The 72,089-nt window shown below is 41.3% G+C and overlaps 2 protein-coding genes across 2 annotated transcripts; both read left to right on the plus strand.

Annotated features, from left to right (window-relative positions):
* Positions 1–12,981: 12,981 nt before the first annotated feature.
* On the plus strand, positions 12,982–40,473 carry hmga2 (high mobility group AT-hook 2). The gene is made up of 5 exons (XM_034217651.1): positions 12,982–13,468; positions 14,399–14,485; positions 18,493–18,543; positions 31,178–31,210; positions 35,348–40,473. The coding sequence occupies exons 1-5, from the start codon at positions 13,361–13,363 to the stop codon at positions 35,405–35,407; spliced, it is 339 nt and encodes a 112-aa protein (XP_034073542.1). The 5' UTR covers positions 12,982–13,360; the 3' UTR covers positions 35,408–40,473.
* Positions 40,474–62,692: 22,219 nt separating this feature from the next.
* dera (deoxyribose-phosphate aldolase (putative)) lies at positions 62,693–70,173 on the plus strand. The gene is made up of 9 exons (XM_034217624.1): positions 62,693–62,812; positions 64,042–64,139; positions 64,331–64,478; positions 65,369–65,464; positions 65,562–65,696; positions 66,274–66,402; positions 68,593–68,705; positions 69,415–69,564; positions 69,715–70,173. Exons 1-9 carry the CDS (start codon positions 62,782–62,784, stop codon positions 69,769–69,771), a joined length of 957 nt encoding a protein of 318 aa, XP_034073515.1. The 5' UTR covers positions 62,693–62,781; the 3' UTR covers positions 69,772–70,173.
* Positions 70,174–72,089: the final 1,916 nt, after the last annotated feature.

Here is a 72,089-nt window from a genome sequence, read left to right on the forward strand (position 1 = left end):
GTTCCTCCGAACTGCGGGTTCGACTCTGATGGCCGGGAGGGTGTGCTGCGTTGGGGTGGGGGACTTCCCCCACTCTGCGTGTCTCTTCCTTCCCGGGCCGGCCGATATGAAGCGTGACCAAGACGCACCGTCCAGGGGTCTCACGGGTCCCACGGGTCCCGCAGCGGGGTGGAGGTTCCCAGCTGGAACCTCCCTACCTCCGCCGCGGTGCACCCGGCAAACACGGTTGTTTCTGGAACCTTCCACTGTTGTCTAGCGGGTGTAACTAAAATACAAGATGTCGTATTTATATATATAAATAAATATATGTCTATATATTTATAAATAATATATATATATATATATATATATATATATATATATATATATATATATATATATATATATATAGACTGTCCTGAGAGTGGAGGTCTGCAGGCAGACCCCTCTCCATTTCCTTCTCCTGGACCTCCAGCTGAAGATGGGCAAGACGAACCTTCAGTTTGGCATTACTACTTGCACCAAAGCTATCCGGAGAGAAAGCCTCAAACCTAGGAAGCGTTACAGGAGTAGCCTCAGGATTAACCTTGTCAATTCTAGGTGTAGCTAATACAGCCCAACTCTTCTGTTCTATATATGGCTGCCTAGCTGGTGCGGAGGTGAAAACACGCTGCAAACAATTGAGTTATTTTGTAGGAATCCGGGAACTGAGAGTGTAACAAAAGGGCGGGTTGACTGCGCAAATACTTTTTTCTTACAGAAGGTAAAGAAAAAGGAAAGGGAAATGTCAACACGTTTCAGCCAGAAAGAAAAACAGAAACAGGCCGGCACAATGAATCCACCTGAGGCAAAAATACCTGAGGAGGGAGGGGAAGGCCTCTCTGAAATATTAAAAGAAATCAGAGAATTCCGCATGCAAACTGCTGGGAATTTTTGGAGTATTGAAGGAGGAAATAAACGACTTGAGAGAAGGCTTCGGAGAGCTGCAAATAAGAGCGGATGCAGCAGAATTAAGAATCGCAGAAAATGAAGACCGTGAAATCGGTATGACAAAAGTACTACTTCACAGTTTACGCATGCAAAAGCAACTGGAAAATAAATGTGAGGAACTTGAAGGCCGGGAACGACGGAACAACCTGAGGATTTATTCAGTGCCCGAAAAATGTGAGGGAAATAGCATGATGGACTTTGTGGAAAACTTAATACGCGAGAAACTGGATGTGAGCGGCGAAATTCCCATTGAGAGAGCGCACCGGGCAACGGGGCATCTCACTGGGCATAGCGACCGTCCCAGATCAATAATAGTCCGCTTCCAAAACTACAACGTGAGGCAAAGGGTGCTACAAGCCGCCTGGGCAAAGAAGGACATTAGGGTGAAAGATTGCAGGATTTTCTTTGATGAGGACTTCACCACCCAAGTGTTCAAGGAGCGCGCAAAATACAGACAAGTAAGGAAGCAGCTCCAGGAAAGAAACATCAAATCCCGCATTCTGTTCCCTGCTAAACTGAAATTATTCGAGAAAAACGGAAAAGTCAGGGTGTTTAACAACCCACAAGATGCGGCACAGGGTCTACTGGAGTATGGTGTCAACATGGAGAGTCCAGCAGGAGAACCGGACTTGGAGTCTACTCTTCAGGCTTCAGGATGGCAGACACACCGCTCCAGGAACTGGAGAACCCCAGGATGTGAGCTGATGTCGGACGTAAAGACATTCATTGACTCGCTTGATCGGCATGAAAGAGCAAAGGAATGAACAGGTATGTGTGGAGGGAGTTAACTCCTTGCAGACATACATGGAAAACAATAACACATAAATGACTGAGCCACTCTGAATCTTTTCCAGATTTGACAACACGGAGTATAACATGTACAATTTCGATTATGATGTCGATTCAGAGAATCATGTGTTTAATCATATAAGTGACTCGTGTAAATATTATACCGATGATCAATTTAATGACAATGTTGGACTTGAAAATACATTTTCTTTAATACATTTCAACTGCAGGAGTCTGTATGCAAACTTTAATAAGATCACTGAATACCTACATACATTTAAAAGTAAATTCAAAGTAATTGCCATATCGGAGACTTGGCTAAATAAAGACGAAGTCACTGATTTACAAATTGAGGGTTACGTGCTACACCATATCAACAGAACCAATAAGAGAGGAGGGGGTGTGGCTCTTTATGTGGACAGCGTCCTAAAATGCACACTGGTTGAAAAAATGTCAATTGTGACTGATGATTTAATGGAATGCATAACTATAGAAATTGAAATGGAAAGGAAGAGAAATGTTGTTGTGACTTGTGCATATAGAGCACCAGGATCAAATGTAGAGCTTTTTAAAGATAGTTTAGGAGTATTAATGGATGGCCTAAATGAAAATAAAACATGTATTATTTGTGGGGATTTTAACATCGATCTTCTAAATGTATCTAAACACAAAACAACTTCTGATTTCCTGGATGCTTTGTACAGCAGGGGGCTTTATCCCCTAATCACTAAGCCCAGTAGAATAACATCAACTTGTGCAACATTGATCGACAATATCTTTACAAATGTCATGGAAAACAGTGCAAAGAGTGGGCTAATAATAAATGACATAAGCGACCATTTACCTGTATTTGTAGCATATGATTGGCAATTAAAGAAAAAGAAGGAAGAGACTCGCAGTAGATATGTCAGGGTAAGGACTGCTGAAGCAAAAGACAAATTTAGGAGTGACCTCTTAAAGGAAGAGTGGAGAGGAGTTTATGTAGAAGATGTAAATGCTGCATATGAGTCCTTCCTAAAAATCTACATATCACTGTATGACAAACATTGTCCCACTGTACATATAAAGGTACTTATCATCAAAAGCCTTGGATAACCAAGGGCTTACAAAATGCTTGCAAGAAGAAAAATAACCTTTATAAAGACTTCATAAAATGTAGGACAAAGGCAATTGAAAAGCAATACAAGGCATATAAAAATAAGTTGACAGTTATAATGAGACAAGCAAAAAGAGAATATTATAATAATATGTTAAAAGAAAAGAAAAATGACATCAAGGGCACATGGAAAATTTTAAATAATGCTATTGGAAATACATCTGTATCCACTGGCCTGCCCAGTCACTTCATTGATGACAAAAATAAGGTTGTAAAAAACATGAATGAAGTGGTTCATGAATTCAACTTTTTTTTTGTAAATGTCGGACCTAATCTTGTAAAGACTATTCCAAAACAACACGATGGGCAAAAAGAGGATGGCGGAATTGGGGGAAGTAAAGTGTTGCAGTCAATGTTTCTGGGAGAGATAAATGAAATTGATATTAGATCCATTGTAGACAAATGCAAAAATAAGACTTCGACAGATAGTGATGGGATCGACATGACAATTGTGAAAACGACTATTGACTGCATAATTAAACCGCTAAGCTACATTTTTAATCTTTCATTTCAGACAGGTATTTTCCCAGATAGCATGAAAATAGCTAAAGTTATCCCACTTTTTAAAACAGGGGACAAAAGCCAATTTACCAACTACAGACCAGTGTCATTGCTTTCACAATTTTCAAAGGTCTTTGAGAAATTGTTTGTCCAAAAATTTGATAATTTTATTGAAAAAAATGAGTTATTGAGTGAGTCAGTATGGATTTAGGAAAAATCGATCTACAGCTTTAGCTTTAATGAAAATAACAGAATAAATTACAACAGCTATAGAAAGAAAGAAATACACAATAGGTGTATTTATTGACTTAAAAAAGGCATTTGACACCATAGACCATTACCTATTAATTTCGAAATTACATAGATACGGAGTGAGAGGAGTAGTTCTAGATTGGTTAAAAAGTTATTTAGATAACAGACAACAATATGTAGAATTTGCTGGTAGTACATCGGAGTGTATGAACATAGAATGTGGTGTCCCGCAGGGCTCGGTTTTAGGGCCTAAACTTTTTATTTTGTACATCAATGACATATGTGAAACGTCAACATTATTGCAATTTGTGTTGTTTGCAGACGACACATTTATTTTGTTCAGGAGATGACTTAAACATTTTAGCAAAGTGTATTGGACATGAAATGGTCAAACTTAAAAGATGGTTTGATGAAAATAAGTTAACCCTAAATTTGAATAAAACGAAGTTTATGGTTTTTGCTAATAGAAAAAAAGATGAAAAAATGTCACTGTCCATTGATGGAGTTTTTATTGAAAGGGTTTCTGAATTTCGATTCTTAGGTGTGACGCTGGATGAAAACCTGACATGGAAATCACACATAGCACATGTTAAAACGAAAGTGTCTAGGATTATTTCTGTTCTAAACAAGGCAAAGTATTTGCTAGATTACAAGGCATTGAGGATGTTGTACTGTTCACTAATTTTGCCATTTATTGTATAGAAGTGTGGGGCAACACGTATATGAGCAACATAAAGCCATTGTCAATATTACAGAAAAGGGCAGTAAGAATAATTTATAAAGCTGACTCAAGAGAACACACCAACAGACTGTTTTTTAAGTCAGGACTCTTGAAACTCAAAGACATAGCTGAGCTGCAGACATTATCAGTAATGCAAAAAGCAGAATGTCACCAGCATATTTACAACAGTTGTTTGTTTTTGGATCAGACAAGGAAGACCACAGAAGGAAATTAAATTTTAAGCATTCATATGCAAGGACTACTGTTAAACAAATGTGTATTTTGGTAGTTGGTGTACAATTGTGGAATTCTCAACACAAGGATCTAAAGAATTGTATATGTATTTTTCAGTTAAAGATGTTGTATAAATTAAGAAAGATGGGACTATATGAAGCAGAATGTGAATAAGTCTATGTACTCTGGTCCTTCATGTTTTTGATGTCTTGATGTATTTGCGGGTCCCATTGCTATTGTTGTTATTGTTATTATTATTATCATTATGCGTCACTTTCCACCTTCTTCTCCAGTAGGACTCGGATGAGGGTGTTGCACTTTTCTTTTCCTTATACATGTGATGTTTTGGTGTTGTTTTGTTTCTTTCCGTTAACCGTCAAGTTGGAAATAAGTATTTTTTTTGTGTGTTTCTCTTAGTATCCTAAGATACTGTTATGTTTGGCTGTGAAAATTATTATTATGAAGGGCAGACCATCTATTTGTATTTATTTGTTTTTTTTAGAAAGGGGCAGGTCACATAAGATTTTATTCTTCTCCCTGCTCCTTTTCGCTCAATGGTAGTCATGTTTTGTGAAAATTATTGTACATTTGGTTTTGCGTACCATGAGCGGGACAAATAAAAATTAAATTAAATTAAATGAAATATAGGAAGCACCAACAACACGTTCCCTATCATCATCAATAGACCCTAGGCAGCCCTAGGCTGAGTTGACATGCCTGGGATTACAAGAATCTTTAACTCCTCTAGTTTTTGCAGGATTTAATCTCTTAGCTCTTTTTTTACTTTATACGTGTCTACTGAAATTTTATAGTGAGCTGCTATACATAACATGTCATCTTTGTGACAGGAATACAACTTAACACTTGGACTTTCAATAAAATCCTGTAAGTCAAAACCCATTTTTTCAGCCAATGTACAACACCTACAATGACTTTTCAATTATTGGTTGTTTTTAGCTCAGGAAAATAGATATCCCAGACAGAGGTCACGTTAACGGAATATTTTCCGTCTATGACGGATTTTTTTAAACAATGATGGAAAACTCTGAAAGCAGTCCGTAATTTTGACGGATTAGAACAAACTCGGAACAGCGCCAAAGTTTCCCCGCAGCGAGTCTCCGGTGATATGCATACCTGCCAAAAAGGAAATGATACCGTTTCCAAACCCAACTTTGCCTTACAAATCATTGAAATGTCTGTGAGTTTTGGCTTTACGCTGTGCGCACTCCCGCGAGGTGCAGTGGGCATGCATAACACGGCGCTAACAGTTCACGAGCGTGCGCCCCGCCCCCCGTTGACAGTTCACGACTGTGCTCTCCCTCCCCCCCCCCCCGTTGACAGTTCACGACCGTGCTCTTCCCCCCCCCCCCCCCGGTTGACAGTTCTCTCTCTCCTCCCCCCCCCCCCCCCCCCCAGAGTGTAAAGGCCGACGGGTAATACTGAATTTTGACGGACATTTTACGATCCTGTCCGTCAAAATGACGGGCAGTGAAAAAGTCTAGCGCAACCTCTGATCCCAGACGAGTCCCCATTGTTACGTCCCCACTAAGGTCTAGGGCAGTGGTTCCCAAACTTTTGTGCCCAAGGCACACCAAAGGACAAGTAAAAATCTCAAGGCACACCTATTGTGCAAAATAGCCCTTATAACACGTGTTATCACTCATATCATGTAAAATATCTGTAAATGTGCATAATTATTTACTAATGCCAAATAAAATGTGACAAAGACAACTATATTACTCATGAAATATTTATTATCGAAATATTTCAGAAATTAATTTGAAACTTTATCAAATTAGGCTTCATCAAAGCAGCAACACACTCATTTAAACCAGACAGGTCACAAAATAAAAAATGAGGCAAAGGAAACTCAGCAGAAATTCAGCACTGAGAACTGTCAATGCAAGGAAGCTGCATTGTCCATGGTCCTGAACTACAAATTATAAATGTAACATTTCAGCAATCAGCATGGAAACATGTGCTATTGTAAATATTTTTGCCGACTTACAAATTAGTGAGATACATGTGCCTGTCGGGGCGCGCAGAATTTTTTTATCCTTGGTGGCACTGAGGAGAGGGCCACTCGCAAGTCCTGTTCAACAGAGAGCCGTGACCTCCTGTTGTTCTTCATGTAAATCAGAGTAGAGAACGCCAACTTCAGAGATGGGGTCGTTACTAAAAAAATGTAATATATTACATAAAAAAAAAGTAGTAATATATTACACTACTTCGTTACTATCTACATAAAGTAACTCATTACTTTACTCGCCGAACACGTACGAACTGCGCATGCGTGAGTGGCAATAACTTTCCTTACCAGCAGGCGGCGGTAGTGTGTATTTGTCATTCAAAACAGGCAACAACCGGAAGACAGAGAAGAAGAACAGACTACGTGATATAAACAAAAAAACATGTGTTCTTTGCAGGTGTTTGTTGAGGTTTGACGTGGTGTTTACAGCAGTGGATAACAGCTTCTGGCCTGGACACAGTTTGCACCTCACCGTCACATTCCTGTCTATTCTTCGGACGAACTCAAAATAATGGGCATACCTCCACCCCTCGAAAGTTATCGCTGACTCAGCCATGTTTATGCAGCACTGCATGTGGAGATGTGGACGCACAAGTCACGCAGATTACGTACATATAAACCTACAAAGTACTGATATAGTAAATTAAAAAATAATTATTTTTGTGTAGTTGTATATTGCAATAATAATGTATGGTTGTCACAAAATCCCACGGCACACCCGGACTTACCTCACGGCACACCAGTGTGCCGCGGCACATCGTTTGGGAACCACTGGTCTAGGGGATCTGAAGACAATAACACACAACAACCAATAAAAATGAGGGAGTCAGCGTAAAGGTTGACAAAAGGTTTGTTCCTTGTAAACCTAACTGAACAGAAATTAAACAGAAATACTCTTTGTGTGAGGAGGAGGAGGAGGAGGAGGAGGAGGAGGAGGAGGAGGAGGAGGAGGAGGAGGAGGAGGAGGAGGAGGAGGAGGAGGAGGAGGAGGAGGAGGAAAAGGAGATTGTGCCAAACAAAATAAATAAGCATAACAAAACCAGGCCTATCTCTACATCTATCCTTTGAAACCAAAACTCAAACAAAAACCCTCACTAACTAAACTATTCAGAACTGGACAAAACAGAATACAGGGGTGGCAACAATCCGCTAACCTAGTGTGTCTTAACATTAGTTATCTACGTGATAAGAAATGTACAGGGTACCTCAGACTTACCTAACTCCCCCACCTCTCAACATACACACATTTACAAAGGTCAGAACAAAGTAGAATGAGCTTTTAAACAAGGCAGTCAATTCAGGCTCCTCAATCAGTAACAGGCCCAGGGTGAGAGAGAGCGAGAAGACTTCCTGGGTGCCTCCTTTATGGTCGGCCCTGGCTGCTGATAGGCCAGCTGAGGGTGAGAGGATCTAATCAGACTCAGGTGCACAGGCAGATACCGATCAGCTGCTGATTAGCTGTGCAGAAGACAGGGAGAAGAGAGAAACACAGGAGGGAAGGAAAACCACACAAGTACAGCCTGGCACGTAACAAGCATGACTACCAGATTGACATTTTTGGCCACCAAGGATCGCCATAACGTTTGGAACAGACATTCATGTGCAGCTTCAGAGCCCATAAATTCATGGAACGACAAGATATTTTGTTTTTAATGACCCAGATTTCCTGACAATACCTGGAAAATAAAGTCTGTTTATTGCCTCGAGAAATTATTATTTATACTGCTAATCTCAGTCTGAGTCGCTCCCGACCTCTTGTAGCTGTATTGCAAATGTCCTTAAGAGTAAACAGAGTGTTCTTACATTAACATGCACACAATGCCCAGTAACATGTATAGAGGAATATAAAAATTAAAAATAGAAATTATGAAGTTACATTTATTAACTCGTAGATATTGTATCATACTGCAGAGTTTTTAGGTCTGCAGAGATGTGGAATGAACAGGCTCATGGTGTGGAGGAACTTTGAGAGGCTCTGGGGGCCTTGAGGCCAGCAGATGGAGCCTTCTCCCTGGCAGCAGACTGCATCAGTCTGCCTAATGAGAGATGGCTGGGTATTACTGTAAACAAAAGACAAGGTTCTGCTCAGTGCCTTTTGGAAATACTCTGATTAAAACTGATCATAAAATAACACGCGATGAGCATTCTTGCACATATCAGTATCACAGCATCATACCGTTACTTAAGTTAAATAAGTTTGAGAAAATCTTTCGTTGTAATCAATCAATGCACCTTTTCGCAGTATTCTCTTTAGGGAGCTGAGAAAGAGCCCTTGTTGCTATGTGGCATTTGACCTCTTTGGGTGTGGTGGCTGGATTCCACTGCAAATCCATTGGAGTCAACTGCTCTGCCTTAAAGGTCACTGTTTTTTTTTTTCTTCGCTATCGCCTTCCTCTTTATCTCCCGATGGAAGTAAACACACCACTTTGTGACAGAAAACACTCCTTGGGTGAATAATCACTACTGTGAGGTTCAGAACATCATCTTGTTGGTGTACAGTTCCAACAAAGACACTTTAGTCAACCTGAACTTCCTGTCTCAGCTCCATTTAAAGCACTGACTTCATACACCACCCGAAAGGTCAGAACGTGCACGTTTCCGGTCAAAGGGCGCAGTGCAATAAGTCAGCTGCCTGGTTGTATAGGAGGCCAAATTAGAATAACATGGAAGCAATGAAGGGACTTGAGTGCAAGTAATGGATTTTTTTTTGCTTTTTTTAATATCTCGGATCAGGTCTATAGTCAAGACCTCTCAAAGGTATAATATGTAACATTTAATTGTTAACTCGTCTAAAAACAACAACAACTTTTCAGAGTTCGGTAATTTGACTAAAGGTAACAGTGGATGTATCACCTTTGACTTATTCAGAGTTGCCTGCCAGAATGTGTAAAAAATGGACTTTGATTCAAATGTTGGGTTATATTTGTAACATATACTTTTTAAATCTTCGTTGTTTTTTCACTATAAATGTATAAATCTGACTTCTTGATCTTAGTTTCTTAGAAAACCAAGCAGAGCAAACGTTAATTGGGGAACACAGTTTTTTTATAACTTTTTCTTTCGATTTATCACCTGGTGAATTTCTTTAGTAGAGGATTAGACCTTCGGAAAATCGAGCTCCTGGTAAAAACCTGTTTTAAGTTATCTGATGAACAAGCTGAGCAAACATACATCCTAAGTTCGGCAAACAGCATTAAAGAAACAATGATTTTTAACATAAACATTTTTTATTTAGCAATTTCACCGGATCTATTTAACGTATTTTTGTTTCGGAAAGGAAGAGACTTCTGCGAGTTATGCTGCTCTCGGTAAAACCTCCTGAACATTTGGATCTTATGCTATCGGATAAAACAGACGTCCTGTATCCGCCAAACAGCATTGGATAAACACCAATTTTAAACATAAAAACGGCTTCATTTAGAGTCAAATTGAATCATACAGAAAGATTCAGAGACAGTGCCCACTCAGTATTCTTCCCACTGTTGTGTTACTGTTAGTAATAGTGATATATGATATAACTTAAATCCACACACAGTGATTTGTGGACTGACTGGCAGATTGATGACCGTCTTTGTTGCTGATATCAGATCTGGTGTACCACACAGTGTGATGTCGGCCGTGTTCTGCTCGGTGTTTGTGGACAAACAGGGGTCTGCATGGAGCTGGTCAGCGGGGGAGCAGGTCAGCGGGATCCTGGGAACGAGTCCTGCCTTCACTTGCTTCATGCTCGTCGACTGCATCAGAGTGTATACCTTCTTGGTGGTATGACAAGCAGCAGAAGGTGGAGGAGGGGGTCTCGACCTGCCTCTTATCTTTTCCCCATTGCCAACATTAAACAATGGCTATCAGATGCACCTAGGTCATGAGTGTGGAAGATCTCATGTAACATGCCATGGATCCTGAAAGACCCTCTAATGTCTGGATCTGAGGTGAAGTAAAGTTCATTTAAAGAGGTGAAGAGTAACGACGTCTGGCGCAATATAAAAGTCACTGCAATATAAAATCTCAAAGACTATTTATAGATCTGAGAAGAAGCTAAGTGACTTCCAGGAATGGTTGAGCATTGAGGAGGAGGGAGAAACTGTATATTTTATTGGTTTAAGGACAATCTTGTGGCGCGATATCCCGAAAATCTGTCGGAAAATAGTGTAATCTGAGAGTAGATAGAAATAAAATTCCTTAAAGAGTCTGAATTTTGGCAGACGGCGTCTCTGCATACTCCACCATAAATGCATCACATATGTGCTCCTGCTCTGACGGAGCCTGGGAGGAACATGTCTGGAGGGGAAACAGTTAAAACTGACTCTGGGTGGCAAAGAGGCTGTAGTCAAAGTCAAAAACTAAAATGGAAAAAGGGACTAAAATGTGTTTTAACTGCGATTACTGCTAGCTCTCAAAAAGGAATGTGAATGTATATCATACAAGTATACGATGTACAAAGTCAAGACATTATCCAAACAGTTGCTGCATAAGAAGATACTATTCTAACCCTAAGGATAAGGATAAGACTATATTATTCTATATTTTACTTAGAATAAAAAAATAACATGCAAAGACAAACACCAACAATGTGTTAGTAATGTGTGTATCTCCCAGCCAATGCTCAACCATTCACAAATACATTGTTTTATTCATACAAAATGCTTAGTAAATTCCATAAACGGTCGGTTTTTTGGAAGGGACTATTTCTAGTTTTTCCTGACAAAAATAAAGGTGATGAAATCCCCGCTTGTTGAGTTGGGACTTGGTCAGATCTCCCACAGTTATTAGAATAATTTTGCCATAAACTGTTACTAATGATCAAACTAATACTCTATTTATCTGTTGGGCACTTAAAACAAAGAAGGTGAAAGGTCACTGCCGAACAGTCCTCTGTGTGTCCCTGCTGCTCAAATCAGTATCCACTCTGTCGCGGACGCACACAAAGCTTTCCATTTAATTGCAATAACACATTTATTTCCTTGTTTCATTGTGCTCAAGCAGAGCTGTGTGCCAGGCACAGACGTGTGCATGAAACCACCCCCTGGTAATGGATCTGTGCAGCCATTGATTGTATTGGTTTGATGCTGACGCCGCTCTGTCTGAAGGGGAGGGGTCTGCACAGAAACCCCTTCTTTGGGGGTCCAGGAGCTGTTTTTTTTTATGAATGAAGTGAATACCAGAGAAGAATCAACCACACATTATCTCAATAAATCCACTGTCTCTTGGGGAGGAAGTTATGAAAATAAATGTTTTGTACACATTTCAATGATATTCCTCAGAATGTAAGTGAGCATTAAGTTACTTTTGCTTGCAGAGGTGAGTGTTGTGCAGTGAGAGCAGGCTGCAGGACCGTGGGAAAGGTCCTCCACGTAAGGCACTTTATTCTTTGTATCTGTTGTTCTTGTGTAATTGATCTCACTCCACGTCCACGGCGGAGAGCTTCAAAGCCACAACACACTTTTTATGGCTGCACCATTCTACCAATTTAAAGTATTCTACACGTGTATCCCAAGACTACTTTCTGGGCATGGTTTCTTACACATTTCCCCAAAATCCAGCCTGATTTATATAGCCTAGGCCTATCCAATAGATTTTAAAATCCAGGTTTAAATTCAATTATTAAAATGTGCATGTATCTACGTGTGTTCTGTGGGATAAGGTTTGGGTACAATGTTTTAAACAAACAGGCACAAAATAAGATTATTGAAAAGGCGGAACGTTTTATAAAAAAACATTCACCTGAAAAGGCACTCTTCACATGGAGTTTGGACATTTTACATTTTAATTTTCAAAACATATATTTTCCTACAAAGCCGCCAAAATGCCAAATATATCTTTGAAAATACACTCGGATCTTTTTGAGAAAAACTTCATTAGCAAAGTAATTTTTTAACCACACTATTTATGAGGGGTAGCTACAGTTTTTAGATGTTTAAGTTATTAGTTATCACTCCTAAAACTAGGCTGGCCTAAATGTATTATTTACTTTCATAATGGCTACTAAATGTTGGAAAGTCCTTGTTGATGAGTAGGCTATAGCCTAACAGCGGCTACAAGCCATAACTGCTTCTTATTTCAGTGTTGAGGCGATATATCTCCCCAACATTAAGAAAACACTTCATATTTCACAGAGGTGAACTCTGAATGGCTGTCCAGTATCCGACAGCAGCGGATTCCATTAGAACGTGTGAAAATTTGAATTTAATTCATAAATGCGGCCTGCCATGTCTGGCCTGCTGCCAGGACTCCGTCTCCTCGTTGTTTTCTCTGGCTCTCTTCCAGACCCCCCTCCCCCGCCCGTGTTATCCACCCACTGGAGAGGTGATTTCTTTCTTTTTTTCCTCCTTCTTCTTTAAAAAAAAAAAAACCCATCCTCATTGAGTGGGTCCTGGTTTGGGAGTGGGCTGTGGATGCGGTTATTATGCCCACACTTCTCAGACGAGCCGTGCCGAGTTGTCACGCCTCGCTGCTGCATGGTCCTGCCCGGTGCCGCCGCGGTGTGTTGTAGCCGACTTTGAGTCGCAGCCGCTCGGCGTCTCAGGCTCCGCCGTCCCCGGTGCTCTTTCTCCTGCTCACTGAGCCAAACCTCTTTATTTTTAACGGCTTCAAAGCTGCTAGTCCTGCTGCTGCCCGTGGGAGACTTATTAAGCAGACAACAGACCTTTTAAAGTTTTTTCGTGACGTTTCTAATCACCGGGAGAACGGAGGAGCTGCAGCACCGGGAACCATGAGCGGACACGGGGACGAGGCCGAGGAGAGCTCCGGCTCCCAGGAGCCCACGGGGGCCGCGGAGCCCCAGAAGAGGAGGCCGGGGAGACCGAGGAAGCCACAAAAAGTAAGTTGTGTCCCGCTGCTGTTTACTGAAGCCGCTTTGCAGATACAGACGTCCAGTCACTGCAAGAAAAAAACAATCAAATCCAGATTGTAGAATATCTGCACACCGAGATGTGACTTTTTTTAAAGTTATCAAACTGCACAAATGGCATATTCTTTTTTTTTAAAGTGAGCTGACTTTGTAATTGATTGGTACAGGGTGTGCTTCTTGCTTATAGCTTGATTTCAGTAGCCTATACTTTTCTATTTGTAAAGGAAGGTGAGACATTGTTTTTCCAAACATGCTGATATATGGGACATGCTAGCCAACTTTATGTATGCTAAATTAACTTCCATACACTTAATCTTTCCAGCTTTGGCCTTGATCTTTAATTGACAACATGAGTAAAAAGACAAATATGTGAATTAATGTGATTTTGCAGATCTTCTTGAGTTGAATCAGAGAAGTCATGGCAAGTGAGGGATTTGAACATGTTTCTGTGAATGTGTTTATAGACTGGTGAGTCACATTCCAACCAAAATGTCAAACCAAAATCACCTCCATTGACACTGCAGGCTACAGTTACTGTAGGAGAGAGAAAGCCCTCTCAGAAACACAGCAGCCAGTATGTATGTGGAGTGAGAATTGACTATAATATTTAGACATGTTGAAACACCATGAAGTGCACAAGGTGATAAGGTTATAGAAATGCTGATTGCAAATTGTGCAGTTTGAGTGTGAAATTGAAAAGTGGAAAATTTGAATGAATACCAAATCCCTCTCATTCATTCCCTCTATGGCCACACATAAGCAGACACAATGTGCCACACACACTCACACACACGCTTTGTTCCTCTCTTGGTCTTGACCCATAAAGCAATGACCAAATAGGGGGGGGTTCAAAGCTTTGTTTCCTGTCCACCACCTATGTCATGTCCCCCTCCCTTTCAGGAGCCCAGTGGAGAGCCTGTCCCCAAGCGACCGAGGGGCCGCCCCAAAGGAAGTAAGAACAAGGGCCCCTCCAAGGCAGCGCAGAAGGTAAGGAGCCTCAGCACCTGGAGGATGCATACGTTTGCCAATGTACATTATTGATAACCAAAACATGGCTTCAGGAGTGGACATGATCAATAACTAAATATAGTTTTAGTGAAGTAACCACCTGTAGTTATTATTAATATGTTTTTAAACAGGGTTGATTTTCCTTGTTGATTTGAAAAAATAAGCAAAAACTGTCCAAAATGATGAGCAAAAATGTCTTGGTGCAGCCATCATTATTTTAAAACACTTGTGTACATAGAGAGGAGACTGTGTGATTGAATATGGAAAATAATTAGGGTCTTTTTTTATTTTTAGATCGGGATTAAAGTCAGAATTTTGAGGAAAAAAATCTGAATTCCAAAATTAACGTAATAAAAAGAGAACATTTTTCTCAGAATTCTAACTTTAATAAATAAATAAATGACCAGCTCTAAAAAAAAATGTGGCCCTAATCCTCTTCAGTACATGAGAGATTGAGTTGATGAATGAGAAAAGATTACGTTTGCAAAGAAAAGAAGATCCTGGAGAAATGCTTTGGAATTTCACAGCCATTTCCCACCTTTCTTACTTGTGGTTTATGATACTGGCTGTGTCTTCATTCATTAGTTATATGAAGCTGTGTTAGGCTCATGATGACAGCAGCCTTAGTGCTCCCTTGCCACCATGAACCACTGTAAACATTCCCAGCACTTTGAAAAGTGAACCACTCTGCTCTCGCCATAATCCAGTCTCATCTCATCTGGTATTGTTATGATAAACACAGAAGATATCAATCTTCCCAGATCAAAGAGTCCCGGGTCAGCCCACACCTTTAATTTATACTCTTTTAAAAGTTCACTTCCCCTGCCCACATCAATCACCTCTGCAATCTCTGACTGGTATCAAGTAGAAACAATTGTACTCCACACCTGCACGCCACAAAATGAAGACTCCATTGACATAATCCTGGAAAGAATAAGGCTGAGTTTTTGGGTAGGAAGATCTGGAGTCAGCAGAGCATCAGCCGGATTGGTCGTTTGTTGAAACACTTTAAAATACCCCCCCTTGACAAGGCTCTGTGAATAATGACAACTGTGCCATTACTTCCATTAGGATGTCAAGGTGGATGGGTTGAAGAACAAAGAGTGTGAAAGCTTCAAGGTCCTAGGAAATGGCGTCTGACCTCTTCTGTATGGCCACAGTCAAAAGCAGACCAAAAATACTGCGTTGTTATAGCAGTCATGACCTAATACATTGTACAAATGCTAACATGCTTAACAACAACATATACAGGGCATGGTTGTTCTGGGTGGATTGATCAGTCAGTTAGTGTTTGCTTCCCATTTCCTACCAACAATCAACATTTGATGTGTTTAACCATAAACTTTCCCTTGGCTAAGTGGTTCTCTTCTTCAGTAGTGGCTGCACAGAAAATTATACTATAACACTTTTAGTAAAATGTGATTGTACTGGCGTGAGATCCCTGGTTATTCAGTGCTGCCGCATCTCTCAGCTCAGACATGTAAAACACACTGATGATTAATTGAACAGGGAGTTGCGTTTCAGACAATTAAAGCTCTGCATTAAAAATGTAGCGTCGCAAACAGAGAACTGGGATTACAGCACACAGATTGGCGAGCCAGCAGTGTGATGTGTCATGATAGAGACCCGCATTAGCACAGCATTAGAACATCACAACACAAGATATCACTATTGTGTCGTCGCTTAATACACTTCTGTTTCTCTTAAATAGGTGGGGGGTTTAACCAGTCGTAATTTAACATGAAAAAACTTTTTTTTTATCCTTACTGTGAAATACAAGTACTTCAAACTCGAATCAAGCACTATTGAAGTACCTCGATGTAAAATAGTTGACTTTCATCCTTTCCACATCTGGTATTGTGTGAAAACTCCCAAAACTTCCATAAAAGCCACTTATTTCTTACAACTAACTGAAAAAGTAACAGGATTTATCAGATTCTACCATGCCTGCGAGTTGTTAAAAAATGTATAGTTGTAAGATTTTAGGTCATTTCTAAAGCCCAGTTTACCTGTGAACAACAAAGTGTGAGCCAGTGTTTCAAAAACAGATACAAAATGTATTTTACTATGGGTTATGGATAAATTGTTTCGAAAATATATCATATATTGCCGTTATTTTGTATGATACTACAATTGCAATATGATGCGGTATTGGAGGTAATCATTTCGCCACATCATTTTCTGTAATTTTCTTATTTTCTTATTATTTTTAATGATGGTGTGGTTTTGAGAACCAAACACCATCTCAGCTGCTCCCAAATTATTTTTGATGTTGACACCAATATGGAAATATTGGACCTAATATTGTTCAGCACATTTTCTGGGGTGACGATGTGCTGAAACACTCCTCCTGCTGCGTGGTATTTACTCAACACCTCCACTGATACCTGCTGGTCATTCTCTGCAAAATGAATCGCAGCTCAGCAATTTGACTAAGATTTCACCTGACCAATAACTTGGGCCCGAGACCTGGATACATCTCACAGCTTACAAAAATAGAATTATATTGAAATTATACAACCAGCCTTCCACTGTAGTTTCTATCAAATATGACTAAAACAGGAGAAAATATTGTGTCTGTGGGAACTATTTTTAGCGGTGGATTAATCCAAATTTGGCATTTTAGTGTGTCTTATACTAACACTTAACGTAATTTTTATACCTAAAGGTTAATTGCGCTTTATGAAAATGTTTTTTAGTTTGGGACATCATTCCTATCAGCCATGCTAACATTGTTTACAACAAGTGAATACCTGATATCTTAGAATACAGTGATAATGAAACCAAAACAAGTCCAGAAACATGAGCAACCACACGATCAAGGTCGAAAACAAACCCTGGATTGGTAAAAAAAAAAAAGGTGCTCATTTTTTTGTAGTAAATGTATCAGTTGAAAGAAGCTCTGATTCAACTTTGACCTTCTGTAGTGGTGTTGACCCTAATACCCTAATACTTTAAGATGTCTGCTAGAGCAGTGGTTCTCAACTGGTCAGGCCTCGGGACACACTTTTTCCTTAGTCAATAAATCGCGACCCGAAATTTTGAACCACTCAAATCTATTCAACAAAAAATCGTGCAGTAATATATATATATACGCTTTTCAGCATACAATATTAATTAAAGTGAAGTACAGTGCATATATCCCTTCACAGAACAAAATAATGCTTTTAAATAAGGTTTAATGAGATGATGGAATCAAAACTGAACTGTATAACATAAAAAGGCACACATGCTGAAACCCCAACAGCAGGGGGTCTGGGTGGATTCTCCCCCAGGAGATTTTTTAGAAATACTAACATACTACGCATTCTGGTACACTCTGAGAAGAAAATAAATAAATCTATTGCTACCCGACATATTAATAATAATTGATGCCATTGTTTGTTTTTCACTTTGTTATGACTGCTTGCTGCTCCTCACAGAGAGAAGAGTAAAGAGGAGATAGTCTGAATTACTTTAAATTGTGGGTAAGGGTAGATAGCTCCCATTGTTCTGTGACCTGTCAATCATCAAACCGGGGGTCATATTTCATTATGTGTTCATTTGTATCTGAAGTTGTACCCATGGATGTATAAAGAATAGTTCTACCGCAAAGTTATTCTCCGTGGGGACTTCCGGCAACAATCTGGATTCTGATTGACCAGAAGACTCGAAAAAACATCAGCAAAGATGTTTTATTGAGAAGATGATCACTACGTGACAGAAGTTTTCAAAACCGTTTATCTCCGGTACTTCCAGTCCAACGCCTACTGCATGCACAGCATTAGAAAATTGGGCCTTCAAAATAAAAGTTGGACTTTTTTTAAAAATTTGTTTTTGATTAATTTCTTCACTCACACATCTGCGACCCACTCGAAACGGGTCCGCGACCCACTTTTGGGTCGCGACCCACCAGTTGAGAACCACTGTGCTAGAGTAAATGTCTGATCAGGTGTTTCCAATGTCACGATAGAATGATTTATTGATCCTAATCTATGTATTAACAGAAAGCCGAGGCAACCGGGGAGAAAAGACCCAGAGGGCGACCGAGGAAATGGGTGAGTCAATGGTTTTCGTAAGCTTGTGTCTACTGCTGGCATACTGGACACTGTATTATATAAATAAGGGGTTATGTTATGTATGTAGGAAAACATTTCCTTCCTACAATTACTTTTAACTATGATTCAAACGCATTTTGTTCCCAGTTTAATGCATATAATATGCCGTTAATAACTGTGTAATATATACCTGGCTGCTAAATCCTAAGAACTGTTACAGGATGTGTATTTTGAAAATTATGTAACTTTTTATTTTTGATTATATCATAACTTAGTACTTTTTTTAATGCATATATGTAACATATGTAACATTCTGATTCTGATATTTAGATGGGCTGTTTCTCAATGTTGTTGTCATCTTTGTTTTCTTCATGTAGCTTTAATACATTCAGAGGTTCCTCTCTGGTTGATGCCGGTGTCCGTGTGTTCGTGGATATCTCCAAAGTGTTTGTGTTATCAGTCAAAGAAAATGTTTACTCTCAGCGCCGGCACGCAGGAATACTTAAATAATTCCACTGACAGCTTGAAGGCCTCAGTGTTTATCAGCTCCAAAGTAACAGGCCTGATTGATAGTGCAGGAACAAGCAGCCGGCAGTTAGAAGTGCCACCAGGAAGGGCGAGGAGAGAGGCGGGGAACTTTCTCCTGCGTACAGCATGTCTGCATTATTACGGTCATCAAAAGAGGAAAATATAAATGGAAGGAATAGTGTCTTCCAAGATTAAGCAAAAAGCATTTTTAGTTATTCTTCACTAACCAACTTCTGCTGGTTTACTGGCACATGCTCTGGCTGAGACTTATCAGCTCCGAGCGGTGGCTTCAAAAGCAGTACGCTGCGTTCAAATGCATCGTAATCCTTAGCCTCTATCCTCAACAAGACATCTCTATAACAAATTATAACCTTACATGTAATGTGTTTTAATCTGCCTATATCCGTGTATATATAAAAATAATGACATTTATAAAGCAATGTATAAGGTCAAGTTTCAAGCAACGCAATATTTAAAAGTAACACAATGTCTTTTTAAAAAAAACATCATAGCGTATTTTAGTTCTCATAGTTTTATTACGTTTTATTATTTTATAATGTATTATACCCACTGTTATAATTCATAATGTTGTGAATATAAGTCAATCTAAGGGATTATTGTTAGCCTTTTAAAAATATAATTAAATAACCACATTGAAAACATTGTAAAATTGACTGAGTTTTCTGTTTTCATTCATAATATAATTTTACAGCTATTGTAAATACGACTATCTGACTTGCATTCATGACAAAATCCAAATGGTGAACACAAGTGCAACAGAGATTTTACTAATAACTATGATGTATTTGAGTTGGCAATAAAAAACTTTTCCTCACCTCACCTCAAAGTTCCTGTCCTCTGCCAAAGTTGTAAACATGGGATGTTTTCTCTTATCTAAAGTACAACAATACTACTCATCTCCTTGGTTTTAAAATGTGCAATGAAAATCTTGCCTGTCCTCAATAGGTGGAAAAAAACGCACTGCATTGAATGTATTACATTGTTTAAGTCAGTATAAAAGGTCATTAAGCAAGTCATGGCAAGTATTTAAGTTCAAGTGGATTGAGAGCATCGTAAAGTGTTGGGAAATCATTTTTAGTAGATATGTAAAAAAAAGGAGGTGTACAGCCTTGTGAATATCAGTACATTTGAAAGTACTTCTATCAGGCCCGTATTATGTTATGTCAGAGAACACAACACCAACACTTCAGTTTCTCAACCAGCTGCTGAACCCTTGGACTGAACTGATAAAACAGTGGAGGTTTACTGCAGCTTTCTCTTTGTGGTGCTGCCTGCCGGTGCCTGCATGTCCCGGGTACACACACACCAGTACACACACACCAACATCCACCCACACAGCGGCCTCCATTGCTTGACGTCAACTGCAGAGAGGCCGCAGTGCAAACTAGTCAGTTGTGTACTGTAGATAGCGTACCTTTGTGACTGCCGCGGGGCATGTGCTGACACCCCTTTGACAATCAAAGCCTCTGCCTCACAGCAGCCTTCTGCTATATATGGGCAAGGAAATGTTTAACTAGAACAGCAACCTTGCAGCAGGATCATTAGGGTCTCTTGCTGTTTTGTTATTGCTTAGTTAAAGGGGCCTCTGCTGTCACATGTTTACATGTTTTAATGTTCTGCAGCACCTCTTTTCGTCTGCTCTGATTGGTTAGCCGGCTGGATTTGTTATGATTTCTAGCTCAGGAACAGTAAAAATAAATGCATTAATACGCATCAAAGCACAGACTGCATATATATAATATCATACAGGCAAACAGGGACAAGAACACATTGACTGAGAGAGATGATTGACCCTGGACAGGTTCCCCAGTAAAACTACTTATATCTTATATTCCTACAGCTAGCAGGAACTACTAGGACTGGTCAGACCCAACTTATGCGGACTGGTCCCTCATCGGTATGTCTCGTTGCTCGTCCACTGTAGGGATGCAGGTCCTGTCCTCTGTGCAGGTGCTGAGATGGATAGGCAGCCCTCTGCCAAGCTGACCAGCTTCCTCTGCTCGTAAAAGCTCGAAGGGGGAGTCTCCGCTCTCCAGTAGTTTGCATTCATCACTTGTACATAGCAGTTCCCCCTTTTCTGCTGCCAAATGGCGACTGTCATTGGATGTGTTGGTTCCACTACAGGCAAGATAAACTCTTTGTCCCTGTGTTAAGCCGTGTTACAGTACAGCTTTGGAATTCTTAACAACATAGGCTGCCTATAGGTAAAGCTTTCTTAGAAGGGAATATCACAGTAAAAGCTTGAACTTGAAGACTTCTGTGTTTAAACTGAATATCATTGGTTCTTCAAGGTTTTAACAGCCTGCTTTGGTTAAAGGTGCAATGTTTAGTTTTGTTCGGCATGTTCATAGTAAACCTCTTAATTTTCTGTTGGCGAAACTTTCGTGCCCTATCATTGCTGGAAATAGGACGCATACATGTCATGGAGTCGCATGAACGATAAGATACAAGAGTGTACTCCATTCAAAAACATCCAGTTTGAGTTTTGGTAATTTGTATACCCCTAGCACTTTTGATCTTGAATCTGAGAAATCTAAAAAAAAAAATAGTTTGTCTTTTTATGTTTTTTGATTATACACCTCAATGCAATAAGGCTGAATGGTATTCCATTGATGCTCCTCAAAGTATCAAACGCCAGATGTAGTTGAGATTTTAATTCAGGTCACAAAAGTGGTGATTGTCATACAGAGGTCGCGTTAACCGAATATTTTCCGTCTATGACGGATTTTTTTAAACAATGACGGACAAATCTGAAAGCAGTCCGTCATTTTGACAGATTAGAACAAACTCGGAACAGCGCAAAAGTTTCCCCGCAGCGAGGCTCCGGTGTTATGCCGTGTTATGCATGCCCTCCAAAAAGGAAATTATACCGTTTCCAAACCTAACTGTGCCGTACAAATCATTGAAATGTCTGTGAGCTTTGGCTTTACGCTGTGCACGCTCCCGCGAGGTGCAGCAGCCATGCATAACACGGCGCATGTGAACTGTCCCTCCCCCCCCCCCCCCCCCCCCCCCCCCCCGTTGACAGTTCACGAGCATGCTCCCCCCCGTCAGAGTTGTGTAAAGGCCGACGGGTAATTCTGGATTTTGACGGAAGTTTTACGATCCTGTCTGTCAAAATGACGGGCAGCGAAAAAGTCTAGCGCAACCTCTGTTGTCATACGTAGACCAAGAGAGGGTCATTCTGCTGCCATATAAATGAGACTTAGAAACATTATATAATATTTGTAACTAAATATCCCTGCTATACTTCATTGGTACTTGCAACATTTGGGCAATGCTAAACAGGAATGGTGCAATTTGTAAAGCAAAGCCATGAAATAAGAGAAAATATAATTCTGCTTCTCTATTTCTGCTTCCTTTATCATTGGTCAGCCAGTGAATGTTTTGAAGCCAAACCATTTCCCTGCCCTTGAGCTGTCTTGCTGCCTCCCATACAGCTGCCTCTTTGTGTTTGATTCTCCGCAGTCACATCCGAAGTTACTCACCGCCAGGACACACTCATACCCATCTCCCCTTTCTGTGCCCATGCAAACCCTTATTGGTGTTAAATGGAGTCTACTGTGAGACTAATAGCCTCCGCGTCAAATGTGCGGAAATGACTAAGTGAATGGGCAAGGGAGCACAAGTGCAATGGCATGAGTGTGTGTGTGTAAGGGGAGTTGATATAGTGTGAATGGGAGAGGTCTACTCCCACCTCACACAAGGCTCTGCTGCTCTTGGCTTCGGGTCAAACACCGAGGGCAGGTGCCAGGCAATGGAATCGGAGCTCGGAGGAGAAGAAAAGTAAGGAAGTCTGGCAGAGGTGATGAGCAGCATGATTAGGAGTTTGTCCAGCAGCTTTGAGAAAGTGGCGAGGCCTGGAAGGTCCTCAGAAACAAGCAGCCTGTGAAAACGTCTCTCCTTTGAATGCATGCATGTGTGAGGCAGGGGTAATTGTCCAATTGTGTCCGACATTAAAACGCTTTTTATAGCATTGGCAAGCCTCACATAAAAAACGTATGGAACTTGGCCTCCAGGGTCTCTGGGCAACAGATTCACCCGGAAAGTTGGTGTCCAGAGTGAATCAGGGGCCGAATCAGGGCTGTGGTGTTGAGCAAGTCTAACAAGTATTTACATTTATACAAAATTCATGAAAAAGCTAATTCTTGACCTTTTTAAACATTTGTCCAAATAATCTTAACTCAAGGTCATCAAACTTAATTTTGTGTGCCCCCCAAACTAGTATTGTATTATTAATCACATTATTTATTATTGATAGAATAACTGGCTTTAAAGAGTTGTGCAGTGATGAGTCCTAAAACACAGAAAACACCATTTTACCACTTCCAGTTCCCTCGTATTGAAATCAACAATCTTTAGAACGTGTATTTGGTTACAAGCCTGAAATAAGATCTGGTTAACACAAGAACGTTTTGTTCTACAAAATAAAATACGTCATGTCCGAAGCCTCTATGTGTAAAAAAAAATACGGCAAATGCAACTACTAAACGTCATCATGCTGGCTTTGATGCGTTGCAATGCGACTGTGGTGTACATTGTTTATAGCCTAACAATAGTTTTTTATTACTATTTACTCATCTTATATCACTAAGTGGTGTCCATATGTTGAGATGATCCTGCTGAACAAAATGTGTATCATGAATATGTGTGGGCTACAAAAATCTTTTTCTGCAATATACCAAGGAAGTCCTTGCGATGCTCATTTCAGGGTCGGCCTACAACAATACGTCATCACTGCACCACTCTATACCTCAAGCTCTATATCTGATCTTTTATCGTCTTATGTTCCCGTGAGATCCTCAGATTCTTCTCTTCTTGTTGTTCCAAGATCTAGAGCTTTTAGTTCCTCTAGACTTACCTGAAGAGCCGGACAGAAAACACTATCTCCTGTAAAACGTTTCTCCTTTTAAATTGGCTTTTCTTAAATGTGCTAATTACAGTGCAGTTAGCAAAGTGGACAGGACGTTCTTCCATGTTTTACAAATGACTCCATTTTTGTGTGTTTGACTGGATGAGGTGCATTTAGTTATTTTTAGATCGGTTCTGCCATATCGTTCTCCTTCCCCAGGCTATTTGTAAGAGAGAAAAAAGAAAGACCACAGAGAGACACAGAAAGGAGTTGGGGGTGGGCAGCAGCTTTCCCTCATTCCCTACATTCTCAACCCCCCACCTTCCTCCAGCCTGGGCTGCTGCCTGGCTGAAGGGATGGATTCCAGCCACTAGAGGCCTTTGTTCAGACAGGGACTCTACAAACATCAGGAGTTCTCCGGGACCTTAGCGGATTTCCACAGGTCACCTATGCCTCCCTCTCATAACTCCCACCCTTTTTGTTCCTGCTGCAGACTCTGGAAGAGTGTAATCATTTCACTTTTTGCTACAACATCATGGCCGCGAGCTGCAACACAGATTAGGAAGCAGTGGAGTTAAAGAACGCTACATGTAGATCAACATCGGGGTACTCGGTGGTCCTAATATACCAGTTAGTACTCAACATTGTTGTACAGTTCACTTTTTTATTGGTTATTTGCCTTAACAAAATAATGATCAGAGCTTTCTTGACAAAAATCCACATTGATGCATCATTTTAACTTTAGGAATAAACAGAGGAAACCTTGGGGAGATAGCATGTGCATGGACAACCAACATTTTTCTCCAAATGCATCTTGCTACCTTTAAAACATATAGCAAATTATGTTGGGAAAAACATTCAGAAGTAATTACATTGACCTTTTTACCTGTTCCTGGGCTCCTTCAGGATTACCCTTAGTAGAATGTTAGGCCATCTCTATGATCAATTTCACACTTATATGGTAGACACACAAAAATGTTCATCCAAAACGAAAGAATACTACTAAAAGCAGCAAATCTTTTTTAACACTAAGCTTCTGCAGGTACATAGTAATGAAACCTGTTTAGAAAACCTTAAGATCCATGTTGTGGCAGTCAGAGAAGGAGAGTTACTCAGAGTACCCCACGTTCACTGTTTGTTTTCCACAGGAAGTTACATGGCTGTCCTGTGGTGTCCTGGCTGTTTGTGTAGCGATAACTTGGATTTTCCCCTCTTCCTTTTAACAATGCCCTTCTTTCAAATTCCTTAAATAGATACGGACATTTATGTCATTAGAGTATTTCTGCTACCACTATTAAGAGGCAGGAAGTGAGCTGTTGCAGGCCCGACAGGTTAATTCATAACATCTGCAACGCTCTGTTAAAACAAGGCAGAGCTGAGTGCCATGCATAGAGTCCTTCCTGTTTCAAAGCAGCCACGCATGCAGGCTGGGAAACAGCTACATGCATTTGCATCAAATGGTTCCAAGACAATTCTGCTCCAAAACATAGTATACGCTAGGGCTGAACGATATATCGTGTCATGGCGATAACCGCGATATGCGCATGCGCGATATTCACATCGCAGAGATGTGCGATTTTATCAATGTTTTATAATATATATATTTTTTTTCTATTTTTTTTTTTAGGACGTGCAATATTAATTAGGTACATTAACTCAAACACGTCATGTTACAATTATTTTGCTACTTGCTACAAAAGGAAAACTTGCGCGGCTCTCATGTCAGGGGTACTTGAGTGAGTGACATGCAAGCTCTGCATGCACAGCAAACCACCAATCACAATCATTCTTGATCAGATCACAGCAGGCCCCGCCCCGCTGGTTTGCAGACCATCAAAACACCGGTAAAAAATTGGCGAGGCACAGGAGGACAATACCAGCGAGAATGAAGATTTACTTCCAAAAAGAAAAGCAACATCTGCCATCTGGAACTATTTTAGATGCAAAAAGGTTCTTCTCTTCTTCATTCACAGATGAACCTCCTTATTTGAGGGGAAGCAACATGCATTATCATGACATATTAGATCATGACTTAAGGTATGATGAGTCAACCAGTTAAGATCCAGACGTCCGTGACTAAAATCCTTCATCCGGTTAAATATAGTTAAAAAAAACGCAATATATATCACAGGGGAAAAAAATATATCGCAATGTCAGTTTTTTTTAATATCGTGCAGCCCTAGTATACGGTAAACCAAAAACAAATCTTTCATTCTGTAAATGCAAACAAAAGCAATGAAATACTTGTCTAAGTCTAAGCAGACGTATTGCATTTCTACTTGTCTTCCTTTTTGTGTTGAGATACTCTGGGAACAGATTTCACTTCAAACAGCAGAGGCTCCTAAATGGAGCCGGTCCAATTTGTCTGCGCTTTTCTTTCCTTCCAGAGCACCCCCCAAAACCCTACCAACAAAAGCCTGCTTGTCTGCTAGGAATTTTCCACATTCCTTGCAACGACAGACATTTTTCTCTTGTACAAAGGGCCCTTCGGCAAATTCCCCCTAATCGCTGGGTTTAGTTGGACCCTGATAGGTGCAATTCATAACTGGTGAGGCATCGGCTAGGACAGGAGGCAATCCTACTTCGCTTTATTTACATCACTTCATAAGGCATCAAAGGGAAACGCTATGTAGTTAGGTGTAATTTTTGTAATTTTAAGGTTGGTCTTGAACCTTTCTGTGCCTTCTGGGGTTAAGCTGTAAGTGAGACTCCACGTAACCTTTTAAATACAGCACTATTATTATTATTAGAGGAAGACCTACATGTTGAGACGAGTTGGAGTGCCTGATCGAGAGACACTGGGACAATTACAAGCTGTAGTAGACTCTCGCACCGAAGAGACAAATGCAAGAGACTGTCAACATTTCATATTCTTTTATTTTTTCTAGAACTGAGAGCCTGAATCTGCTTTACCATTCATGTGCGGAAGTCTCACAGGGTCAAGTTCAAGGCCTAGCAACGTTTTTTTTGAATAAGAAACAAAGAACAAGAGAGGGAGAGAATGGGAGAAAGTGTGAAATAGAGATAAGGGAGTGTGTGTACGGATAGAAACTGTAGGTTTGGCCAAAGGGAAAGATTTTTTTCTTTTTCCTGACTGCAATTTTTCTAAGATGTGAAATGGTTAAAAGGTCACCTGTTGATCAAGACAGTTGATATATTTTCATAATGTGATGCCAATTAATTCTATAATAGTTGAAATCAAATTGTCAGATTCTTGGACTGACAATGGTGGAAAGTCAAAAAGACCATTTTCTTTCGTAAAAAAACACCAAAATGGCTTATCATTGCAATGTTAAATAAATCAAAGAGTCTTTTGTGTATATGTTTTTGTTTTAATGAATCATACTTATCAACTTTAAAAACGTGTAATTATTCCAGAGGAACACTGTATCCTCTGCAATTAATTGACTAATTTCCCTAAAAGTTCCTCAAACCGAGGCTTCCCTTCAGCAGTTTGTGAATTCCAAACAAAACAAGTCCAATGTTTACCTACCTAAGTGCTCTATTAAGCAAAGTTACATTTTAACAATTTAAATGGTGAGAATTCCAGGTTTTACCTGCCTCATAATCTACACGGCATTTCATCCGAAGCGTATCTCACGCCGGACTCTTCATCCGTGCAGACTTGTGTTTGTGGAGGGAAGGTTGGTCAAATGATCCATTTAGCTTCAAAGGAGGTCCAAAGGTTAGCAGGACCAGTAACGGTTAACCAGAGCAAACAGCAGCGCCCTTTCTTATGGGATAATTAACACTGCTAGGACAGAAAAGAATGAACACAGTACACTCTATACACATGATGTACAAGCAATCACATGTTAAAACACAGAAGTAGCGCACAATCATAACATACACATTTGAAAAACAGAACCCAAAGCAATGATGATGAGGCTGGCGTAGCACATGTAACTTCATATATTTGGGACTCAAAGCTTGCCATTAAAGTTGAGATCTGATCAGATTTTTGTATTCTAACTTCGTAGCCCTATTGCTGTTTCACGTGGCAAGTTTTGCCGTATTCTCTTTAATTCAATCGGTAGAGCTTCTGGTCAATGTGCTGGATCAGACAGAAAAGTCTCTTGAGCAGTCAACAATTGAAGGTGCTTGTGAAAATATCTATACTACAACTTACTGGAAGACGTGACTGAAGGATTTCTATGTCTAGTTGGAGAACCAGTAACGTTTCTGACCCCAGAAAGGGATGCGGACAGCTACCGTGGTGCTGGAGAGAGAGCAGGCTGAATGGCCCTCCTCTCCACAAGCTGGGGCTTTTGTGAATGGTGGCCTGTACACGGTGCTCAGCAGAGCGGAGGCATTTCTCTCTTTGATCAGAGGAAGACTTCTGGAAAGAGGCTGCTGGGTGGTTCTCGAGCTAAGAGCCTGGAGCGCCACATTCTTGGAGTAGCAGAGGGATTGGGTTTCAGCTGAGTGGGGTCCCCACCATAGGGCTCCTAGTTTTAGTCATACTTACCTAGCGTACCTTGGAGTGGTTGAAGCTGCCCCCCCCCCCCCCCCCCCCCAAAAAAAAACACTTGTAGGGCAGGGCAGCTTGGTCGACAAGTGATTCATAGTGTTGGGCCTTGACAACATCAAAGAGCTGCCACAGCCTGTGAAAGACAATGCTGCCATTTCTCCTTTGTGGGATCGAGGGGGCTGGTTTGGGGGCAGTGGGGGCGAGAGGAGCTACTTGCAGGAGTGGCTTCTGTACTCGAAGGGATTGGATTTCACTGATGGTTATTTTGGAATACTTTGTCACAGATGCTCTGCAACAGCACTTGTACATTTTACTGTAAGACTGTAAGCAAAGAGGACCCTTCATCCTTTGTGTTTATGGTCAGTAACTACATTAAGTTGTGTACCTGCTACTTTAATTGATATGTAAGTATTGATATAAACCCTTAAATACTTATTTTTTAGGATGTGCTCTCTGGGCTGCAGTCAGATTGTAATTAACATTTCTTTTTTGTTGTATCACATAATTCTTCAAGCAAGAATTGTTTAGTTTTTTCCAACCAGCAATGCTTTATTGACCATGGTATTCATAATTTAGAGAATTATTATTATTTTTTAAATGACCAGAGAAAATACATAAATTACACACAACTATAGACGTTTCAAGGCTGGCGTTACCATATTAACAGGGGTCCCTCCAAATGAAATACGTTCAATGGTTACCCACCTGTCTCTGGTTTAGAAACATATCCACGTCATGCTAATTATGCAGTTCGGGGTGAAAATCATGCAGTTTTTTCATGCGAATAAATGTGGTATTTTCGCCTATTTAGAAGACGTTTTTTATACTTTTACTTTGAATATGTTTATATGAACATTAATACTAGGGTCTTTTTTTTAGGCTCATCTCAGCCAAGGCTCCAAACAAGCTGCGGCGATACCAAATGATGATGTAATCACTGCAGACCACTGATTAGTCACAGAGAAAGGGTCAGCGATGCATCATCTTTTTTTCTTTTTATCACTCAACCCACATTTAAAACCAATGGCAGCCGGCAAAACTACGCCGTACACTGCGCCTTAGAATTGAGGTTTGGCAAGCGTTCCTTCTGTTGGTCCCCGTTCAAATGATTCTCCCCTTTTTACAACGGCTTAACAGACTATTTCCAGTACAGTACAGAAGCAGAACATCTGATTGGAGTGTGAAGTATTAAAGGGGAACGGGACAGGTGGAGTACTTGGTTGGGAAAATTGGTCAGGCACCCAACTGCCCAAAACGTTTGCATCCTCCTCTTTGTGTGCATTAGTTTCCAAATGTTCCCTGCTGCATTCCTCACGCACGACCCATCCGGTGTCCGGACTCCATTACTGCCATTGAGCCTATGGAAATTCCAGTCAAAGCTGGCACAGAAAACACCAGCTGTTTGAACTGATCCCTGGTGGGTGTGCGGGGTTAGGGACATGTTACCCCCTTCTTAGGGCCAGCAGCTGTGCGGTCTTACGAGCTCCAACGACTCGGCGTTTCCTTTTTACATTCTCCGAGCTAATGGAGTGCTCAGCTGTTCAGCTCTTGTCCAGATCTACTTCAGATCTACTTCCTGTGCAGTTGTGTGAGATGATTGGTCAGCATGAAAAGCCTTATCTACAAGTTGTTCGAGGGTCTACAAGACAAAACAAGCAAATGTGGTGGAGGAGCTATTAAAACTTGTTGTAGCAAATTATTATTCCATTTGGGTATGTTGGGGTTGTTTTCTCACCTGTGGCCATTTATCATTTTGTGAATCACGTATATGCCAAAGTGGTGAAGAAGTTGTAGTAGAGGTTGTGTCTTGTGTTCTTGCTCTGTGTGCTTGCTTAGATTATTTTAGAAGTGCATGCAACAGCAGTTATGTTAAGAAATTCAAGCACAAACAAGTCAAATTCTAACAGACATTTTTTAACATATTCATCATGTTGAAGTGTGAGAAGGCAGCCGCATCTTCTGCACATCATCCAGCTTTACTCTGAGCTGAAATGCTCCTGTGGTGTGCTGCTGCTTCTGTTTGGCCCTTTGCCTACAATCATTAAACTGTTTAATAACTCTATTACTGAACAGGCTGAGGGGAGGTTCAAATCCCTCTGTGTATGTGGCCTCAAAACTCTTTTGATTACCAATGGAATTATGGTCGATAACACATTGACAATAATATCAAAAATGGTCAAATGTCAATGATCAGCACTTTGCGTATTAAAGTCACCGCAGAATGCTCTCTATCAGAGCTATGTGGCAAGGGGGAGGTTATTGCAGCAAGCTTCCTATGAATATGGCCATTTAGAAAAGGCAGTATTAGAAAATGGTCAACATGGGCCCTACTGTAAATACCATTTGTCTTAACCCCAGAGATACTTGAACACATTGGTATAATGCAGGTTGTTAATCCTTTATGATATCTGTTATATTTACAGATGTCTTAAAGACAAGGTATTAAAAAGGTCTGTGTAGATGTGAATGTATTAATTGTGCTGTCAGATTTGAGGCAATCGTCAATTAACTCTACTCTTGAATTATCAATCACTGCATTATGTCGTTATTGTAGAGTTAAAATACAGGGCCAAGACACAATGTGCATCCTACATTATCCAGGTTTCATTCGGTTTTTACCTTTTCATTTCCAGTGGAATCATTTTTCCTTCTGCCTAGCAACCATGTGACATTTGTGTGAAATGACAGCTATGAACATTGTATTCTTGTTAATGATATTAAAGTTGAGAAACAACACTTACTTCTCTTCTACTCTCTTTCAGCCACAGCAAGTCGTCCAGAAAAAGCTTGCTCAGGTAAGATACTCATTTATTTACCCTCGCACACACTTTATTTCACTAAATGTCATTCTGTAAATCAAAACATTGCTTGTTTACTTTTAATTGACAAATGTTAGCTTAATTTAGGCTACATGCACAAATACTGGACACGGCTTGCTCATAGTTTTTCGTAGTTTGGGTAAATTGAGCTAGTGATTAAATGGCATGATTTGCTGTACAATACAATTGATGGCCTAACCATTAGAAGCAATTGGGGTTGAGCAATTGACCATGGACAGTTTGGAGGAGAGGGGGGTCGGACCTTCATCCCTGAAACTAATGGACAACTTCCTCTACCTCCTTAGCCACAGGCACCTCCTACAAATGGCCCAAACTATTGCAAGGAATGATCAAAAACATGAAAATGTCTCCTTGTTTGTCCGGGGTTAAGAGTATTCCACATGGTGAAGTTATGTACTGTTACATTGAGCTGATGGAACATGACTGTATCAAAGTTACATGCTTTGTTAACACATCCACCTTCCCTTAAACTCCTTCCTAGTGCTAATAACAACTCCAAGCTACATCCAAATTTGGTTTTGATGGTTTGTAGGTCTCATATTTTTCATTATATTGTGTGTACTCGTTTTCCTATCAATGGAAGTGATGGAAAAATGGTTCTTGTCAAGTGCCTCAAAGGCTGACAACATCTGTATAGTTGCTGCAAAATTAACTCAACCTGTTGCTAAAGCTAACGTTTTTTGAGCTGGATGAGAACTATGGAAAAAGTCACATCCCTAAATATAGAAGTGGCATTTGCAAGAAAAAAGACCTGAGATTTTTTCTCTTGGAGAGAAAGTTAACTACACTTCCTCCGTGTCTGACTATTAATAGGTAGCAGTTAATTGGATGCCGTTTTGTGTTGCTGGTGAGAGCATGTACATCAGAGGGGGAATGAAAGCAGAATGGTAATAAGTGAGTGCAACATGACACAGGACCCCAACCCCCAGCATTCCCTCACACTCCAGGAATCCACCAGCCTCCCTCTGTTCACTGGTGCGGGCCACTTCTTGGTGTGAATGCATAACTCCGCTCTGATTTGTGGCTGTGTGGGAACAGGACTGAGGTAGTTGGGAGGCGCTGTGAGGCCCTGGGAGCTGCAAACCATAAAAATGTCATTTAGCTCTCCCACTTTGATAGGCTGCTTTATCTCAGCCCCACCACCACTTGCCTGTACAAAACCTCAAACCCCTTTTCATTCCAGCGCTCGAGGTGGGGTGGATACACGACCCAACAGAAAGTTATAGCATGCACATGGCATAGTTTCCCATTCAAGTTTCAGCTCCTGCTGCCAACCAGGACTTCTATCTTTACATGTTCCTATACGTCCTTTTTTGGTTAAAATAACACAGTGTTCGGAATAAGGCTAGTAAACAGTGTGAATGACATGGGTGGGCTCTTGAAGAATCTGTGCCAGCGTTGGCCCTATCTGCACCAACCAGTTGTAGAAACAAACTTTATTTACTTATTTCCTCTTTATGGGTTTGTTTAGTTGAAAACCAGGGTGTAGTTGAAGGGTTAAAACCAGGATCTCCCTATAGTGGCTTACGTCTTAAGAACAACTCAATTAAATCTTTACAGCAGTTACCCCAAACCTTCAACACCATAAGGTTATGGCGTACTTATAGACAGCTATGGCATGTGACAGTTATGGGAAACTCATAAATTGAGCCATTGGGAAGAGGGTAGGGCTGCTCAATTAATCGTATTTTAATCGCAATTACGATTATGGCTTGCAACGATTACGAAAACAACGTAATCGAAATAAAACGATTATTTTTTTATTATTATTACTTTTTTTTAATTAATTTTTTTATTGGTTTTTCAGTTGAATTATACTTAACATTCAGGGTAATCAACTGTTAAAAACATACTGTTCCAAAAAAAATTCTCCAATAAATTGATGTTTTCAAAGTAAATGGATAATCGTTTTTAATAATCATGATATCAATTATTGACCCAAATAATCGAGATTATGATTTTTGCCATAATCGAGCAGCCCTAGAAGAGGGTTAAAGTCATGAACCAGGAATCAGAGGAAATCCAGAAAAACTGTTGACGCTCAATTTTAAAATGCATACACAGTCAATGGAAAGATTAAAAAAGAGGCAAACAGATGCCGATTGGCTCTAGGCTTAACAAGTTATGGAAAGTTGTATGAGTCTACTTCATTATTCAACAAAGACATGAGGAAATTCAAATAAGAGAAACACCTTAGGAGTACTGTAAGGTGAAGAGCGAACTGGAGACTCTACAAAGGCATTACTTGGAAGTGATAGACAGAGCCAAGAAAGTGTTGCTAACTTTCCGTCAAATAGCAAGAGACTGCTTTCCCTTCTCCACCGATTAGTAGGTGTGTGGAGCTTTCAAAGTTAATGATATTTGGTAAATACTTTTTCGTATGTACCGTACAAACACTATGAATGCCTTTTTGAAAAAGGGTTGTCAGAAAGGGATATAAACAGCTATGGACACTTTTGTTCAGGCATGGTCAGACGACTTGTCCGACCAAACCTTAAACCCAACCAAGCCTTGATCCTGAAGTGGATGTTTTTGTAAAATTAAACGCTTTAACGGACCAGTTTGGCAGTAAACACCATCACTAGGGTGTTTAAATTACAGGCTACCCATAGTTATCTTTTCCTGTGTGTGAAATGGTGTAGGTGTCGGCAGGGGGGAATATAATTGCAACTTATTTTTTTCACCCCCACCCGTGCTACCACCACCTTTTTTTTCCCTGTGCTCCCATTTGCCCTTGTTACACATGGTAGCATTTAGCGGCCCTTTTAAAGACTGAAGTGTGTGAGCACTAATGAATGGAGGTGGTGTTGCACCGCCGCAGCCTAGGAAAGGAAGAGGGTTATAAATTGTGTCAGTTAGCCTCCCTGAATAAAATGAGGCCATGTGGAAAATTAAATGCATTTCTTCTTAAGAGGGAGGAGGTGTTTCCTCTCCCCTCCCCAGTTGTGACAGTGGTCATCATGCACTTTAGAAAACTAAGCAGCACTTGTTCTGGGTTATTTAGGGTTAGGGAGCCATGGTTGCTGTACTGAGTCCATTTACTATTGCAGATGGCTGGTGTCCAATCATGCACATGGTCATTTCCTGCCAGATTAACCATTCACTTTGAGACTAAAATGAATTTAGCTACTTCATTAACCATATGAAGTGCCTGAACTGCTCTGGTTGTGGTCATCCTCCTCTTTTTTGTATCTACCATGGGTGTTGCCTGGACGTAGGCATTAGGTTTTGGGTTGTCCCTCCTTCTGTCCGAGGTATTCTGCAGTATTTTAAGCTTGCCCTGAGGGAATTTCTTCAAATTTGGCTCAAGCCTCCACTTGAATTGTTTTGATTACTTTTATTAGTAAATGTATTGAACATGTCAGATTTGTTTTTCTTTTTTTTATAATAATAATAACAAAAAATAAACGTTCTAGGTACAAACAAATTAAAATAAATACATTCTCAAATAGTCTCTGTCATGTTCAACAGGGGCAAGAAGAAGCTTAAAAAAACGTTTCTGGTCCTACCCCCTCTAGCGTACATTTTTCTTGAAAATTAAAGATTAGATCATCGTTCATCATGTTGTAAACAAATATATTTTTTTCACAAAACAACCAAAAAATAAATAACTTTTACAATGACAAGAAAGAACAAGTGGGTTCACGGGTCCTGCTCATAACCATTACTGATTTGGTTTCTAAATAATAGTTTTAGTTTAGATACACTTGTACAATACTTCAGCTCATCATTACTGTTATTCCTCAGGTCAACACCTTTTGTTGTGATGCACTGAAGTTTGATTGATGCATTTTATTTTTAAAGAGCAATGGTAAAGGTCACTTCACATCCGTCCCTATCACGTTCACCTATGTATTTGTATGAACATTTGGAGCACTGTTATTAATGTGGTCGACAAATGGTTGCAAAATCTTCTAGAATTGGTCTTTTACTTTACTATAAATGAGAATAATGTGTGCAGCAGTTTCCGTATGTGCATAGGAAAAAGTTCAAATATACAGCTCCAATTGCAGAGTTGTCTGGAATGATTTTGAGTTGTCTGTCAGAGGTGTAGATGGTAAATTACATGGACTGCCTTGTTTTTATTTACAGGAAGAAGAGGAAGAAGAAGAAGATGATGAAGAGGCTGGAGATTCCCCACAGGAGGACTAAGCTACCACACCATGAAATCTCTACCTCATTCAGCTGTCAGGTCTTTGAAAGGGAAAAGACTGCCTTTACCACTTGTTTTTGACCTTTTCCACATGATTTTACTTGTTTTAATTTCAGTTAGAGAATTTCCATCTTTGCTCAGCCATCAAACAGGCAGATATGTTCAGTTATATCTGCCTCTTTAGCTCCCTTGATACATATTGACATAGATCTTGAAAAAAGAAACAGAACAGATAACTGTCTTGACAGATAAAATGAAGCAAAACAATCTGCTTCATACATTCTGCTTGTTTAAAAGATAGAATCAAGAAAAAGACAGACATGTCATCACACTTACACTTCTCAATGAGAATACACTAAAACAGACGGATACAATGGTAATAATAGAGTGATAGCATCATAAGGCCACTGCATCTCTCAGACTGATACACACACTCTCTCACACACCCTGTCATTGTTGACTTATTCTCCAGATGTGGATTGCAGAAAAAAGAGGCTGGTTTCATCATACAGACATTTAGAACAACTTTCTGCTGTTCCAATATATCAGCATATATCATCCATACTAGTGTTGGACCACGCGACACAGGGAGACACAAAGCTCTGTGTAGGACCTATTGGTATTCATAAGTAATTGGGCACATCAAATCCCAAACCGCTCACTTGAAATATGAGCAGGGTTGAAAACTAGAAGGACACTTTTTAATCCCCTCCCCTTATTTAGAAAAGCAAATATAAGAACTTCTACCCTGGCCCACACCGTTTTAAAAGGTCCCCTATTATACTGTTTTTAATCAATATATTATAGTTCTCAGATATGTACAAAACATGTCTCTGAAGTGTTTGGCTCCAAATACTAAACAGATCATTGCAGCTTCCCACAATCCCCTTCTGTTTCAGCCCTGTTTCAAAAGTGCTGATTCTCTGTCTGTTACTTTAGATGAAAATAAGGAGCCCCTCCCCACGCCCCTCTGAGAGATATTTGGTTAAAAAGAACTCAATGGTGCTCTAGGAGGAGATTCAGGTGATAAGGTGGAAGAGGGGGGGGGGGGGGGGGTTACTTTGGTTGGTTATTGGCTAATGGTTACACAACCCAAAAAATCGTTATGACATCATAAAGTGACCAAAATCTGATCTGACAGGTTTCTATATAAATGGATCAGGACAAAAAGAGAGCGAATCTTTTTTCCTGAAACTTTCAGAGTCTCTTTACACAAAGGGGACACATGTTGATGTATAAAAGACATGAACAAGTGGATTTTGCATAATAGGTGACCTTTAAGATTCTAAAAACATTGGGCCAGTATAAGCATAGAAAAAAAACAGGACCTCTTTGGGTAGCCCATTTTACAGAATTTTTCTTAAGGTTATTGTCCAAATGAGAGTTGATAGTCCGGCAGTCCTCCAGTAGGGTGTCGGTGTTACTTAAAGACCAGAACTTTTATTCTACATGAGTTCTGCTTTGCTCTCCCTGTTGTTGGTGGAATGCCACGCCTCTTTTACTGCTCTAGAAACCTCTTCACATCCTCCACTACCAAACATTGCATCAGACTACTGTATACCATTTGTTCACATTTACATTTTCAGGCTTGTGTACATAGCTTCGTTAAGTTTGCGCAACATAGCTTTAAAACCTCAATTTAACCATTGATGTCACACTGCAAAAACATCCACAGACTTGCAAAAACCTTAAACCCTTAAGAACAAAAACCACAAGAACAAAACACACATTACCTCAAGACACACTTGATACCTGGATTTAGTGGCAGCGTGACGTTGGATGTTACGCAATGTAACTCCAGGAAGCCTTACGTTCGAGGTAACCTGATGGTATGCCAGCGCTTTCTGGTCACTGAAATGCAATATCTTATCATGATTTCAAACTACCTCTGACTCAGCACAACCAGCTAATGAACACACAAATAGATGCCTGGGAAGTTCAGATATTTGTGTTGGAACTTTATACTGTACATTAAAGCGAGGTCATCCCGGTTGGTTGTAGTCTTGTCATGGAGGAACAGGAAGATGTCTGCAACTATTATGTTTGATTCAGTCAGGTAAAGACTACAACATCCATAAAGAAGCAAAAGTCAGATTTGACAGAGCCATGTACATTAAAGGAAAATTATTTTGACCCTCTTTCCTTTTGGGTATGACAGACCAAGGCAGTGCTTTTACAAGTTTACGAGGATATGAAGAATATTAAAACTCATCCACACAGGTGACAACTTACCATATTCAACCTAAAGTGGTGGCGTTAAGCTTTAATCCCATCATTTGAAGCACATTTTTAAAGCGAAAACCTGAAAACGCCCCTAGTTTAATTTTTTTAATGTCAATTTTACTGTTAAAAAAACACCAATCAAGACAATAAGCAGTCAAAAGCTACACGAAAAAAGTATCACTTGGCTCTGACTGGCCTGACATTTTCTTCTTTTGAGATTTTTGGACAAAGCATTGATTCAGTGTCTTTTTATACTTAAAAAAAACAAAAACAAAAAAGCAGCTAACATATTACGTATTGTTATTTCTTATTTACCTTAATTTTAATTTGTATCTTAACATTGCAATGAAACATATTTAGCATTATCTGCAAACTGGGACTTCTTTTTGACAAACTGTTAACTTGAATTTATTACGGTTTATTGAGGATCGAGTGTTTGTACAACACTGCGTGATAAAACTACATGTTTTTTTGGCTTTGAATAGTTAGTTGTTTTTTCCTGAGTTATGTACTACCTACATACTGTATGTACAGTACCTCAAACAGACCGCTAAAAATGGACTATTCAATAGAAAAATACCTACCTCCAGTCTCTTTACTTTCTGTATGAGTTACATTGATGTATGATATGATCTATATCAGGACTACAGAAGCTCCTTACTTAAAGTATCAGATCAAGCTTCAAATCTCAGTACATTTGGATTCTCACCTTCAAAGTGACTTCAGGTTTTGAAACAGATATATTTGGATTTTGTATATTGTATTCATGAATATGTTTTCTTGTTTTTAATTAGTAGATATCAATATACTTGATTAGTTGTTGTGATTTTCTTTTCTTGTGATATGGTTTAAACCAGATGTATATGGAATTGCTTTGTACTTAGTGATGGATTATACAATTTCCCCCTGTCATCATGGCAACCTTTGAAACGTTAAGACGTTTTTTTTAAACTGGGCCTAAGGTAGAGCCTCAGAGGAGCTACATCGATCCGTTCAACTTGCCGTCATCAGCAACACCTGTACGGGAAACGGCGACTGTCAAATGTTCTGACAGTCCTTTATTTCTGAAACCCTGAAAGTCTGAAAGGTGTCACATTAGACCAAGAGCCCATTCGTCCAACATCCTATTATCCCCCCAAAATTAAGCTGCCTTCACTAGATATGTGACAAAACTGCTTTGCGCACCGCTCCAAATTGTTGCCGAACACTGGGCTCACAGTTCAAGTTATTTCAACTTTGACCTTGTTTACCCCTGATCTTTCAACACGCAACCAATCAGGTGACAGCTGTACGAAGCACCCAACTCTGCGCAAAGAACAGACCCCGAATCATGTGAAGGCAGCTTCACCAGTAGGCCCATTTTTACGAAAAATTCTCCCTGCTACAAACTGAAGCAAATGGATAATTATTATGCAGAATAGCATCATTTGACCCTCCCAATATTTCTCTCCCTCCAATTGGCTATTGCTTGTTGCCTTTGTTGGTTGTGTTGCTTGGGTTTAGGCAAAAGGAGTGATATTGGCACTTTGAAACAATGGCCGTCAGTTCTCAGGATACAGGCTGTTGGACAAACTAGCGTTTGGTCCATTGGTACAGTTCTCAGGTTTGTTTTGGTTTTCAGAAAAAATCAGTCGGAACAATAGCATGGCACTTATGGAGCAGTGGTAAACTCACACTTAACAATCTGCACAGTGTTCTGGACCATAACGTTGTCTTCAGACTTTCCCAATCTTTGTGCTCGGATTAATTTAGATTTAACACCCAAAAACAAACAGAGATTAATCATATCTAATTTTAGAAATATTTTACAAGTATTTGATCGATGTGAAGAGTCTGGATGGACTACACCGTCAACTCAGTAAAATATTGGTATTGCCTAAAATGACTTTTTTATCCAGACACTGTGCAGGAAATAATATGTCTAGTAATCAAACAAATCTAAACAGTGAGGATCACAAGCTGCTGTATAAACTGTGATGCAGCTGATCAGCATCTTTATCGCATGTCTTTGAAACAGACAGCCTTCATCATTTAACACCACACCCATCAGCCAGAAAGACCCCTTTTAGACCTGGTATTAACATGTCATCTATATGGATTACGGGAAAAAAAATGGATTCACACATAATACCAAGTGTAAATTGTGGGTCAAAAATGACACCACTGAGCTCCTCAAGATCCAAGGTACAAGCTTTTGAAAAGTGTCATTTTCCTCCAGAGATCTGACCTTGAGTAGAAACTGAAACACCTGCTGAAGTTGTCTGGAGGTGATGCTACCTCGCTGTTGGACAGATTGATTGTAGAAGCTGTTTACGAGCTTCCACCTCTGGGAGTCTTAATGAAGTTTCTCTTCATGACATCACGTTCTAGTACAATCGAATACACATTACTACCTCCATAATGGCCTACTTTTACCTCATTTTCAAACTTAAATACTGTTTAAAATTCAGGTGTCCGTGAGCATATGGAGAACATTTTAAAGTTTTATATATATATAGTTTATTTTTGTGGGGGATGAATTTTATAAGACTGTTTTCTCTGCCTCTCAGTCACCATTAGGTAAGACTGGACATGTAACCTTTGAAAAGGATTGTTCTTACATTATGCAATGTTTTGTAGTTAGCTGTGAGGGAAGAGGAAGAGATTTCTCAGCTCTTCCTCTTCCTTGCTCCTTCTGTATAATTTCAAAAACCTATACATTATCTAACTTTTATCGCTTCCTCTATCCACATATTATTACTGTCTTTCTTTTTCTGAGCAAATTGTGCGTGCTTGCTAAACAAAGTCTTTATAGATATTCACTGCCTTTTATCCAGCACAATAAAAAGTATGGCATCCATAACGTCGACTTGTGTGTGCATTTTTTCATTTATGTTCTTGTTAGATAAATGTGTTTTGCTGAAAAGGTGTGTGTTGTCTGGTAAATCACATGGCGTACTAAACCCTTCCTACTGAAGTCGAAAGCTTTACAAAAGTCACAAAAACACACGGTTTAAGTTCATTTACAAAATGTCAAAAGCTCAGTGATTTTCCTGTGTGTGTGTGTGTGTGTGTGGGGAAAGTACAGTATGTCTCCGTAGAAAGGAACAATAGAGGGCTGCCTGTTGCTTTGTCACATTGTCTTCATTGAATCTCAGGACATCACAGGTTTTGGTACAATTACATCGTTTTTAAAAAGCTTTGGGCCCCCATTGCCACACTGCATCCCACCCCCATCCTTTAAGGCCCACTCTTCCTTTCTCTAACATCTCTCTCTTTCCCCTCTTGGAGTATGTGACCACCTTGGAGCCCCAGACCTTTAACCCTAATGGGATTTCTGCGAGAAAAGGGGCTCCCTCCCTCACATCAAAGCAGGCCGACTCGCTGTTCCCTGACAGGCTCCGTCACTCAGCGACCGACCCCCCCCCCCCCCACACACACCTCACCTCCTGTTGTTAGTGCCAGCGCCCATCATCAAGCCTTGTGCTAATTCCTCCCGATTGACCCATGTAGAGGAGGAGGTGTCCTCCTTGCTTTCTCCTTAGTTTACTGGTCTGTTACATATAAGCATGATAATGGCAAGTGGCTTACCTCGGACAAGCATGCTAACGGCTCTTTTATACAAGCTAGCTTTGGTATGATCGCCCACACATCAATGCATTTAGGTATAAGAACATATCTCCATAAAGGAAGACAGGGAATGAACATGTAAATTCAATAGGATGGACTTTACTATATAAGTACAGTGTGTAGCATTTATTAATACCCATAGTTTAAAGGTGACAGTGCTGGTAGTCGGATAAGCTATGTGCAATAAAGTAGAAGATAAATGACACTAATGACATTTAACTACAATATGAACCTGTTCCTTCGAGCAACTGACCAATAATCTCAACACATTTCTCCTCCCACGCTGAAACTAGTCCCTGTCATTTTGCTAGAACCTCTGAAGACTGATTGAAGTCCTCCTTGGATCACGAACATCTGTAAAAGCTTCATGGCAACCTATCCAAAGTGTGTCCAAATATTTCACTCTGTACTTAAATGGTCACACATGTTCACTCTCTAAGCATCAATTAATCAATACTTTATTTATCCCTGGGGGAAATTAGCTCAGAATTACACCATATTAGAACAAATACATTTATATAAACAAGAATGAAGTACAACTGTTCAATACAAATCCTTGTTGCCAGAGGGACGTCTGAGGCACAGGAACATGGCAAGACGTCCTCCAAAGCACAGGTACCCTCTGAAGACTCATGAAGGCTAAGGCTCAAGGTGAAGACATGATGAAGACTCGGGCTTAATCCTTCTCGGCCATCAAAGAAAACCTTGGAAACGTTGTTGGTGGAAATGAGATGCAAGATATTGCATCCACTAACTATCACAACCCCAACACTATCTAAATCGTCACTCCTCAAAAAGGCATAGCTGAAATTAATATGACGTCCTCTACTGCGCTCAAGACCTACATCTTGCAGCATCTGGAGCCCATCTGGGTTCTTGAGGACAGGGACAATGTGAGAAAGAGAAAGTCTGTACAGAGCCCTATCACAGTATGGCTTTCGGTTTCTATCAGATGACCAAGAACTGGGAAGGACTCATAATGGCACCCTATGATAAACAAACTAGAATATACCACACCACCACCCCTAACACACACCATATACACACTCCAGACAGGCACTTCCCCAGACCTCTTGAGTAAATAACCTAAATTTCCCACTTCTTGTGTGTCAGGAAGTGCTACTTCCGGACATCTCCAGAGAAGAAGCAGGGAGACAATCACTCCCCTGGCTTCTCTCTTCCTCACATTCCCCACATTCACAACTACCAAACTATTAACTGAAATGTTTTATGGCTATACGTATCTTAAAATCCGCCCGGCTGCAACTTGGGTTCAAATAGAGGGTATTTCCAACATAGATTCTCTCAAGGCCAGAGATACAATTAGTATTCTTTACATTACGTCAACGTAACACAGACAAAATGAGCAGTGTACTTTATGATGCATTAACAGCAGATTATGTGATGGAAAATGTATTGAAAGTATTTTTTCATCTACTTGGTAAAATATATATCAAATCAAGTTTTATTTATACAGCACATTTTTAAAACGATTTTGGGTCGAGCCAAAGTGCTGTACATACAGTAAAAATACTTTGCAATAAGGACACTTTAAAAAAATACAACAGCACAGTTTGTGCAGAAAATACTTTGTGTTTGAGAAAAATGACACCCTCTGTCCTTAGACCCTCACATCGTACAAGGAAAAACTTCCAGAGAAAAACCCACAGTTTAAAGGGGAAATTGGGAGAAACCTCAGGGAGAGCAACAGAGGAGGGATCCCTCTCCCAGGACGGACAGACGTGCAATAGATGCCGTGAATCGAAGAGATAATACATTTTACAGCATAGGTAGACCAAATGTTTGGAAATGCATGTGTCTGTAATAAGAAGATGAATCCACGAGGATGTCAACAGTTCTGTGGGAGCCATCAGGGAAGTAGTATGATGAGAGTCAGGCAGGACCGCAGAGACAGGTTCAGCCACAACTCGAAGTCCAGGACTCAGATCCAGAACTCAGGATAGAGGATCCAGGACACAGGATCACAGCAACAGGATCAGCCACGACTCAGGATCCCGGCGTAGATATAGACACAAAAGAAAAATAAATTTGGGGGAGGCTGGGTTATTCAGAACATGAGTACACAGGTACAGACAGACAGAAGGAAGAAGCAAGGCGTCCCCCGACAGTCCGAGCCTATAGCAGCTAAACTAATGTGTATGCACTCCCTTAGGATAGGTTGAGGGAAAAGGGTAGCAAGTAAGAAGTAAGAAACAGAGGTGGAGAGGCACACGCAGGGAACAAGGTCTCCGCTGGAACCTTAATTGAAATTGGTGAGAGGTAAGGAGGTACGCTGTGACTACGGTCATAACACTCCCATGCCGGAATAGGCCTCTCTGCAACCTGTTACCCTCTAATAGAACCTCGAGAGGTCAGAGAGGGGAAAGGTTTTTGGATAAAGAGAAAATAGAATATCGTTATAAGTATACTTTGCCTGAGAGGAGTGTGTGTGTTGTGGATATATGTGGTTTCTTTCTTGAAAATGCTTTGCTTTCAATCCAGCAAATTATATATGTATGTCATAACATGTTCAAGCTTGAAGTGAAAGCAGACACCTATTGAAATATGTTCTGAACTAGTTCCTGCTAAAGTGTAAATGTTTCCTATCGCTTTGAGAGGATATAACTGCTTCCTTCTTCAATTCCTGTCTGCATTCACAGACTGCCCATCTATGTATTCCTACTTCCTGGAGAAAGGGCAAACGGGGCATGGAAAAAAGGATGTCCATTGGTAAAATGTTCCACCATCTTGGAAATTAGTGGAGGATGGGTATAAAAATACTAAAAACTAAATTGTATACTTTCACATTAATCAAAGACTGTACAAAACATCATTTTATAATTGCATCAGTAGTCTCTTACACTCTGAACACTCATGGATTCATTGACTGACCAATAGTCATTGCAACATTTTGACAGAAAAGAGGAGGTACGGCAACACACCAGGTCCACATTTGTATTATATGTAAAGGTGAATTGATAGGAAGGCATTATGTGGTGTAGAAAGAGTTTTAAAAAGTATGTAAATAAACCCCTGGGGATAACGTTGCAACTGTGCAATATACAGTTACATAACTTTACACGTGTGCAGTTGAAACCATAAAAAAGTAAGAATATGGGCGTGTTCCGAGAAAGCATGTAAGATACATTCATGGAACTTCACAGGTGTATCGTTGAGGTACAAAATGAAGGTTGAGTCCGGGGGGATTTGTTACTGCAATTGGCTGAATGAACTCTCCAGTGAAGTCTAAGCATTAATGCTGATAAACTTTAAATGGACAGGAGTTTCAAAGCAACATGATCATTTTTCCTCTGTAAAGTTATCTGTAAATGAGTAAGATGCCGTGCCCTGTGCCAGTATGCCATTGTCCACTGCAGTAACTGGATCCAGTGGGGCTGCTGGGAGTATCTGTTTTAAAGGAGTGATGAGTCAGTTGCAATGAAACAGTCTCCTACCTGTTTCTTCTTACATACCCTGAAACTAGGTGGATGTTCTCATCTCTGGTTTCCAGGACTGACCATTGCAACCTTTATCTGCTCAGTGTGGGTGGCTATGTGTGTGAAGACACTCGGGTGGAACACAGGTGGGAGGGTTGGGGGTGTCTGAAGTATGTGCAGATTTGAGCCTGAATGGTATTTCCAGAGTACTTGCTGTGAGAGTGAATAGAGCCAGAAACAAACACCGTCATGTTTTAGTTCAGAGGGTTTTATATTTTACCGTCGTCTTCTGGATTTCCCAATCCAATTTATACATTAAAAAGGTAAATTCCCCAGAATAATGCAAAACCATAATCCTGTCCTTTCCTGTTGTGATAATGCAGATACTGCAGAGTCCATTTGATTTGACATTGAGAGAAAAAAAAAACTTACATTTAATTCAAATTCAGAGTTTTGTATTCATATTCATTTAGTTTTCTATTGCCTGAATTACTTAAGACCGGTCTCCACTTCAGACTTTAGATCACTTTTAAAACCATTGCACTTGTCTTATACTTGGCTTTTCATAACAAGCCAAGTATAAGGCAAGTGCAATGGTTATGCAGGAGAGCAGAGGATTAACATTGGGAAGGCATTATTGTAGTCTTGAACAGAACTTGGTCTTGACTCAACTGGACACAGTCTTAGAAGAGTCTTGAAAGTCCTTGAAAGGTACATTTCTGTAGCGAGTGAGAGTCTTTTGTGTTTAGCTGAGACTGAGCTCTTGTCTGGAGATACACGAGAAGATGAATCTCCATCTGGCACTGCGACCATTCCGATGAAGAATAGGGGAGTTACTTCCTTTACAGTAGCAGGGTAACAGTCTTCAGTCAGGAGTAGTGTGCGGACTCACATGACACGTGGATGGCATGCAGCTCGGGGACATTAGCCCACTGACTCACTTCCACTTGGTTCAACCCCATGTGAGTCAGTTATCTGTCAATTCACCAGAGCCCAGTCATCGAGGAACCATTTCCCCCATATCCTCCTCTCCTTTCACTCTTTCTGTGATTCATTTGGGCCTCGGTGTGCCCCCTGCTTCACTTTTTACATTTGCCCTTCTTCCCCTCCTCTTTGGCTTTGAGCATGATCTCAGTTTAATGAAGACCAGGAAGGCTGACCGAACCACCACGGCAAAGAGCTTTCCTTTCCACATGCTGCTCAAAAACTACTCCTAAGTGGCATGACCGTGCGCGCACCATCCACATTTCCGCAAGGATCAAAGACATGCACTGCTTTTTAGAAATGCATCTGCAAATTCTTTGGCAGCTGAACAGTAAGATGAGTCAACAAGACTTGACTGGAGGGAAAACACATCCTCTGTGGATTCATGAAAAATCAAATCGCTATGCACCTAGAAGACCAAGATGTTTAAAGGTGGCAGATTTCTGTTGGCATAAAAAAGAGAAACACAGTGGTAACCTGAATCTGGTTTTAGGGGAATTCCACCTCATGTGTCTCATGACAAAACACATGGGACGCCAGAGTTTGAGAATGCGGCTCACCCAGGTCGAGGAATACTAAGGCGGTAACCATTTGGCACACAGTGATCCCTCTATTAAACTATTTATGTATAAGGCGTGAGCACATTGAAACTTATTTTTGATCAAATGCCAACTAATTATGTCTGAATGCTTCTTGAATGGATTCCTAGAATGTCACAGTATCCTGAAACACACCAAAAATAAAACATATACATTTATATCAAAAGTAGGAGGGTTCTAGTAAATAAGGTAGTGCAATGAAAATATGTTCCATTACAAAGATATATATTCTGCACCTTCACTCTTAGGGTAATTTGAATGTACAGTGTCTTAATTTTGAACACATTTCCCCAAAATTCAGCCACCAGTTGCTATATTTGGAAATGTTATTATTTCTATTGGAATTTGAAGTATGGTTTTGAGCAGCATGATTCATATATGTAAAGAAAAAGTATGACTACTTCGCTGGAGTTTAAACTTGAAAAGTGAAGCTTATCCAGCCCTGCACTGACATCTAGTGGAACATCACAAACTTCATGAATGAATCCACAGCTTCTTGTTTACCTCATTGCAGAATCCTTAAGAAGTCACAATCACTTGGTGCAACAGTAAGCAATAGATGGAAAGCAATTAAAAGAATACCATATCACATTGCAGGCAGCATTATAAAGACAATGGCCATAGAAAGTGTCATGTCTCCTTTATTATCTAAATCTAAAGGCAGCTAATGTTGCTGAGATTTAAATGGTTGGTACATGTCTGGTGCTGGACCACACACACAACCAATTGTAAAGCACAGTTTTCAATTTTTTTGTGTAACAATACATGGCTTCACTAACAAACAGTAATGCTCCATAATATTATGCAGCAGCTCCATGGTAACCGGACAGGGTTTGGCTCAGGCCGGTGCTCCCCCAGCCACAGATCCTATGTGTGCCTCTGCATAAGTCTGGTATGCAACAATTACTCAAGCATGTAAAATGTGGAGGCTTTTTAACTACTTTCAGAGCCAGAGCCTGTCTGTGGATAGTGGCCTTTTAACTTGAATGGGAGTCTTCTCCTTTCTCTATTGAAAGCAAGACCGATGACAAAAAACATATGATAGGGATCAATAATGGTCGGGTGCTGGAAAGTCTACTGTATACTTCTGTGTGGTAGTATGTGTTTTTGGGCAAAGCCACAAATCAGTCATGAAAGACACCATCTGAAAAATGCTGTGCTTGTGCAGCCAAAAGTGTTTTTGCATATTTTGCTGACCATTCTCCAGGTATCTTATGGAAAACAGTAGGCAAGATATATGCAGCAATCTAAAGTAACTAAGTACATTTACTCAAGTATTGTAATGTACCATTTTTAGATATTTGTACTTTGTAACGATCAACTATCTAAAATAGTTGTGTTAATTAAACGCACAAGGGGTTCTTGAATGAAATAATATTATAAAGGTAAACAGAAATAATAAACGGATAATCTGCTCCAACAGAAATGTTTGTCGGCCTTTTCAGGCTATATTCCACACAAAAAAGGAAACACGAGGTCCAGCGTGGCACAAAGGAGCGATCTCACCCTGTGTCGGAGAGAATCTCTCTATCTGTGCGCGTCCTCTCCAAGGAGACGTGCTTCCAGGTCGGTCGATGCAATATCCACATACGGTTACTTTCAGTTACTTCCCCATTGCATTTTAACATATATACATGCTGAGAAAACGTAACTATCCCGCTGAATACCCGCATTCACCACACATAGGCTTCCTCCTCCCGTGAGAACCACACTGGCATCCTGTTGACCCGCCCACTAAAAAGCCTCTGGGTGCGCCGCGACAGGTGAATATGCAAATTAGGCTTGCAGAACCACACCCTCAAACCTTACATAAAAGTGGACATTTAACGAGTGTAGTTGCGAGGATAATACACATGCATCATAGATTTTCATTTCATTGGAATCTAAACTACATGCCTTAACATTTTCCCCTGCCCCTACAGTTTATAAGAAACACTGAGATCAATCTGCGACTGTCACAGATCCCCCCCCCCCCCCCCCTCCCCCTCCCCCCACCGGAGGTATGAGGGGCTGCACTCCGAAGTAGGGCTTTAGGTTGACCACATTGATAGTGTCCATTTTCTTGTTTTGGCCGTTCCACTTTATCTGGTAATTGATGGGGCCTAATTTTCTCACCACTGTAGCTGGACCCGACCATTTAGGCGCAAGCTTTGCTGAGAAGTTCTCTGATGCTTTAGAGAGTGGGTGAGTGCGGACCCAGACCAGGTCTCCCAGCAGGAGTTGTGCACCTCTCCTGTGGGTATTATAATACTTGGCTTGTCTGGCTTGGCATACCCCAACTCTCTTTTTTACTTGTTCCACCATCTTTTGTTGTCTTTCCAGTAGTGTATATGTAGGTTGATGAGGTGGAGGGCTGATCAACCTCTCCAGTGGGCCTTTCAGGGATCTTCCGAGTGCCAGGACTGCAAGTGTTTGCCCCGTTGTCTCATGATAGGCAGCATTGACGGCAAAACGAAATTCCCTGATCCACTGATCCCAGTTCTTATGTTGTGTCCCCACATAAGAAGCAATCATCGTTTTGATGGTCCGGTTGGACCGTTCCGTGAGATTGGCTTGAGGATGATTAGCTGGTGGTGAACTTTTGTGTGACTCCCCAGGATTTGCATAGGTTGGCCATTTCATGGCCAGTAAACTGCGCTCCCCGATCAGAAACCAACTCACGTGGGACACCGAAACGGGTGAAGATCTCATCTTTCAAGACGACGACAATTTTGTGAGTTTTGCTGTCTTTTAGGGGAAACATCTCAACCCACTTTGTGAAATAATCCACAACCACGAGGAGAAAGCAATTGCCTTTTTTACTGCGGGGAAAAGGTCCCATAAGATCAATCCCCAGCTTTTCCCAGGGCTCCTCCACCGGGGTAGGCTGCATGAACCCCGCTGGTTTTTGATTATCCGCTTTGTAGGCCTGGCAGGTGTTGCAACACTTTACATGGGCCCACACATCCTTCCTAACAGACTGCCACCAAGCCACCTCAAGGATCATAAGAAGAGTCTTAAGTCTGCCCAGATGTCCACTCAGGGGATGGTTGTGGAAGTACTCCAGAAAAGATATTACTAGACTCTTGGGAACCACTAGCTGATATTTGTCTCCCCCTACTCTCACAGGCGACCGCCGATACAGAATACCCTGTAACACAGTGTACCCTATCCTATCTGGCTTACAAATGGCAGCAGACTGTTTTGCCATGTCACTGCTTTCAGGGTCCCTTTCCTGGGCCTCTCGTATGTCTGATAGGGTGGTTGGTAAGTCAGAAGTACAGTGAGAGGTGTTTGAGGCAACATACGCAGTTGCGGATGGATGTGCAATCGCTCTGGACAGAGCATCAGGCACTATGTTGTGCAGGCCTTTTCTGTATTGGACCCTAAATTGAAATTGCTGGAGTCGTAAGATCCACCTAGTCAGCCGGGAAGAGGTCTTCGGACAGTTGAAGGCCCAAGTCAGAGCAGCATGGTCTGTGTATACCGTGAATTATTTTCCCTCAAGAAAATGTCGCCACTTTTCAACAGCCCATACAACAGCTAGACATTCCTTTTCTGATGTGGAGTAGTTACACTCGGCTCCTCTCAATCCCCGTGAAGCATAAGCTATCACCTGCTCCCCTTCCTTAGTAGCTTGGACTAATGCCCCGGCCACACGAGGACGAAAACGGCCGTTTGCGTTACTGTTTAGTGTCATATAGACCATTCGGCCATACGAGGACGACCGAATACGGCACTAAACGACTGAGGAAACGATAACAGGTCCCAAGGTGGATAGAACGGCATACGCAACGCTCTGGGGGGTCCAACGGCTCCGTGTGTACGCCCTATACGATCATTTTCTGATAATGATGAGGCAATAGCCCCACCTCTCCCCACCTCTGCTGCTCACCCCCGCGTCAAAGTAAACTGCACACTGAATTCAGATTATTTATCTTTCTCTCAATATGGACATAAACGCGAGTGAAGTCTAATCTGACAGGACGGAGACACGCAGCTCTGCTCACCTGCAGCTCCTCCCGCTGTGATGCGGCGGTGAACGGAGTAAAACACACACTTCAAGTCAGATCATCACCCTTAGCTATTTTATTTATTACCTCTCAAACTACCTAAACTAGTTATAAATATGTTTATTTTTACTGTCGGCCGAGTCACTCATTACTGGATCAGCTGCTGCATGAAACAGACACTGACGCTGTCCGAAGAGAGGGAGGAAAAAGAGAGGCTCCGTGTATTTTATTATTATAATATATAGATTCGTTATTCATTTGTTTTAAAGCTCAATAAATAACAAAGAAGACCTTTGACCGGCACTTTTATAATTTTGTCGGAAGATTTAAACTTTAATACACGTTGACTGGCGAAAAACTCTGCCAGGTTCCCTCGGCCCCCACCGTGGAGAATAAACAGAAGGGCAACCATGACAACCATGCTTCTTCGCTGCTTTTGTGGAGGAAGTTACAGCGCCACGTACAGGCTCCTGCATATGTACTGCAGCTTCTCCAGCGGTTGGAGCTAAACGGAGCGGTCTCGTGTGGGCAGACACTATCCGGATAACTATTGCGTGTGGACGGAAGCTTGTTTGCGATTGCGTTTGCGTTAATCCTATGCGTTTAGCCGTTTTCGTCCTCGTGTGGCCGGGGTCTAAGACTGCACCCAAACCGGCATCACTAGCGTCTGTGTGCACTTCAAAAGGAATTGAGTGGTCAGGTTGTGTTAAGATGGGAGCGCTGACCATAGCCTGTTTTAAGTGTTCAAAGCTTTGCTGGCATTCTTCGCTCCTTATCCACTCCACCGCTTTCCTTGTCAGGCGATGCAAGGGAGCTGCCATATCTGCAAAGTGGGAAATGAATTTGTGGTACCATCCCACAAGTCCCAGAAATCGTTGCAGTGACTTGATATTTGTGGGAGTAGGATATTCTTTCACTGCCAGTGTTTTCTCTGGATCCACCTGAACCCCTTTCTTAGACACTATATGGCCAAGGAACTTTAACTCTTGCTGGAAGAAATGGCATTTCTTCAGATTGAGTGTCAAATTGGCCTCATGAAGTCTCTTCATCACAGCGTTTAAATCGTTGAGGTGCTGTTCTTGTGAGGGTGAAAAGATGATTACATCATCGATATACACACAAAGCAGATTTTTCCCCTCAGCTCCCCCAGGACCTTTTCCATCAATCGCTGGAAAGATGCACCGGCGTTCTTCAGCCCAAATGGCATGCACTTGAACTGGTAGAGGCCTATCGGTGTGATTACTGCTGTCTTGGCCTTGCTTTCCTCTGACATTGCCACTTGCCAGTAGCCTGATTTTAGGTCAAGGGTACTGAAGAATGAGGCTCCATGCAATGACTCCAACAACTCATGAATAAGTGGCATAGGATAGGCATCTTGCAGAGTCTTAGCATTTAGAGGTCGAAAGTCAACACAAAATCTTGGGGACATGTCAGGTTTTGGCACCAAGACCACTGGGGACGCCCAGGCTGACTGTGACGGTTCAATAATGCCATCCCTAAGCATCTGCTCTACCTGGTCTATTATGATCCGACGCTTGTGGGGTGACACCCTGTATGCTTTGCAGCGCAATGGAACCTCGTCTGTAGTAAATATCTTGTGCTCTTCTACCTTAGTTTTCCCTAAACTGCCTGAACACACCTTTGGCCAAGCCTTCAAGATTTCTCTAACCTCTGGTGGATGAGCTGAAAAATCTGGGGCAGTCTCTTCTTGAATAGGAAATGACTTGGATAGCGGAAGTGCTATTATGAGACTAACACTGGGGTGAGCTGCCGGGATCTCAGCAGGTTGAGAAAGGAATGAATAGAACACGTAATCCCTTGGTCCCTTTACTCCATATGTTCGGTCTCCCAGGTTGATAATGGTTGAGGTCCTGGTAAGGAAGTCCAAGCCTAGAATGATGGGGAATGCCAGGTTGTTGTCATCGATGATGTATGTTTCTAGCGACCACAACATGTCATGTCAGCCGTAGAGTAGCTGTACCTTTCCTAAGGCTCCATGGCATGTCTTCCCGTCAGCCAGAGCAAAGCTTTGGTTCTCACTGGGCTTCAGTTGCTCCCCTTTCCGGACTACATCCAGCCATTGGCTGTGCCGCATGAGGGAGTATGTATGCAGTGTCAAAAACAGCTTTACACTGCATTCCTCTCACCTCTACGGGGACATGTAGGAGACTTACTGGATTTCTCTTTCCTCGCTGCACTATGGTCACTACATCAGCAGGTTTCTTAGCGCTCCACTTTTCCTGGGGCCTTTTGTTCAATTTCTCTTTTGCTTTTTGTTGATCCACTTTTCCCCAATATTCTTTTGCAGCTGTGCAATCTTTTTCCACTAATGTGCCTATTGACACCAGTTGGTCCACGGTTCTGACAGTGCCCCGAAGGCAACCAGCTATTCTGGGATTACAGTTGTTGAGTATTTTCCTCACCAACTCCGCCTCGGTGATATCGGGTTTCCATCTTAGACAAAGGGCTCGGTAATCATAGGCAAAATCCCTCAAACACTGTTCGGGTAACTGCACCATATCCCTCAACTTCTCCTCCACTTCCATGAGGTAATCAGGAGGTAGGAAAGCTGCATGAAAAGCTTCTTTGAATTCTGGCCAGTTGTGTACTGTGCTTTTTGCTACACACTACCAACTGCCCCTTAAGAACCCCAGATAAAGCCCCTATTAGCTCGGCATCTGTTAATGGCCTAACTTCAAAGAATGTTTCACAGCGATCCACAAAGTTCAAAACCTCTCCAACCTCCCTGGAACCACCAAAAGAGGGGAACTCCATATGAATGACAGGCTTTGAATACACCACCGGCGTACTGCTTGGATGGCGGTATACTGCTCCTACAGGTGTGATGGGGTTTATATTGTCAATGACTCCTGGTGGTTGTCCCAGCGGAAGTAGTTCAGTGAATGATGTCCTGCCGTGTGGCGCAGCATCAATAGTATCAAGTTCTCTTCTGGCAATCTCTGCTCGGCCGACAGAAACCCCAGCAGAGGGAACTGAATGAGTTGGAGTGGGATAACTAATATGAGGACCCGACATCTGAGTGTCAGTACCAAGAGAAGGAGCATGGGTGTGAGAGGCACTAATGAGAGGTGGTTGAGCTGGAGTGGTGCGACCATAAGACGTCTGAAAACTAGCACCAGCACTGACAAAGGGCCTATGGACAGCAGGGAGGCTGGCGCGCTTCAGCCTTTGGATTTCTGCCTTCCATTTTTCATCACGCCTTTGTAAACAGTCCACCAGTTTCTCTTCAAAGTTTTTCAAAGTTGACATCACATGATGCTCCAGTGCTTCAACATTCTTATTCACGAGGCCTCTGATGCTCTCTTCTCGGTTTAGCGCACTATTAACTGAATCTCTAAAATCAGCCTCAAGGGAGTTAACTCTCTCTATAACTGTTCCCAAGTCTGTGGAGAAAGATGCAAGAGCAGGATATGCATGGTAAGATGTACTATCCCAATCTCCTATACTTTCCTCCTGCTCTGCATCAGATATATAAAGAGAACCGATCAAAGAGGTAATATCAGTAATAGATTTTCTTCTTGTTATCCATGCATCACCTCTATTTTCATGGTGTTGCCCACTGGTCTCCTGTACTATACTACCTTCTTCAGACTCATTCTCTTCTAATTGTGCTTCCATATTCTGTTGTACATTTTCTTCAGAAGCCATTGCCTGACTATGGTTATTTTACACAAGTACAGAACACGTTTTTCTTTTCTCATCCAATCAATACAATTCAACACATAGGCTTAGTGTCTCAGTAAACAAAAATATCCCAATTGGCAGTTTCAAAATCTGCAAATATGTTCTCTTTAAATAATATCAGATTTTTAAATCACATTTCATTCCCCATACTGGCCACCATCTGTAACGATCAACTATCTAAAATAGTTGTGTTAATTAAACGCACAAGGGGTTCTTGAATGAAATAATATTATAAAGGTAAACAGAAATAATAAACGGATAATCTGCTCCTTAAACAAAATAAACAGAGACAGATTTCATGCATGGATCCATTATATTGACAGTTTTCCAGCCAAACAACACAAACAAAATTAAACAGTCCGCTCTGCGATACACAACAAGTGTCTTTACTGCCTAATCCAGGCTATTGTTCATTGAAAAAAAACAACTGTTGCTCCTGCGCCCGTCGGCGGCAAAAACAGAAATGTTTGTAGGCCTTTTCAGGTTATATTCCACACAAAAAGGGAAACACGAGGTCCAGCGTGGCACAAAGGAGCGATCTCACCCTGTGTCGGAGAGAATCTCTCTATCTGTGCGCGTCCTCTCCAAGGAGACGTGCTTCCAGGTCGGTCGATGCAATATCCACATACGGTTACTTTCAGTTACTTCCCCATTGCATTTGAACATATATATACATGCTGAGAAACCGTAACTATCCCGCTGAATACCCGCATTCACCACACATAGGCTTCCTCCTCCCGTGAGAACCACACTGGCATCCTGTTGACGCGCCCACTAAAAAGCCTCTGGGTGCGCCGCGACAGGTGAATATGCAAATGAGGCTTGCAGAACCACACCCTCAAACCTTACATAAAAGTGGACATTTAACGACTGTAGTTGCGAGGATAATACACATGCATCATAGATTTTCATTTCATTTGAATCTAAACTACATGCCTTAACCTTTTCCCCTGCCCCTACAGTTTATAAGAAACACTGAGATCAATCTGCGACTGTCACAACTTTACTTGAGTATTTCCATGTTATGTTACTTTGTACTTTACCCCACTACAATTCAGAGGTAAATCGTACATTTAGTTACTTTACAGATTTGGATTAATGATGTGAAATATAATCAACACTTAAATAAGACTTTCGTTACACCTGGAGTAAATTCACAAGCTACCCCGCAGCATACAAAGTTATTAAAACCGGCTTTGATAACACTTTAATGCATCAATAATTATAATCAAAACATACAGATATTATTCTGAAATGGGCCATTCTGCATAATGAATACTTTTACTTTTGGTACTTTAAGTATATTGATGATAATTGTAGCGGCGATCGCTCATCAAAAAAAGCCACTCATGGAGGTTAGCAGTCAGAGTTCCCAACGCGTGTTGTGGTGAAGGATGAGGTCCACCATGACGTCATTTGTAATGCCTTATTTATTTGCCCAAGGTTAAAATGTTCTTTTACGACTCACGTATCTAAAATCTTGTTTAAAACATAACTATCACGCACATGCTCAGACACAAACAATCACGGTCAACACGATTGAAAAACGTGTGGCTTCCTCTCTAACCTCTCATTCCAGCTGATCACCTGTGCCCACATATATAGGTTAATTACCTCCCGTGCTCCCAGGTGCGCAGATTGGATGATGGCGCGTTCACACACCTAGACAAACCCTGTGCACAACCCAAAGCAAATTGGCTCCAACACACCGGCCCCTAATTGTGACTGTATAATAAAGTGACAATTACACCAAAACACCAGTGGAGTCAATTATTAGTAAAGAGCACGAGAGTGTCTCAATCTATACTGTCAGTCAAAAAGTGTCCGAAAAGGTAATCCGAACATAGGGATCTATGTCAGTTCTTCATTCAGCTTACTGAAGAAGACAGATCTTGGTGACTGGTCGTTCCAGTATGCTGCATTTTGTCTGGACTTTAACAGTCCATGTGCGTCAAGAAAGGTCTGCATTTTTTCCCCCATCAACCAAGATCTACGGGGGGCAGTAGAGTCTGCAACGATGACGATGTCTCCTGTGACGAAACTCCTCTTCTCCTTTGTCCACCGTTGACGTTCCCGTAACACTGGCAAGTACTCCCGGATCCATCTGCGCCAAAAGAGATCTGCCAGGAACTGAACTTGCCTCCAACGTCGTTTGGTGTACAGGTCGCCTTTCTCGAACAGTCCAGGAGGTAGAGCAGGTTTCCCTTTAAGCAAGAGCAGATGATTGGGCGTCAATGGTTCAAGATCATTGGGATCATCCGAGACCTTTGTAATGGGACGGTCATCGAGAATGGCTTCAACCTCACACAGAAGAGTGTGTAGTCTCATCATCCACATTTTGCTGGTGAAGAACAGAGTTAAGCACCTTTCTGACCATACGAATGATCCTCCCCCATACTCCTCCATGATGTGATGCAGCAGGAGTATTAAAGCTCCACTTAACTCCCGACTGAAGTAGTGAACTTTGAATTTTCTTCTGATCCAGAGCAAACGGAGCTTCTCTCAGTTCGCGTTTTGCTCCCACAAAGTTGGTTCCGTTATCTGATCTGATGCATGAAACTTGGCCTCTTCTAGAAATTAATCTTCGTATAGCATTTATGCAAGAGCTGGTGTCTAATGAGTAGGCGATTTCCAGATGCACTGCACGGCTGGCCATGCAAGTGAAGATAACCCCGTACCGTTTGCAGAGGCTGCGGCCTACTTTCACCTCAAATGGGCCAAAAATAGTCTACACCCACATTCGTGAATGGTGGAAGGTGAGGCTGTCTTTTGGAAAATCTGCCATCTTTTGTTCGCCCAGCTTTCCGCGATCACGGCCTACAGACAGTGCAGGAGGAAATAATCTTCCTGGCAGAAGCATTGATGTTGGTGATCCAATACTTCTGCCGAAGTCTAGAAAGCAGATGATTTCTTCCACAATGTCCAAGCTGTTCGTGAATGAGATGAGAGTGGAGATGTGTTGATCTTTAGAGAGAATGACTGGGTGTTTCACATCATTAGGCATTGCTGATTTGCTGAGCCTTCCTCCCACTCTTAAAAGGCCATTTTCTATCACTGGATCAAGTTTATAAATGTGACAAAGTGATATCATTAAACCTTTCCATTTGACAGAATTGAATGATGGCTCTCTCTGCTGTGTCAACATCTTCCATGGACAAGGTTTGACCGCCCAGTGTGGCTCTGAATCTTTGCATCTCCTTTTCAACTGTGTTCTTATGTTGAGTCATATCAAGTCCATTGCTTAACGCAGATGCCTGTATATCCTTTCGTTTTTGACTCAACATCTGCAACGTCCTTTTAACCTGCAGACGCCATTCAACTGATGTTTTCAGCCTTGTCCACGATGAGAAGTAGGTTATCATGTGGTTTGTTGTAGTCTGTCCATCCTTGACGATGATGGCGTTCACTGTCGCCTCGCGTTTGACCTCTGTGTCTTCATCGCTGACAGAAGCACATTCCACGATATTCACAGGCCACTCTCTCTCATTCTCAAAAAAGAAACTCTGGGCCACAAATCCATCTGCTGCCAGTAAGAAGATGCTCAGCTTTCATGCCACGAGATGCCTCATCTACTGGATTTTGCTTTGTACCAACGTACCTCCATTGTGAGATATCAGTGGCATCTCTTATAGCAGAAATCCTATTGGCCACGAAGGTGTGAAAACGCTTTGTTTCATTCCTAATGTACTTCAGTACAGTTGTGCTATCCGTCCAGAACGTTGAACCTTTCAACTCTAGCTGCAGCTCAGCATCTTGTCAACTCGCACTGCAAGTAGGGTGACCAGATCCCAACAAACCAAATGTGGGACAAGGAGTATGGTTGTGTGGGACAATGTGGGACACCCTCTCAACAGCTTTTGAAGGTCGTCCAGCCACTTCACCCACTGCAGCTGATTCGTTTGTGGTATTTGATCATCCCAGCTGTAGCTTAATCTGCACAGGTTTTGCAGCAGTAGCTTCGCGGGTAAAGTAAAAGGTGCAAGAAAACCAATAGGGTCATACACTGAGCTCAGCATGGACAAAATACCCCGTCTTGTGATTGGTTTTTCCTGGATTGCCATTTTGAATCTGAAAGTGTCAGTTTGCACACACCAGAGTAGTCCCAGAGTCCTCTCAACAGGGAGACTGTTTCTGTCCAGATCCAGTTATTTCACTTCCTTGGCCCTCTTTTCCACATCAACAGATTCTAGCACTGACCTGCTATTGCTGATCCATTTCACCAGCTGAAATCCTCCCAAGTGGCATACAGCCGTCAGATCTTTCACAAGGGCTATGGCTTCTGCCTCTGACGACAGACTTCAAGCAATCATCCACATACAAGTTGTGTTTTACGGTGTCAACCACCTGTGCTGAAAAATAAGCTCTGTTGTCTTCTGCAGTTTTCTTTAAGGCAAAACTGGCACAGCTGGGTGATGATATTGCACCAAACAAATGTACAGTCATCCTGTAGTCAGCGAGATGTTGTGTCAGCTCACCATTTGGCCACCATAGGAAGCGAAGACAGTCAACATAATTTCTTGCCACTTTGACCTGGTGATACATTGCTTGAATGTCGGCCATTACTGCTACAGATTCTTTGCGGAATCTTGTGAGGACTCCAAGCAAGGAATTTGTCAAATCAGGTCCCTGCAGTAGCTTGCTGTTCAGTGATGTCCCTTTAAAACTTGTGCCGCAATCGAACACCACTCTCAAGGTTCCCTTTTTAGGGTGATGCTCGCCATGATGAGGGATGTATCAGACTTTTCCTTCTCTGCCTTCCAGTTCCTGTTCAGGCACTCTTTCTGCATAGCCCTTTTTTTTATGACATCGCCCAGAAAGTTGACATACTCGTTAAACGTTGCATTTTTCTTGAATTTCCTTTTAAGACACAGAGCCCTTTGCTCAGCAACATGGCGATTGTTTGGCAATGAAACTTTCTCTTCTCTGAAAGGTAATTTCAGACTGTAATGTCCATCAGTGAGGTTGGCGGAACTTTTCATGATTTCCAAAAACTTAAGATCTTCTCTGGACATTTCTGGCTTTTCACCAACTGATCTCTCATTGAAGTCGTGGTTGTATTGCTTTACCAGCAGTTCCTCCAAGCTGGTTAATGATATGTGATTGACTGCAATGGTGGGACAGCTGTTTACAATTTGGCGGTCTCCTCTCAGCAGTCCATTGACAACCCACCGTAGCAGGGTTCTGACAGCATAAGGTCCATCATCATTGCTGTTCACCACCTCCCATGATTCCATGAGTTTTGAGACATTATCTCCAATTAGCAGCTCCACGTCAGCGTCAATGACAGGAAGTTTCACAGAGTTTAAGTGGTGCCATGCACTTAACTCTTCCTGTTTTGGAATGTTGTCACGAGTCACAGGCATTACAGTTTGTGTGAACACATCAGGTAGCTCATAGTAATTGTTACTGTTGAGTGCAGCCACCTCCAACCCAGAAATTATGTGACTATCCACAAGCTTTTCCTGATTCATTGTTCTCAACAGGAATTTGCATTTTCTTCCTCTCATCTTAAGCTCCCTCATCAGTCGCTCTGAGCAAAAGGTGGCCGTGCTACCAGGATCTAGGAAGGCATAAGTGTTTATCACTGTGCTGCCTTTTGTAGCCTTGATCTGAACAGGCACAATGGGCAAGGCACAATCCTGTCCTCCAGCCCCAATATGGCCACATGTTTTGGTAGAAACGTTGTGATCCTCTGTTGATGTTTCTTGCTGTATGTCCTCTGATGAGACTTCCTTTCTCGGTGGATGGATGTGGAGGATGGTGGGATGTTTTAAATTACACACTTGGCAGTACAGGCGGCTGCGGCAGTCCTTACTCATCTGTCCAACAGCTAAACAACCAAAACAAGCACCTTTTTCTTTCAGAAAACTAATTTTCTCTGTGTGCATCATCCTCTCCATTTTGAAGCATGTCTCCAACTTGTGATCCTCTTCACACAGCAGACAAGATATCCTTCTTGGCCTATACGGTAGGCTATTCTCCTTTTGCTTTTCAGGTGCAGTTCCATGATTGACAGCTTCAACAGAAGTAGCAAAACTGCTTCCTTTCTTGCGGCTGCGAGGCTGTGATATGTTGTTTCCACTTATGTATTTTGGTGAAGAGATGGATGTGTCTTGAATGTTTCCAAACAGCGGATCAGAGGCAATAGATACTTGTCGCTCAACAAACTTGACAATATCGCTGAAACCTGCTTGACGATGTTGCCTCTCCTGTAGCTCATAAGCAAGGTTTCTCCATCTTTCCCTCATTTTATAGGGCAACTTTAAGATCATAGCCCGCATGTTAGTTGGCATATTCATCTCTGACATGTAGGTTATGTCCTCCATGGCATCGCAGCAAACACGGAGAAACAAAGAAAAAGCTTGCAAAGCTTTAACATCCTCTGCTTTCACTGATGTCTATCCAAGCCCTTGCTCCATGTATGCAGTGGCTATTATTTGTTGATTTCCAAAGCGTTCTCTCAAAAGTGTCTTTGCTCTTTGGTATCCCCTGTCGGGTGGCATGTGTTGACAGCTTTTAACCAGTTCTTTGGGTTGTCCCTTGGTGTATTGTTCCAAAAGGTATAGGCAATCAACATTGTTAGCAGTCTTTGCTTCCACTCCATGTTCAAATGCTTGTATGAATGCACTATACTCCAAAGGGTCTCCATCAAAGGTTGGTATTTCTCTTGGTGGCAGTGACAATGTTGACTGTTGTTGCACCAACAGAGCTATGATATCATTTTGCCTTTGCATGATGTTGACAATGTTGCCTTGATTCACGTTACTTTGCACTGAACCCGTATGTTGGTTGGTTTCCTGCACCAAATGTGTGTCAAGATCAGGAGTGACTTGTGTGGCAGAGAATGTCTGCTGACATATTTGAGATGACGTGGGATTGAGTTCATAGGCTTTAGATCCATTTCCTTCTGGTATTGTTGTGGCTGTGCATGCCTCCATTGGCAATAGAGTTTTACTGCCACCTACTGGTGGATGATGCAACTGCTGGTTTGAATCTTTGGGGGGCGCACCCATTGACAGAGCAAAGTTCTTATCCTCTTCTGTAGGATTATGGTACTGCAAGTTTGCATCCTTGTGCAGAGTCTCCACTGACACTACAGCTCTGCTGCCCCCTTTTGGTGAGGGGTTGAACTGACCTTCTGAACCTTGTGGGATGAATTCTGTAGCAGAGGGTCTAATGGCGCGTTTCCACTGCAGGCCTCGCTCGGCCTCGATCGGTTTGGTTAGGCCTAATTAGGCCCGGCTCACTTTAATGCTACGCTTCCATTACAGTTTAGGAACTGGGGCAGTTACTATAGTAACGCAGTGTAGGCGGAGCCGTGACGTCATCTTCAATGAGAGCCCCAGAAAAACAACACAGCCGTTAGCTCTTAGCACTCAGAGCTCACAGCTCCACATATCTGTTCAGAAACTAGACAAAAGTTAAACAAGTACAAACCACAGACTGCCTGTGTCATGGCGAATACAGTCGCTGGTTTAGTTATGTCTGTATAGGCCGTTGTTGTGAGTGTGGACGGTCGGAGCATATATAACGTTAGCTTAGCCAAGCTACATTTAGAAAACACGCATTTTAAAAGGGTTTTTCGCCTGCCGTCTTTCTGCAGACTTGTCAAAGCATTAATTCATGGTTTTTACTAACCGGTATCAGTATGTTGTTACTTCGGCATCATTTTGAAACGTGTATTACAATTAAATCACGGTCAAATATATTCATCTTGTTGTAGTTGTATCCCCCTTGCCAGCGATTCTCTCTCTAGTTTAGCATACTCAGCCCGACTCAGCCTGGTTGTTCCTGGCCCTAGAACCACGATTTAGTCGGGCCAGAAAAAAGGTGAAAAAGTAGCCCCGGGCCAAAACAAAAAAGGGCCCTGCACGGCTCGGCACGCTTAAAGCGAGCTACCCGCTACCCGTTTTATTTTAGAATTGTCACAGAATTTACCTTTATCCTGATATGAGAAGGTCAATCTCTTTCACAGCTTGTAACAATTCTAAACGATCCTACCGTGGTTCCGCATGGCTTTCACAGCGTTCACATCATCTGGAGCTGTGTGGGAGCGCAGCAGCTCCTTCTTCCGTGTCCGAGATCCTTTGATTCATTGGAGCCAGTTTTTCAACAAGTGTAGCGGCGATCGCTCATCAAAAAAGGCCCAACGCGTGTTGTGGTGAAGGATGAGGTCCGCATGACGTAATTTGTAATGCTTTATTTATTTGTCCAAGGTTAAAATGTTCTTTTACGACTCACGTAGGCCTATCTAAAATCTTGTTTAAAACTAACGATCACGTACACGCTCAGACACAAACAATCACGGTCACCACGGTTGAAAAACGTGTGGCTTCCTCTCCAACCTCTCATCCCAGCTGATCACCTGTGCCCACATATATAGGTTAATTACCTCCCGTGCTCCCAGGTGCGCAGATTGGATGATGACGCGTTCACACACACCTAGACAAACCCCGTGCAAGCAAATTGGCTCCAACAATAATACTTTTCTACTCTTACTTGAGTAACCTTTTGAATGCAGGACTTTTACTTGTAACAGAGTATTCCTACACTCTGCTACTTCTACTTTTACTCAAGTACAAGATCTGAGTACATACGTAGAAATTAGTAGGAATTAAAGAAACTGATTTAGGTGAAATAATCAATTTTTTCCCCATCTCTTTACTCACTCTGGTCCAGATGGTGGCAGTAATGCACCTCTGAGCTGGGTTGGCAACCGCAAAAAACACCAAAGAAGAAGAGTAGAGTTGACAGCTCAGCTAACGGTGGCTACTGCAGCATATTTTTACACCTGAACGTGAATAAAAACTATCCGTCCTTCAGCATGTCGGCCAGAAACCCTGGGATGAACCTCGGTGAGTAGCTTATAACATAAAAGCTCAAAACTAAAGTATACAACTGTTAAACTGCAACGTTAATAATGTTCCTTTACACATGTGGCTAGCTGTGTCTTGTTTACCATAACTTTTATTAGCTTTATTTAACGTTTGATAAACATTTCCTGTAACAAAAATCACCGTGACATTATATGGTGTCTTTATTGGAAACAGAACAGCCATAAAAGCTAATGCTAGTTAGCTTACTTCAGTGTAGCTTGATATTTTGACACTTTAACGTTAATAAGTAACATTTTCGAGGTAACTGACCTGCTGAACATGCAAATGTTAATGTGTAACTTTAACCCATTGTAAAACAGGCAACATACTGTAACATGGGACATATTGACATGTATTCTGGCACCATACTGTTGAATATTATGGGCTACAGTGTAATTGAGAACTCATGACACTCTGCTCAGCTGACTGGTTCAACCCTCCTGTACCTCAGCTTTACCTTCAGCCTGACATTTTATTATACTTAAAAAGAAGAATAAACAGACAGAAAAGACCAATTCAGTCTTCTATCAGTTTGTATGTACAGTACAAACACACATTAAAAGGACCGATACACATTAGTGCATGTGGGAGCATATGGGGTTTCAATGCCTTGCCAAAGGAAACTGTGTCTGTGCCCAGTATGTGAACTCGCACCTCTCTAGTCCATACAATATTTTATTGTTTTTTACTGGGACTCGAACCAGTGGCCACCAAGCCAGTCCCTACGACCGAGCTACCCTTAAAAGTTGTGCCTTCAACGTGGGGCTGTTAGCCTACTGTATGCATCACCTGTATTCACACTGATTTAGTTAGACTACATCACCTACACTCTCTCTCAAAGACTGGCTTGTTTATAGTTTACAATCTGGGGTAGGCTACATGCTGGATGGTCAATGTTAAATATCAGCCCTTTTTAAATAGTACTAATCCGAATGCTTTACGGAGTTGTGTTAGCCTAATGGAAATCCTTCTGTTTGCATTTGACTTTCCCACAGTCACATGAGAAAGTCAAGCGGTTTTGCATGAAGTAAAATATTAGAGTTTTTCCCATCTGACCACAGTTCCCAATAGGTGAGGCCTCTATTAATCATTTTAATTATAGCAAAAAGGGTCAGTAGAAATGTCTAAGGTGCCATAAGTATTACTTCACTTTTTTTCTAATGAAGTGTTTTTCTTTCTCTTCTTCATTCCCTGCTCATGGGAGTCAGACCTGGAGTGGGTCTCCAAAGTGAGAGTGAATACACAGGCCGTCCTGAAGAGAGCTCAGCAAATCCAAGGACAGAAGCTCCCTAAGAAACAGTGGCAGGTACACCTCTCCTCTCACCTGTGTCCAACAAGCCCATACTACTACTTACTAATAACTGTTTATCATTTGCATATATTTATTTTTCATTTTTATTTTGTGTTGGTAAGGTTGTGGTTAAGACAATACACCCTAAACTATAAATATTTATATTTTCTCTGATGTTGGGTGCCATATCTGTGTTTGTCCTGCAGGCTGCCTGGCTGCTGAAGGCTGTCACATGCATCGACCTGACCACTCTGGCTGGAGATGACACTCCGTCCAACGTCCACCGGCTGTGTCTGAAGGCCATCCAGCCGGTGCGACACGACCTGCTGAAGGAGATGGACATGCACGACAAAGGTCCGCTGCCTGACACACACACACACACACACACACACACACACACACACACACACACACACACACACACACACACACACACACACACACACACACACACACACACACACACACACACACACACACACACACACACACACCAGTGTTGAGTAGCTGTACCTGTAAACTATGGAGGCAGATTTGTGTCAATATTGTAGACAAACCAGTTGTAATCTATGCTATAAAACAGCAACCGTCTTTACTTGAGAAATCATTTAAACAGATGATTACATTTTTAAATGATTGCCATTTAATCTTCCTATGGTTGCCTAACTGATTTATCAGCTGTACAGTATCAGTCAAAAGTTTGGACACACCTTCTCATTCTAAGGTTTTTATTTATTTAAATTATTTTCTACATTGTAGATTAATAATGAAGACATCAAAACTATAAAAGAACACATATGGAATTATCTAGTAAACAAAAAAGTGTTAAACAATCCAGAATATGATTTATATGTTAGATTCTTCAAATTAGCCCCGTTTTGCCTTGATGACAGCTTTGCACACTCTTGGCTTCTCTCAGTCAAATAGAGGTAAAATAAACAAAAACCATTGAATGAGAAGGTGTGTCCAAACTTTTGACTGGTACTGTACATAATAAGTAAAGACATTATACAGCTTTATTAGAGTCCCCATTTAATAGTTGAACTCTGGGCACATGGTGACATCACAAAGAAAAAGCTAGGCAGGTCAAGTGGTGCTTATTGAATTCATTAATCCAATCAATTGGGATGAGACGATGATGTTGTTCAGCATGTCAGATTGAATTGAACCTGCAGAGGGCGACACAGACCTGTTTATCACCGTGTTTCTTCATGCTTGCTCTGCTTCCTCTGTTGATGTTTCAGGAGTGACGACAGGAGCGGTGTGTGTGTATCCGTCTCGTGTGGCTGATGCCGTCAAAACACTAAAAGCAGCAAACTCCAGCCTTCCTGTTGCTTCAGGTAAGTCAGCTGACCTGACTTGAAGGACATGAACTGTGTGTGTGAAATGATTGAGACTTGATGCTTCACTGACGGTGTGCTCTCCCTCTTCTCTCAGTGGCCACTGGTTTCCCAGCAGGCCAGACGCCGCTGGAGACCCGCCTCCAGGAAGTGCGCCTGGCCGTGGCCGACGGGGCCACAGAGATCGACATCGTCATCAACAGGACGCTCGCTATCACAGGGCAGTGGGAAGGTACGCTGAGAACACATGATGAGATCACTGGTCACTGACTTTGTCCTGGGTTAAAACTAAAATGTTAGGACATTTGTTCCTTTTTATTTAGGTTTATGCTCCAACAATATATAGAAATAGTTCAATTTTTACCTTGGAATGGAAGTCAACAAAACAATATTCAGTCATGTCCCCTAACCTGTTTGTACCGAGCTTTTAATGACAGCAGATGGTCTTAATAAACAGCTGTAATTGTATAAGAAAGTGGACCTTGATTGGAGATTGTGCTGAAAAGGTTTAAGCTGTAAGGAAGAATCATTTTCTAGAACCTCCGTCTTTGGTTTGAAATCAGACGGCTACATAGAAAATATGAAAACAGCAAGCTAAGCAAGAATAAATGTCCTTAGGTAGCTCAAATATGCTTGATCTCAAACGTGTTTTCCTGAGATTCTAACTGGTCACAAAGGAAATCATTTACTCTTGGTCTGTTAATTGAAATACTTGCTTATCATTTTGGTAATGACATCAAAGTTTCTCCAGGATTCTTTGTTCACTTGGATGAATGATGTTTATTAGTGTTTCCTTCCTCTCCCTGCAGCCATGTACGATGAGATCCGTCAGTTTCGGGAGGCCTGTGGCGACGCCCACATGAAGACCATCCTGGCTATCGGAGAGCTGGGGACCTTCACCAACGTCTACAAGGCCAGCCTGGTGTCCATGATGGCTGGTAAGTCCCGCTGCAATCTGATACATCTGTTTGTGTCTCTTCAAAGAAAATATGAATTGAATGTGATAGTTTTCACGTTCTTTACATTCTTAACATATTGGCAAATAGGCTTATTGTTATACAGAAAAAACACTTTTATTTGAATCAATCATCATGTACACTAGCTGTTTAGAGGCTCACATTAAAAAAAAAAATCAGTCAGTCACATTTTTGATATCACTTTGTAACAATTGTGCAAACTTTGGCCAACACATTCTACGTGATGCGGGGGCGGGGCATCTCTAAACTCCTAACCAATCAGAGCAGACTGGGCTCTGGTTTCCGACAGAGGGTGAAAAGAAGTAGTATGAGAAAAATAAAGAGCTTTTTGAACATTAAAGCATGGAAACATGTCAGAGGCACAAATACAAATATGAACCTGAAAATAAGCACAATATGTCCTTAAATGATCAAATCGATGCATGTTCCATTACAGACTTGTGATTTGTGTATAAGAAACATAGCTAGCGAGACCTTTTTATGTAAAGACATTCTTATAAAACTCAATATATACAGTCTATTTTGAAACAATCACAGATATTAAAGGTAAAGGTTAAGTCTCTCCTTGACGTTTCTACCCTTATAGCTCAGCTGTCAGCCATGATGTCAGACCCACTTTTTATAGCATCAAATAACTTATATAAACAATTTATCAGAAAAAGAAACTCTTCCCACACAGCTCCTTGATATTAAAAGGGTTTCAGTTTCACTACTGCTGGCTTTGCTCAAATAACCGAATCACAGCTCTATGAAAAGAAAGGAGCGTGTGTTTGGACCGTTTACACGAAGTTATTTTTCTTCTATATGTTAACACAGTGGTCTGATTTTCATTGGGCAATAAAGAGATTTTAAAAACTCTAAAGGAAGTTATATATAGACATTTTATTTATTGGGATAAACCCCTTTCAAGGGGGTCCCGACAATAGCAACAACTTAGAGACATAAACAAAAAGCAAACCATGACAAACAAGAGAAACCACGTACAGTCTGTTAAGTAGAATTCAAGTAATACATACAATCATTACAATTTGAGAGACAGTCGAGCAGATCAGTTTCAAATATCAGTTTCATCAATAACAAGTGCAGACCAGTTGAAAGTGAGATGATAATGCATGTTTAAACATACCCAACGATGCAAGAGATCTAATAGCAGCAGGTAAAGTATTCCAGTCAGCTGGGGCTTTGAACATGAACGCCCTTCTGCCAATAGATTATTTTGCAGAGGGGACAGAGAAATACATCTGGACAGTTATACTGTCTAAATCCAGTTTGTGGCGCTGCTGCAGAGCTTTTTACCTCGCCTTCTGGAGCTCTCCCTCTCTCTCTCTCTCTCTCACACACACACTCACACACACGTACACACTATGCTTAACTAGCCATCACATAATAAGCCGATTACAGAGCCAAATTGTCAGGGGCTCTGATAGAGATCATTATTAAAATGCATTGCTTTTGTCGCCACACTCGCTCCTTAATCTCCCCTTGTTCCTATGAATTGCGTATGAGATTCCTGAAATTGAATGATAATTTCACCTATTAATCTCTGATGCAGGCTATTTTCCTCCGCTGTTCCCCGCCAGTATCCCCCTGCCCACGCAAATGAATAGAGCTTCATTACCGCCACCCGCATTTAATAACCGTTATCCATTATCTGGTAATTAAGACTCCCCATAGCGAATCTTAAGGATTATGCCAGTTTGAGGAAGAGGGGAGAGAGGCTGAAAGAAAGACCTGAGTGGAAAAACACATAGAACATGTCTTTAATGAACTGGAAAATGTTCATCTTGTTCTGCTCAGTAATGAACAGTCATTATACACCAGGGAGGCAGAAGGGATGACTTTTTTCCCCCTTTCCTGCAGTTTGTGGGTAATCTGTTAAAGAGTGTCATTTCATCTTCTATTTTTATCAGGAAAGCTGATAAAACATAATTGGCTGTGAAGGAAGGGAAAGGGAAAAATGAAGGATTTTATTGATGAGCGTGCAGCTGCCCTCTGTGCGCCATCATCATCAGCAGCAGCATATGTTGGGAGTAATGCCCTGTCCATCCTCAGTCTGCAGCCTCACACCAGCTCATCTCAATACAGAGCCGCTGAGTAGAATGATATCCGCCGGACTCTGAAGTCACCATTTCACCTCTTGGTAACTGACAGGTTCGGACTTCATCAAGACGTCCACAGGAAAGGAGTCCGTCAATGCCACTTACCCTGTCGCCATAGTGATGGTGAGGGCCATCCGTGACTACTTCCTGTGTACGGGCCACAAGGTACAGTTCCTTCTGTTTTCTGTGGGTCCTGACTATTTCCTGGTTATTGTGTAGAAGGTACGCTGTGGACGAGCCTTATGCCGTCTTCTCCACTCTCTATTTTATAAAAAAAAATTCTAGTTCTCGATTTAAGTTGAGTTGTTTTGTTAATACAATAAATGACAACGAAAGGGTCGTTTTTTATTATAAAATGCAAACTTTTAAGTGTTGGTTATGATGGGTGTTGAGTGGTTTTATGTTTAATTGATAAAGAACAGAGGGAAGAGAGAAGAAAGACAGCAAAATAATAACAAAACATACAATTCAAATAAACAAGTTGGCACACATTTATCATGACAGGTGGATAAATGCAGTGTTTTATTTGCAGATAGAAATGTTTAGTTAATCTGGATTAAGCTGCATGTGCCATTTTTATAAAATATATGTTTATTAAACCTGGTGTAATCCCACATTTTAATCATCTCCTTATTTCTCGGAAATTGATTGATGGTTGATATGCTGGGAAGAATAACATCTGAAACTAAATCCATGAAGAGGCATTTTGCTTCTAGTCCAGAGCTGCTCTTTCTGATTACGTTGAGAAAAGACCCAAAACTTTAAATATTTCGTGGGAATTGGCCGAAATCACATCGCACGTACCCTTAAAGTTAATTCTCGTGCTTGACGTGGAGTGTGTGTCCTGTTGACCGAGGAGTGTGTGTTCCCTCAGGTGGGTTTTAAGCCGGCGGGGGGGATCCGCACTGCTCAGGAGTCTCTGGTGTGGCTCACTCTGATCAAAGAGGAGCTGGGCAACGACTGGCTGAGCCCGCTGCTGTTCCGCCTGGGAGCCAGCAGCCTATTGGCGGACATCGAGAGGCAGGTGGGGACAAGAAACACACACACGCACGTGCACACACACACACACACACACACACACACACACACACACACACACACACACACACACACACTTGGTTTCCATGTTTAACTTGTCTGCATACAAGTGATTTTGTTGTACTTGTTTGGACAGATCTACCATCACGTGACCGGACGATATGCAGCCTATCACGAGCTGCCTATGGCTTGAAGTTGATGACTTCCTGTTTTATTGACCAATCAGAACCTCAGACTCGCCACACAAGCCTCTCACTGCTTATCTGAGCAGCCTTCTTCTGTCCTGTCACCATACTCATGTTCAGTACTGTGCCTGAAGACTGGGACCAATGTCTGTGACTCAGAGAAAATGTCTTGCTCTGTATAATGAAGTACTTTGAAGTGCCAATACAGACTTATGAAGAAATGTTGTCACACTATTTTGAAACGGACATAATAAATGTATATTATGTGGAGAATGTGTTCAATTTGTTATATGTAAAGCAGGATAATCTAGCAATTTAGATTCAAGACAATAATAATTTGACATTGTATTGTAAATCTGGTCCTTGCAGACATTTGACAAAATAAAAAGAATATATATGTGATCAAATAACTTGCGTTTATTACTTCTAGCCCAACATTCCTGTTCATTGTTGGTACATGAGGACTCTTCCCTCACATCCATGCAGCGGCTGCTCCGTGCTGCCGGTGTGATTCTCCGGATGCTCGTCAAGTCTCCGACCGGTCCCGGCGATGTGTGCTGAATCTAATATGCAGGCTTCCTTTGCTCTTAATTTCATTAGCGGGAAGCTTGGCCAACTGGAGAGCGCTGGGGATTAATCAGGGGTTAAGTGAGTTTAAAAGATCTGATTGAACAGCTCACAAATTTGAGGCTTCATTTGAAGACAGAAAACTTTCTTCTTCCTTTTTCTTCTTTAATTACGATATCACAGGCATTGACCTTGACTGGAACAGAGGATAAATGAATTCATTGTGGAGGGAAGGTGCATGTGGGCTTTTGGGGGAAAATGTGGGATTTGATTGGAAAACTCATGGGAGGGTCCGCTTCAGGACTCTGGTGGAAGGGCTGGGAATGAGGCCATGCTCTGTTAGGAGTTGCAGGTGGTGGTTGGACAAGGTCAAATACAGAACTTTAAAGGTCCTTCTGCAGATAAGCCTTTTCTATCTACACAGTTTAGAGGACAAATATCCCCGAGCTTTGGCATAAATGTGTCTGCTGCCAATTTGTTTTTCGCTATATTGATCAGTTTAACACTTAGGTATACAGCAACACATCCTATACTACTACTGGCCATATTACAGATGTATTATGCCACATTCAAGGACATTTTGAGTGTCCTGTCAACAGGTTAGGGAGGATTACTTGTTTATAAGTAATACAAGGAACATGATTACTTTCTGTTATCTTTGGATTACCTCTATCAAATGCAATGCACATAAAGAAAGGGGAAAATAAACTCAAGGTGTTTTTTACTTGAGTATTTGTAAGACAACAGAACAATGTAACCTTAGAAAAAAAGAAACTAAGATATTTTGTATGCACAATATAAATGATAAGCTAGTCCACCCAAAAAATGTTTTGTTTAATACATTATTTTAAAAACAAACCCAGTATTTCAGTTAAAATAAATCAGATACAAATATATAAAAGAATAAAAGCAGCATAAATGAAAACCAAAAATGGAACAGTCCATGGCTGCGTTTGTGTGTGATTGAAGTCCATTAGGGAACTCAAAGCAGAAAAGGACACTAAGATGCAATCGAAAGCTCTGTGGACTTTTTTTGGTTGTTCACTTTTTTTTTTTTAAACTAACTTTTTTTCACTTATATAACAAGATTGCAGACTTCTTGTATTGCATCCGTTTACTTTCAGGTTGGATTCATATCTGTAAACTACCTAAATATTTCCCATCTCCAATGTTTAAGAAAACGATGCAAACTGTTTGACGGCGTGGAGCAAAGTAGTTTTTCTTTCCGTTTTGTCTCCCTCGTTGTGAGGTGTGTAGGCAGGAATGATGGAGTGGTCCGCTCTTGATGGATTAGCCTCACTTACATAAAGGCATGTAGATCATCTCAAATCTGGACCATCGGTCAGCAAACCGCCTCTCGCCACGACAGAGGCTCGGAGGCCGGAACTGGATTCTGCCTGATTGATTCCCGAGGCCATCCATAAAGATCCCTATCACACGGACACACACACACGGACACACACAAACACAGTAGACTGCTAAAGGATTATTACACGGATGCTTCTTTAACACTAGTTGTGAGTTTACTGTTATGTTGAAAATACATTTTCTAAAGACCCAGTGTTCAATACGGACCAGATTAATATGAAAACAAATGATCTGAATGACAACACATGTACAAATTATAATGAATTTGTGAACATTTTCCTGCTTTACTTTGAACTATTTACCAGTCATGTGATTGGCTGTCTGATCATTTAAACTCAGGAAACGTACCGCCTTCTTGTCATGATTAACATTGACGACTTTGTGAAAATGA

This window comes from Gymnodraco acuticeps, unplaced genomic scaffold (genome assembly GCF_902827175.1).
Source record: "Gymnodraco acuticeps unplaced genomic scaffold, fGymAcu1.1, whole genome shotgun sequence".
In the NCBI taxonomy this organism is placed as follows: Eukaryota; Metazoa; Chordata; class Actinopteri; order Perciformes; family Bathydraconidae; genus Gymnodraco; species Gymnodraco acuticeps.

Excerpts from the sequence above, each read along its gene's own strand:
- hmga2 (XM_034217651.1), top strand. The coding sequence starts at position 13,361 with ATGAGCGGACACGGGGACGAGGCCGAGGAGAGCTCCGGCTCCCAGGAG. Across the intron at positions 18,544-31,177 it reads GAGGGCGACCGAGGAAATGG|CCACAGCAAGTCGTCCAGAA; the intron begins GTGAGTCAATGG and ends ACTCTCTTTCAG. Across the intron at positions 31,211-35,347 it reads TCCAGAAAAAGCTTGCTCAG|GAAGAAGAGGAAGAAGAAGA; the intron begins GTAAGATACTCA and ends TTTTATTTACAG.
- dera (XM_034217624.1), top strand. The coding sequence starts at position 62,782 with ATGTCGGCCAGAAACCCTGGGATGAACCTCG. Across the intron at positions 65,465-65,561 it reads CAGCCTTCCTGTTGCTTCAG|TGGCCACTGGTTTCCCAGCA; the intron begins GTAAGTCAGCTG and ends CTCTTCTCTCAG. Across the intron at positions 65,697-66,273 it reads TATCACAGGGCAGTGGGAAG|CCATGTACGATGAGATCCGT; the intron begins GTACGCTGAGAA and ends CTCTCCCTGCAG.